This window comes from Symphalangus syndactylus, chromosome 6 (assembly GCF_028878055.3).
Source record: "Symphalangus syndactylus isolate Jambi chromosome 6, NHGRI_mSymSyn1-v2.1_pri, whole genome shotgun sequence".
NCBI classification, from domain to species: Eukaryota; Metazoa; Chordata; class Mammalia; order Primates; family Hylobatidae; genus Symphalangus; species Symphalangus syndactylus.
In genome coordinates, this window is record NC_072428.2 from 124,472,349 (window position 1) to 124,542,250 (window position 69,902).

Here is a 69,902-nt window from a genome sequence, read left to right on the forward strand (position 1 = left end):
GTCCCTAATCACCTGAAGAAGAAATCTCAGGTGTGCCCACCTAAGGCCACACGAAGCGCTTCCCTCTTGTGAAGGCTGAAATCAGCAGGAATCTTCCCCTGTGGGGAGTGAGGTTGGCACAGGGAACAGGGTAGGTTTCTCGGCAGCATGTGTAGGTAGGGAAGGGGTGCTGACATTGCGGCTTCTCAAACATCAGCATGAACAGGTATCACATGGGAATCTTGTGAAAATGTAGAGTCTGACTCAGAGGGTCTGGGGTGGGATCTGAAATTCTGCTTTTCTGTCAAGCTCCTAGGTGATGCCAATGCTGCCAGTCGTGTAAACATACTTTGAGAAGCCAAAGAGGGACATGGAATGGGAAATGGTGAGGATTCAAAGACAAAGTTTTTCTGCATTGGGAAATTGCCGTGGTCCACCTCTGGACCTGGGCTTGAGTTCCAGAGTGTGTTCTAAATGGATTTTAATTTTTTATGCCTATGTGGACTTTGTTAAACCTTGTTCCCTTTCTCCAGAAAGCATTTTCTCAGGGCAAGTTTTGTGACGTTCCTGGAAAGCCCAGGACATAGGTATGTGCTACCCTCTGCTGGTTATAGTCTGACATGCACACAATCTGCCGCGGCCCTGGGCTTGATATTGGATGGGGTTTCCCGATCACACCTGAAATTGTCAACGCAGTTCCAGGCCAGGAAAGGGATTAGATTGACTCCTTCAATCTCGTAGGTTTGCTCTGTAACAAACCTTTATTTTGGTTTTTGTTGTTTTGTTTTGTTTTTGTTTTGAGATGGAGTATCGCTCTGTTGCCCAGGCTGGAGGGCAGTGGCGAGATCTTGGCTCACTGCAACCTCTGCCTCCCCAGTTCAAGCAATTTTCCCTGCCTCAGCTTCCTGAGTAGCTGGGATTACAGGCACCTGCCACGATACCCGGCTAATTTTTGTATTTTTAGTAGAGACAGGGTTTCACCATGTTGGCCAGGCTGGTCTTGAACTCCTGACCTCAAGTGATCCGCCTGCCTCGGCCTCCCAGAAGTGCTGGCGTTACAGGAGTGAGCCATCATACCCGGCCTTGTAACAAACCTTTAGATACACACATTTTCTGAGCTTTACCACAGTGGCGAGAACTTGCTTCTATTGCAAGCAATGGGTCGAGGGTGGATGGATCTAATGCAAAGATCTAACACATCTTCAAACGATGTGTTAGAACTGTTAGGGCACTTGCAGTCATCTAGTATTGGGTGTTTCAGAAATACTTTGAAGGTTTTTTTTGCCAAAGAGAAAAGAAATACTATGTAGGCTGAAAAAGCACTTCACATTATTCTAGTATGCCACCCCTTTTCTCTGCAGAGAACCACCACAGTATCAGTTTTACATATGAAGAAACTGAGGCTCAAAGTGGCTAATGAATAGGTCACATTGATAGCAGAAAAGCTGGCACTAGGACCTAAGTCCTGGCACATGCTGCCTCCCTGGGATTCCCAGGTCATGTCCAATGCTGCCTCACTCTGTGTGAGATGGTGATGACACTCCTTCAAGACCAGGATGGGTGACTCTCCAGAGCTTTACCACCCTCTCCTGCCCAGTAAGTCAGCTTGGCAAAAGTAGCTTCTTTGGTCAGAAGGAGAAGAAAGAGGTGACAGCAGGGAAGACTACACCAATTATTTTTAATAGAAGTTCTGTAGGAGTAGACCCAACCATGGCTCTTTCCAGCCCTAGTTTGACAAGGATGATGTTGGTAGTGACCCCTGAGAGACCCTAGAACTGGGAATTTAAGCCCCAAGAGCCTTCTTTTAGAGATCACTATGGAAGATAGGGATAAATGAGATGGTGGGTAGTTCCACCCCCATCCCCTTTGTAAATAATAAAACAATATCCTTCCAGTTTCCGTCTTAAGACAGAGAGGGACTCCAGCTGTGATCTGAATACAGCAGGTTTCTTTACATAACCCAGTTAGTAGAGATTCATCAGGAGACCACTAGGGGGAGTGTGGACTGATTATGGAGGAAAGCGCCAAGAAGAAAGCAAAAAACAACGTGGCAACAAGTAGCCACCAGGAAAAGAGGGTGGAGAGTGATATAGATAGATAGATGATAGATAGATAGATAGATAGATAGATAGATAGATAGATAGATAGATAGATAGATAGATAGATAGATAGATAGATAAGACAGACAGATAGATTTGTGGGGAAAAATCTAAGTGGACAATTCTGCTGTCTGTTCTTTACTGCCTGCCCTCCTCTGAAACAATTTTAAATCTTCTTCAACACCTTCCCTTCAAGTTCAGCTGAGGATCTCTTTGCATATTTCAAGATGTCAAACGCATCGTGAATATAGACAGGTGCCACCTAGTTGTCCTACTGTCAATTCCACCACCTCCCTCCATCCTCTGCTGTTCTATGCACAAATGAAGGTTTCTTCCTGTTACAGAAGGAGGCATGACTGTGGTCCTACCCAGGACTTTCTAAGGGATGAGAGAGCAAGAATAGTTTCGGTGCATCTATTCTCAGATGCTCACGGACTCTGAGCTGGTGCCTCTTATACCCTGCTGGTCATATAGACATATTCTTGCCATATAATCAGCCCCAGTGCCAGACTTCTCTGTGTGTGTGTTGGGGGGTGGGGGAGGGTGGGAGGTGTCTTGTCCATGCCAGGTGCAAGTCATGCATCTCATCTGGGAGTTACATTTCTGATTTCAGTTAGACAGTTCAGGTGATTTCCAGGCCTGCCAGAATGAACCCTAACAGCACAATCCACCCTAGACCCATGGTCAGCCTTTTTACGACAAAACAATTGCTCTTAGTTTGACAGCAATGTCAAACTCTGCCTCTCTCCTCCACTTTATAAGGACCCATGTGATTACATCGGGCCCACCTGAATAATCCAGGATAATCCCCTCGTCTCAAAGTCAGCAGATTGGCAGGCTTAATTCCATCTGCAACCTTAATTCTCCTTTGCCATGTAACCTAATATATTCACAGGTGCCGGGGATTAGGGCATGAACATCTTTGTGGGGGGCATTATTTTGCCTACCACACCCTGTGTTATTTCTCATAAGAGTATAAACTTGAGGCTATATCTCTGTTACGTCTGGAGTGCACAGGATTCAAAATGTTTGGAGTACACAGTCAAACTCCTTTCCCTGGGCATATGGCTTTAACAAATATTGCTTCCCAAGGAAAGAGGCTCTACAACAGGGCCCATCTATTCCCCATGGGAAACACTCTAATCCTTTTCCAAATTTGTCCAATCACCATGAGTCACACTATAAAAAGAATGGTTTGCACTGAGTCATGGTGCTTAAGCCGTGGAAGAACATGTTGGTAGGTTGCTTTCTCTAATTAAACATTTTCATTGACTGGGTGGCTTATAAGTCTTCCGTGAGTATGTAACTTGAAATTCTGCTGTGAGATGCCCTGGTCATTGTGTTGGGGATATCTCAGACTCCATTTGAATTAAGACATCTAATAACCCAGCTGTGCTGGCATGCAGGCTCATTCCCATTTCCAGGTTTGGGCATGTCATCTTAGTAGCTGCTATAATTGTCAGTCCTGTACTGTCATGCCAGGTAACTTGTCATCTTTGTCCTTCATCCTGAAATAGGATGCTTCTAGTTTTTCTATTTATGTTAGAAGGTCTTTTTCTTCAACATGTCTTTCCTTATTAAAAATGAAAAAAAAAAAAAAAAGAATCCTGCCTGGTCAATGATTTCTAGCCCAGTTTCCGATACTCCTAAAGCTCTCTTGCTTTGGGTGGGCTGATGCTGTTTGAGCCACCAGACACTTTGTTGCCATTGAGTACTCATTGCTTTAGTGCAATTTGGAAATAAAGTGGAGATCCAAAAATGTTGAATTCTTCAGGGTAAGGACGTATAAGTAGTAGTGATCCCTAGGTAATTTTGGTTTGTGTATATTGTAATGCTTCTCAGCAGACAGAGTTAAAATGGAACTTCTTTGAGCCTTGCACTCATATTGGAGTGCTTTTCTTTTCTTTTCTTTCTCTTCTTTTCTTCCCCCAAGTTGGAGTCTCGCACTGTTGCCTCGGCTGGAGTGCAATGGCATGATCTCAGCTCACTGCAAACTGTCCGCCTCCCAGCTTCCAGCAATTCTCCTGCCTCAGCCTCCCATGTAGCTGGGATTACAGGCACCCACCACCACACCTGGCTAACTTTGTATTTTTAGTAGAGACGGGGTTTCACTATGTTGGTCAGGCTGGTCTCAGAACCATACATGTCTAATTGCTGGCTTTTCATTCTCAGGAATGCAGGATCACCAAGTTATATATCATTACTTTCTCTGTCAGTGATCCAAGTGTTTTAATTGTGCCTCTTCATGGATTTTCTTTTTCTACTCACAATAGCTGTTTTAAAGACATAATTTTATAACAGATGGAGCATTTAGTGGATAATTTATATCCCAATACCTTTCTTAAACCTTCGCTAATCACAATTAATGGTCATGCAGTGTTCATTCAAAAGATTATTGATCAGTGTTCTCTGGATTTGACAGGGGAAATATTCTGCTGCTTTCTAACTTAAGTCCTAAGGCTCATAAGTTTGACCTTGATGCAGCTCACATCTTGGTTTTTTAAAAGAGGAAGAGTTCTCAGCAGACAGAGTTCTCCTTCCCAAGGGGAATCTGGATCAAAACTTCTGAGATAATATTATTCTCTTGCTCTAGCCTCTCTCTGCAAGGCACCGAATTGCAGGTAGATATCACAATCATTTGTTGATTTTTTTCTCCCAACGACAATCTTACCTTTTTTTCATTTATCATTAATTTTCCTGTAAACCTTTTCCTACAATGGGGTCCCTCTCTTCAGCCACTGGACGATTCCGTCGTTGGTAGCAGTATGGGACAGGCCAGGGCTTCCCTTTGCGGTCATTCGCAATCATTGAGGGTCAGACTAAATAAGTACAGAGACAGAGGACCATCTTGTCCACTAGGCAACAAAATAATTGCAATAGCCCCACTTTAGTGAGGTGTAGAAAAAGAACAATCCATTTTTGGTAATTGACCCAAGAATAATTGTATCAATCCCTAGGGAATTCTTGCAATTAGGTTCTATTTTATAGGTATAGTATCTTGTTTTGGAATATTACCAGCCCATGGGACCCTTTGTTGTATGAATAGCTCTGGTGCAGGGACTAGCAGGTTTGCCATTCAACAAGCAAATTGTGGTGAAGAAAGGAAGAGTTGGCTTCAAGTTTCTGTATTATCTCCTATTTCCTAATCCACTACAAGAGTGTAGCAATTTATCTAGTGGAAACTCACCTTTAAATATTCTCATGTCATCTTGCAAAACATGTCGCTGAAGATTGCAGACCAGCTTTTCAATCCTTTTGAAAGCAGATGCTTTAGTTGTTCATTCAAACTTTCTATAAACCTATTAACTTGATAGTGATAAGAAATATAATAAATTCATTGAATGTGATGCTTCTTGGGCCCTTGTTGTGCTGTGTGGGTAGTGAAATGTTTGCTTTAATTTGATGAAATATAACTAGGTGGGCAAAACTGATATAGAATCCTTTTTTGTTGTTGTTAGTGTTCTTTTTTTTAATTGTAGGTCCTAAGGGAGAAGAGGCTACTTGCTGGTGAATAAAATGTATCCCTCCTGTGGCTTGCCTGATAGCATATTCCTGTATGCATCATTTCCATTTTACAATGGAACTTCTTTGAGTCTTGTACTCCTGTTGGAGTGCTTTTCTTTTCTTCTTTTTTTCCCCCCAAGTTGGAGTCTCGCACTGTTGCCTCGGCTGGAGTGCAATGGCGTGATCTTGGCTCACTGCAACCTTTCCGCCTCCCAGTTTCAAGCGATTGTCCTGCCTCAGCCTCCCATGTAGCTGGGATTACAGGCGCCCACCACCACGCCTGGCTAATTTTTTGTATTTTTAGTAGAGACGGGGTTTCACTATGTTGGTCAGGCTGGTCTCAAACTCCTGATCTAGTGATCCGCCTGCCTCAGCCTCCCAAAGTGCTGGGATTACAGGCATGAGCCACCACACACGGCTGACCGGAGTGCTTTTCTGACATCACCCATGTCATGATGGGTATTTCCAGTCTTTATGTTCTTCAGTTATTTGGGTTATCTCAATACCCAATAACAAGCAAGTAACCGTTTTCCAGAAGGAGTACAGTAGAGAGCAGCATTTGGTCATGCTCTAGTCCCCCAATCCAAAGTTGGTGAGCAGCAGTCATCGACTTCTGCTGGAGAGTTCACACAGCTTGAATATTGGGAGCCAACAGTCATATCACTTTAGCATGATGAATGTGTGTTCCCAGTGGAACCACTGCCTCCTGCAGTCATAAGAAGGCTGTTGTTTGGGTTCCCAATCAAATGCATCCTTTTCCGCATTGATTTTATGTATTGGGACCAGCAGTATTCATAACTCAGGGATATGATTTCTCCAAAAGCCAAATAGACCCACTGGGTACTGAGCCTCTTAGCTAGTCTGAGGATTAGGAGTAATTTGTTTTTGGTGGTCTGTGGTATGTTATGGGTCATTCCAGCACGTATTACCTCACCAAAACTTCCACAGTCTGTGTGTGGCCCCTCAATTTTAGCAATCATCTGTAATTAGAGATATGCTTTATAAGCTTAATTACTTTATTCTTAGCTTGATCTTCAGTTTCAGAAATAATCATATCATCAATATAATCTATTATTAGTACATTGTCCAGTTGTATTATATTTGGAACCCACCTTAACAGTTAGTGAAAATACATGGGAGAGGCTGGGCGTGGTGGCTCGCACCTGTAATCTAGGCACTTTGGGAGGCCGAGGTGGGTTGATCACCTGAGGTCAGGAGTTCAAGACCAGCCTGACCAATATAGTGAGACCCCCATCTCTACTAAAAATACAAAAACTTAGCCAGGCGTGGTGGTGTGTGCCTGTAGTCCCAGCCACTAGGGAGGCTGAGACAGGAGAATCGCTTGAACCCAGCAGGCAGAGGTTGCAGTGAGTTGAGATCGCGCCACTGCACTCCACCTTGGGCGACGGAGCGAGACTCTGTCTCAAAAAAAAAAAAAAAAGAAAGAAAGAAAATACATGGGAGAGTTGAAATATTTTTGAGGTAGTACAGTAAATGCATGAGGGCGATCATTCTACATCAGAGAAAATTGTTGGCTCACCTTGGTGACTGATATGGAGACAGGTGAATTAGCCAGATTAATTATAGATCAATTACCAGTTGTCTTTACTTTGTGTATCAGTAGAAGAGTCTGTACCAGGTCGGGCACTGGTAAGGCTGTTGGGGACACAGTTTTGCTTTTCCTCTATTCTATTGTGAAGTGAACTGCCATGCCATGAACTGTCAGCCTTCCTTACTGACCATGCCAGGCTATTGTACATGGTGTTTTTGTACACTAACACATGTGCATCTAATATTTCCCTGGTTAGGGCTGTCATTTCTTGTTGATTGTTGACATTGTTTCAAATTTACTATTTGAGTTGGCTTAGGCAACTCTCAAGGCTCCCAGTTTCCACGTCCAATTAATACTGAACAAAAACAAATCTACAAGTTATTTTTTTAATCTTACCCAGTAGGGGGAGGAATTTCCTTTCAGAGATTATATCCATACCAGTTATATTTTCAGATAACAGAAATGCCACTATCCCATGCATTTTATCATATATTCTGATATCAATTAGAGTTTAATTTGCATTCTTTCCACAGTCACATCCCCATGTCTCCCTAAATGAATTCTATCACCCCAAACAGCTCGTTACCAGGGCTAGACAGTAATATACCATGTGCCCTTGCATCCAATAGAAGTAAAAGAAGTTGAACAATAAGAACACATAGACACACGGAGGGGAACATCACACACCGGGGCCTGTTGGGGGCTGGGGGGCTAGGGGAGGGATAGCATTAGGAGAAATACTTAATGTAGATGACAGTTTGATGGGTGCAGCAAACCACCATGGAACTTATATACCTATGTAACAAACCTGCACGTTTTGCACATGTATCCCAGAACTTAAAGTATATATATATACACATATATATATATAAAAGTATGTATATATATAAAAGTATGTGTGTATATATATATATATATATATATATACGAGTTTCTTCTCCACCCCAGTCCACTTTCACATTTGTAAAAGGCCTTGGGTTCCACAGCTAGATGGGATTCAAATGCTAAGCAAGGCTCGCATGATCCAAAATGGCAAGGCTTACAAATCTACAGGTGACTATAGGAAAAGAAAACAATAGAGAAACAGCCTAGAAGTGAGACTATTTGTAATAGACAAAGGCTGTCTCCAGCAAAGGGTCTGGAGGAGCTGGTCTGGGATCCAAGGTTTCTTCCTTTCTCCAAGGGTTGCACCAGGACATTCTTGAATCAGAACCACTAATATATGTACAGAACCCATTGGAACTAAAGGGTCAAAAGTGGAATCTAATCTTTCTGGCTACATCAGAATTTTCTTGCTACACAACCAGAAAGAAGGACAGAGCCCTGTAAGAGTTTACACTGAGGTGCACATCACCAATTTCAATGTTATCAACAACAAAACTGATACAAACTGCCAGGCAACTCCTCAGACCCAAAGTCACAAAGAAACATTGTTAATCATTATGGTTCACATCTTATGCCAGAGAGATGCCTTTATTATTTTAATAAAATGTGTCAGGCTAATCCAGGCCTGCTGAAGTTAACTCCTACAGCACAGGTGGATATAATTTTTTAAAAAATCTCCATTTATGTTACATACAGATACAGTTCCAGTGGAATTTTATATTAGATGTGTAATGGTTTATCAAAAATTTAAGTATGCTTGAAAATTATTTTGTATAAATACTAATTTTAATGATAACTTGATTCAGAAGAAAATTTTTCTGTTCCCTAGAACCTTATGATCACAGGAAATAAAGCATAAACATTTTAATGACTGTAAGTCATGGTAAGACACATTTTCTGAGGCTTTTATTGTATGAATATTATTATATTGTCCTATTTAAATGGCAGTTTGGCTGGACAGAAAATTCTGAGTTTAAAGTTCTTTTTCTTCAATATTTAAGAAAAATATTTCTCCATTGCCTTTTTGCATTCAGTATTCTGACAGGGGTAAAAAGCAGACTGCTCTGAAAATAACCTGATTTGTATATTTGAATTTGAAACTATGCATATTTGGCTTTGGAACGTAATTGTAAAACAAAACATTTGAAAAGGAACCCCTGGAATTTAAAACCAAAATAGAATTGTGAAAAAAAATATACCTTAGGTCCCCGAAGTCACTAGGCTAAAGGGAAATGTCAAGCTGGGAACTGCTAAGATAAACCTGCCTCCCATTCTATTCAAAGTCACCCCTCTGGGCCTGGTGCGGTGGCTCACATCTGTAATCACAGCACTTTGGGAGGCCGAGGCAGCTGGATTACCTGAGGTCAGGAGTTCGAGACCACCCTGAGCAACAGGGTGAAACCCTGTCTCTACTAAATACAAAAAATTAGCCAGGCACGGTGGCACATGCCTGTAATCCCAGCTACTTGGGATGCTGAGGCAGAAGAATCGCTCGAACGCAGGAGGCGGAGGTTACAGTAAGCTGAGATTGCACCATTGCACTACAGCTTGAGGAACAAGAGTGAAACTTCATCTCAAACAAACAAACAAACAAACAAAGTCACCCCTCTGCTCACTGAGATAAATGCATATGTGATTGCCTCTTTTGGAGAGGCTAGTCAGAAACTCAAAAGAATGCAGCCATTTGTCTCTTTATCTATGATCTGGAAGCCCCCTGCCCGCTTCGAGTTGTCCCGCCTTTCTGGATGGAACCAATGTTCATCTTACATATGGTAATTGATGTCTCATGTCTCCCTAAAATGTATAAAACCAGGCTGTGCTCTAACTCTCTTGGGCACATGTCGTCATGACCTCCTGAGGCTGTGTCGCGGGTGCGTGTCCTCAACCTTGGCAAAATAAACTTTCTAAATTAACTGAGACCTGTCTCAAATTTTCGAGGTTCACAGAATAAATAAGCCTAATGGCTCTTAAACTGTTTTCAATACTTTAAAATTGTTTTGGGTAATTATAGTGTGTAGGCTGTGTTGTATTTTTAGTACTATTGCATGTACATTGTGAAATCAAGCAAATTAGCAATTATGTTTGTATCTCTGGGAAGTGAGATATTCGGTGTGAGAGAATGAAGAAACATAAGACAGGTGAGATTAAGCCTTGATGTTCTTAACTTGAATCAGAAATGTCCATTTGAAGTCGTGGTTTTTTGTTTTTGTTTTTGTTTTTGAGATGGATTTTCACTCTTGTTACCCAGGCTGGAGTGCAATGGTGCGATCTCCGCTCACCGCAACCTCTGCCTCCCGGGTTCAAGTGATTCTCCTGTCTCAGCCTCCTGAGTAGCCGGGATTACAGGCATGCACCACCGCGCCCGGCTAATTGTTTCTTGTATTACTAAAAATACATGGTAGGTTTTTTAAAAGGTATTTCCTACCTCTTTCTACTGCAAAGGCCTGGGAGCAAGATTCAATTCAATTGCAAAGAATGATTCTAGTTCCCAAACTGTGGTTTCTAAATATCAATTTCCACTAAAAGGAAATCTCCCTGGATAAATGTAGGTCTGGAACAGGAAAGCAATGAAGCCAATTTGAAGTGCTCTTAGTGGCAAAGAGGATAATTTGGGCATCAATAATAATAGCAATAGATTATAACATTGAATATATTTAAATTCATGAATTCAAAGAACACTAAATGACAACTAATCGGTCACCTTGGACGGTGCTTGGAAACCTCATTTTAAAAACTAAAATAAAAGAATGACTCAATCATTATTCAGTGTTCCTATTCAAACTATACCTCAGGGTAGCCAAATAATTGATTAGGAGAAATTTCTCCTTAAAGAAGTATGCCAGCTAATACATGAAGAAAGAATGGTGTAATTAGTATTTCACTGTTTTGTAAGGTAATGAAATAATGGATTTAAGTAATGATCATCAATGACTACTATAAATAATACAAATAAATAAATACAAATAAAGAGGCAGCCAGTCATTCTACCGGAATAGAAGAATACAACATATAGGAAGTAGCCAAAAAACAAAACAAAACAAAACAAAAATTGGATCTGAATTTTATCAAGCCTCTAGGTCTTATTAAGTGTTGCCAAGATATTCGGGGGATAGGGTGATATGAAAAATACATTTCTTGGAATGCAATAATCAGCAGAATCCAGAGGGCAGGAAACTATAGAGAGAAAGTGATGTTTTTTGGGGTTTTTTTGGTTTTTGGCTTTTTTTTTTTTTTTTTTTGAGACAGTGTCTTACTCTGTCATCCAGGCTCCTGGCCTCAAGCAATCATCTGGCCTCAGCCACCTGAGTGGCTGAGACTATGGGCATGTGTCACCATGCCCGCCTAATTGTTTCTTGTATTTTTCATAGAGACAGGGTCTCACTATGTTGCTTCTGGCCTCAAGTAGTCCTCCTGCCTCAGCCTCCCAAAGAGCTGGGATTACAGGTGGTGTGAGCCACCACACCCAGCGAACAGAGCACAAGGAGAGAAGGTGGGGATGTGTAGTTTTGCATATTTTCAAAATATTTCATAATAAAAAGATTTTTGAAAAATTAAAAAACAAAACTTTGGTGCTCTCAAATAAAGATAAAAAATGTTAACATGCATGGTGAATTCAGATTTTGTGATCCTGAAGTTGTACGATCGGGGTTTTCTTTTAAAGAATACAAAATTAAGAATTCAATGTTAGGTACAAAGCCTAAGATGGTGCTCATGCAAGTGAGGGCGACTGAAGGTCAAGTTTTGTTACCTTCATGGTAAATCCAACTCCGTGATCACAGCTTTGCAGCTCCTGACCCTCTGGTACCTGCATATCACTCTAGCTTTCACTCTGCTGGGCACCCTGTAAGTCTACTCTCTGAGTGTCCCCACACTGGCTTCCTCCCGTTCTTCCAATGTATCTTAGTCGCTTCCATCCCTTGGCTCACCCTGTTCTGCCCAGAAACTTCTCTGCACTCCCACAATTCTTGGAATTGTTCTTTTCCTCCCTGTTTCAGATATATTAGTTGCCACTTCCTCTGTTTCTTAGAGAAATGGATGAGAATGAAAAGCGGCACTACTTGTTCATTTTCCTTCTACAAAATAATTTTCTCTCAATTTTGTATGTATTTAATTTTAACAAAGTAAAACTTCTTATGCATATATATTCATCAGATTTAAAAAATGAGAGTTTCTTAAAGTTACAAAACCAGGAATAGATTAGTAAATTCATGAAGCAAGAAAGTAGCTAATCAAAACTCTTATGAAAACTTCTGGGGTTGATTAAGAATAGCCATAATTCTGTGTAACAAATCCCCTCAAGAGGTGGAATCTATTTCCCTACACCTTGGCCCTGTCCTGGCCTTGAGACTTGCTTTGATCAATAGAAGGTGACAGAAGTAACACTGTACACATTCCAAGAGTAGGCCTCCTACAATGCTGCTACCTATGAACAAGTCCAAGTTAGCCTCATGGAAAACGAAAAACATGTGAAGAGGGGTCCCTGCCTTCCCTGACATCCCGGTCCACTCCAGTGAAGCCCACAGAGGTGAAGAAACCCAGCTGAACACCACATGGTTCTGAGACTGGCTTATCAGCTAATTCCTGCCCAAATCGCCAACCCACAAAATCACGAGCAAATAAACAGTTGCTGCTATAACCAGTTGGTTTGTCACACGAAAACAGCTAATCGATATACCTTCTTAATCTCAATTATCTAAAAAGGATATCACTCCTCACTGATTCATAGCTAAGGGGTTCTAGAAGGAATATTACTATGAACAATACACATTTGTTTATTCTGTGCATCACGTGAAAATGGTCAGAATCAAAATGGAGTCACTGATGTTAAAAAACAAACAAAAGACTCTGACAAATACAGCTGGGAAGACCATGAAAAGAGAGTTCTAATGGTTGTACACCTGAAAACCAAAAGTACCACGAAAGACGGCGAAAACCACAACCTTGAACAAAGGCCGTTGCAACTGAACACAAAACATACTCTGCAAGGACCTCTGAACAACTGCACGTCCAACCTCAGACTAACACCACTTTCATGATTGATCTTTGGAGCCAAGGCTAATTATTTCAAAGCAATTAGATAATCCTCCTTTTTTCCTTGAAAAATTTTGTCTTCCTTTATTTCCCCAAATATACACATAGTTTAGTGTGGCATGCATATTCCCATTGCAGTGGTCTATTCCCAGAGAAATATTTTTCTTGTAGGGACCCTCTCTCTGTTATTTAGGTTGACAGTCACTAAGGATTTACTATTTCAACAATACTAGCACTGCATGTCATCCAGTATACACTGGGAAAATAAGATGCCTCAAGTGCATATCCAGGAGACTTTGTGGCCACCAGATTATGAGGCATGCATGTATTTATTTATTTATTTTGGGGACAGAGTCTGTCTCTGTCGCCCAGGCTCTAGTGCAGTGGCACGATCTTGGCTCACTGCACTCTCCACCTCCCAGGTTCAAGTGATTCTCAGGCCTCCCAAGCAGCTGGGACTATAGGTATGTGCCACCATGCCTGGCTAATTGTTGGATTTTTAGCAGATACAGGGTTTCACCATGTTGGCCAGGCTTGTCTCAAACCCCTGAGCTCAAGTGATCTACCTGCCTCGGCCTCCCAAAGTGCTGGGATTACAGGCGTGAGCCACCATGCCTGGCCCATGCATGTATTATTAATGTTGAAGTAGATAATTTAACAAACATCAATGAAGTGTAAGATTTTTCACTCATAGGTGCAAAATATCATGCCAATTGCCTTCTATGAGCTGTCATAAGCCACAGCCTAGAGATTCAATTCCAAGATTCAACCAAAGCCAACTCATAAACAAGAACATGTAAAAGACAGAAAAACCCACTACCTGCAGGCTGAAACAGATGCTGTGACGTGGTCCTTGCCTGTCATGGCGTGTCACAGCATGGCACAGGCCTATATCATGTTCCCCAGATTGCTGACTATCAACTAGTTACAGCTGACTCCAATCAGGTAGGGATTTGACCATTTCTGCACTGAAACTGCAACTGCAACTTTTAAAATTGAAACACTGCTTCTCACCTCTCCTCCCTAGACTCCCCATTTCACAGAGGAAACCATCACAGGGAAAGAAAGCCCTTGTTTTTTCTTCCTTCTTTGCTTTGCTTTCTTTCTCTCCTTCCTTCCTTCCTTCCTCCCTCCCTCCCTCCCTCCCTCCTCCTTCCTGCCTTCCTGCCTTCCTGCCTTCCCTTCTTTCTTTCTTTCTTTTTTTTGAGACAGGGTCTCACTGTCGCCCAGGCTGGAGTGCAGTGGCACGATCTCGGCTCACTGCAACCTCTGCCTCCCAGGTTCAAGTGATTCTCCTGTCTCAGCCTCCCAAGTAGCTGGGATTACAGACACGTGCCCCCACGCCCAGCTAATTTTTGTATTTTTAGTAGAGACAGGGTTTCACTATGTTGTCCAGGCTTCTTTCTCTCCCTCCCCCAACTCTCCTTTCCTTCCTTTCTCTCTCCCTCCCTACTTTCCAACTTTTGGCTGGGTTGAATTTGTTGACTCATCCTGAACAAGCAGAAACTCCAATGATACTGTCACCTAAGAGAACTTTGTACAAGTTTGCTATGTTTAATAATTCATTCACAGAATCCTTAATCTCACAAAAGCCTGGAATGAATTTCCTGTTTGCTTATGGCAGGTTAGCTACTGTGGCCAGGCTCCAACTCCTCCCACTGTAGATAGCACCAGCCTTCTTAAGCAGCATGTGGCCGGGCACAGTAGCTCACCCCTGTAATCCCAGCACTTGGGAAGGCCGAGGTGGGCGGATCACCTGACGTCAGTAGTTTGAGACCAGCCTGTCTCTACTAACAATATAAAAATTAGCGAGGAGTCACGGTGGGCGCCTGTAATCCCAGCTACTCGGGAGGCTGAGGCAGGAGAATCGCTTGAACTCAGTAGACAGAGGTTGCAGTGAGCTGAGATCGCACCACTACACTCTAGCCTCGGCGACAAAGCAAGACTGTCTCAAAAACAGCAACAAAAAGCAGGACGTGAGACTTCTACCTGCTCACTCAGAATCATTTCTGCACCAACCATGGCCACGTTTGTGGAGCTCAGTACCAAAGCCAAGATGCCCATTGTGGGCCTGGGCACTTGGAAGGTAAATATGCAAATCTTTGCACACCCTTCTTCTCTGGAGGGGCGTTTGGGTGTTTTCTCTTTCTGCATTCAGCCAGGAAAGCCTGGAGGTCAGGCAGGGGTTTGGAGAGATGAGATTCAGTCCTGGAGCCGGGACTCGGGTTGCTTTCTTTTCTCAGAGCTGATTCAGCTGCAAAGCTCCAAGGCTGGCTTTCCCAGCAGTGATGAGAGCTTCTCTAGCAAGTATCAAATTTCAAGCAGCTGTTAGACTTAAAACTGTTTTCCAGGGCAGTTTCTCTCTATGGTTCTAGGAAACTTAATTGGGCTCAGCGTTTCCTCAGAGTCTTGGCTGTGGGTTTCTTGTGGGCTGGGTGGTTGAGAGGATGCAGAGCCCGAAGTCCTTGGCACCCCTTTGCAGGTCACAGTGTGGGACTTGGGCTAGCAGCATCCCTATGACCTGGGAACCCGTTAGAAATGCAAACTGGCCGGGTGTGGTGGCTTATGCCTGTAATCCCAGCACTTTGGGAAATCCAGACGGGAGGACTGCTTAAGCCCATGAGTTGAAGACCAGCCTGGGCAACATGGCAAGAACCCATATCTACAAAAAATAAGTAAATTTTCTGGGCATGGTGGCATGCACCTGTAGTCCCAGCCACTTGGGAGGCTGAGGTGGAGATTGAGTGTTGAGCCTGAGAGGTCAAGGCTGCAGTGAGCAGTGATTGTGCCACTGCACTCCAGTCTGGGCAACAGAGTGAGATCCAAGAAAGAAAGAAAGAGAGAGAAAGAGAGACAGAGAGAAACAAAATGCAAAGTCTCAGGCTCCACCCAAGGCCACCTAACAGGCATCTGCACTTTAACAAGTTCCCTAGGTGGTTCCTGTACACATTGAAATCTGCAACATGCTGGGGCTGCAGAGAGCCTGGGCTGGGAGTCATGAGCTCCACCTGGCTGTGTTAATGACAGCTGGCAAAACGTGGTAAGGCACATCCAGGACTCAGTGAGGCAGGTTCCTGGGCCTCTCTTAGGCTAAGTTTGAAGTTGTTCCTTCACCACTTCCCTCTGCCTTCTTTGCCATTTCCATCCATGATAGCAGCACCCTAACTAGTGATGAGAAGCAGTCTTTGGAGTTCCTCTTCTCTCCTGTCCCTCATGGCTAATGTCCCTGCTGAGACTTCTGCCTCTGGCTCTCTTTCCTTATGTGCACCCTGATTTTTCTCCTCTTCCGTCCCGAGCTAGAGGTTAGGACCCTCTGCTGCAGCACTAGGTCATTCTCAGGATACAATCTTAGTGTATCTGGATGAACAGATCACTTCCAACTTGATTCATGCACAGCGTCTCTTGCTTGAATAGCAAGATTTGCCCAAAATCAGAGCTTCAATCCTATATAAACGGAATAATCACTTCCAGATCTCCAGGGAATCTGCTCACCCTGGGTAAGTTTACCAGTCAGTTTCAGAATTTTGGAATTGAATGTAAGAATTATGAAGGGAGCCAACATAAGGACATAATCATAAAATGAATTCACTTCTTTTCTTTTGAAATGTTTTCTAAAGTGTGTATCCTCCCAGATACCCTCTGGCAAAGGAGACCCCAGTGAGGCCTTGGTTTGGAGAAACTGGGCCGTGTGGGGCAGCCTGTTGAATGTGGTCTGGGGATGAGAGAATATGAAGGTTGCTGAGTGTGGTGTAATTCCAGCTACTCAGGAGTTGGGAGGATTGTTTGAACCCGGGAGTGCGAGGCCAGCCTGGGCAACACAGCAGGGCCCCATCTCTTAAAAAAAAAAATACATGTGTGATGGGCTTTTCTTTTGCTTTTCAGTCCCCTCTCGGCAAAGTGAAAGAAGCGGTGAAGGTGGCCATTGATGCAGGATATCGCCACATTGACTGTGCCTATGTCTATCAGAATGAACATGAGGTGGGGGAAGCCATCCAAGAGAAGATCCAAGAGAAGGCTGTGAAGCGGGAGGACCTGTTCATCGTCAGCAAGGTGCAATGGTGCATTTGGTGGGAGGTCTTCACTTCAAGGCAGGCAGAAGTATCTGGGTCGGGTTGGCAGCAAGAACTCTGTCAGCCTTTTCTACATGTACCCCTTTTCATCTCTGCCTTGATAACATCCGTGGATACAATACTATCCATACTCCAAGCCGTTATTGATATTTGAACATGTCGTGGCTGCCCCACCTGCCTATAGGTTGTTTTTCCCATAGTGGGCTTGCTTCCATTGAGCCCTGCACTGCCCTGGACCTCCCTGTTCCCCATCAGAGGGATCTACCATCTGCCCAGAGGCAGTCAGAGGCCAAGGGTGCAGGTGGGTCTTGATCTGCAGGCTCCCTTTCAACACTGTGATCTCAGTGACTGTGCCCCTGAGGCTCTCTCAGCCAGGGGGCATTTTGGAAAATGGTAGGGGCATTTTTCTATTGTCACATACGAATTTCTTTATTCAGTCTAGTAAAAGTTGGGGTATACAATGTTATAAAAAAGAAGAGGATGTTGGGTGTGAGAGGGCTGAGAATCACTGGATCTATATTATACACAACTTGCTGAAAAAAAATAACACTAGTTCTAGGTACTTGGAAAAAGCATACATCTGGTAGGACAAATAGACCTCACTGTGTAGCAGCCAAGTCTGGATAAAGCCTTTGTAAAATTATCACTTGGGGCCTTATAGGCTTGATAAGAGACCTATCATATAGGTCAGATAAAGGACCATCTGCTCCCAAAGGCCTAAGAATGCTTGACATTTAAAAGCTACACACAGTTCCTGCTCTCAGAGAGCCCACAGCTGAGGAAGAGACTGAGACAGGTAAACAAATTTCAAATCTGTGGCGACATTTACTTCAATGATCTGAGACACATATAGAGTACTAGGAGAGTTGAAAAAGTCAATTGCTTTTAACACTTAAGACATGTCATTGACATGCTGAGCCCTGGTGATGTTCCACACTGTGTCGTGGATCTTAATCAGCTTTGTTATAAATGGTTTGTGCTGGGTTAGATCAGGATGCAAATCAAAAAGCAGGGACAATGAGTATGATATGGCCCTTCCTTTTCCCAGTGTTAATAGATCATTGCTACACTCTTTGCAGCTGTGGCCCACTTTCTTTGAGAGACCCCTTGTGAGGAAAGCCTTTGAGAAGACCCTCAAGGACCTGAAGCTGAGCTATCTGGACGTCTATCTTATTCACTGGCCACAAGGATTCAAGGTTTAAGACACTCTCTTTCTCAGCCTCTGGTTTCTGAGCAGGTGCCAGAAAATAGTAGCTGCACCAGGGCTGGGGGCTGGCGTGGACTGGAGCAGGATGCCTTGCACTTCATAATTGGGGATGGCAGGTAGTCAGGAAGAGACCTTGGACCAGAAACACACTGGCCTGGAAGGGAGGCTGAGGCCATGTGTGCTGCTGAGGTGGCCACATGCCTGGGTTTTCTTGCAGTTATGTCTGAGAGAAGCCATGATTTCTGGCAGCCCAGACAAGTTGCAACTGCCATATCACCTTTGTCTTGATTCCACGCCCCAGGGTTGTCCTCCCAATCTCTTGGGTTACTCTTGCATAACTATATTCCAGGGCTTAATTATTTTATTAAGCAAAGCACACCCAGGAGTGGCATCTTGGAGAAAAGCCCAAGTACGGTGATGCTGGAAGGAAGCCAGTAGTGATCCCAGCAGCCATTTCCTGGGGCTCTGCTCTTACCTGCTCCTGAGGAGTGGGAGAGACAAATTTCCAGCTCTCTCCCCTCCTGACTAGCTAGAGTGATGATGGCCTGCCATCCCTAATTCCACGCCTCTTCTAGAGGTTGCAAGGATAGAAGTTGGCCAATATCTTCTCCAGAAAACCACAGCTTGGATATCTAATCCTTATCCAGTGATATTGAAATGAAAGTTTGCCCTTGGGTGTATATGGGATCTAGGTGTATGAGGTTAATGTCCATGGTGATAATGGACTTCTGGAATGTACTAGCAGCAAATCTTAAAGTCAATCCAGTCATTTCTAAAATATTAATATGCTACAGTAGATACAGAGATTTTATTTACATTCACATTCTTGTAGTATGTACTCCAGAGCTTGAAAAAGTGGTATGCAGATGTGGTATTTAGCAAGAGTCAGGATCCTGAAAACTTGTTGAACAGAACCAAGTGTCCTGATGCAGATTCCAGTAAACTTTTCATTCTGTGTTTACAGTCTGGGGATGACTTTTTCCCCAAAGATGTTAAAGGTAATGCGATCGGTGGAAAAGCAACGTTTTTGGATGCCTGGGAGGTAGGTTCCAGCTTCCTTTAAGTGTGCTGGGAGAGAAATCCTCAGTTATCCATGAGATTCCCATTGATATGAAAAAGGCCATGTGCCTGATGCTTTCTAATTTCATCATTGTGATTCTCTAGCTCTTCTAATATCTTCCTCATCACCTTTGGCTTTTGGGTGCATCTCATACTATTTATATTTCAAGGCTAGTACTGAGTCTTCAAATAAGACTGGAAATACAATGTACCCCACTTTGGGGATTACACATGCTGTTCTCAAACCAGGGTGAAGCATTTGGAACAGGGGGTTTGGGCCTGGGTTTGCTCATAGCAGCTGAGTAACCTGGGGTCAGTTTTGTAACTCGTGTAGGGCTCAGTTTTCTCTTCTTAAAAAAGAAGTCTTATAATACATACTAATAATATATATCTTTCAGTGTGTGGTATGCCATGAACATTAGTCATAAAGCCCATTTAATCATCTAACCCTAGGAGACAGGGTTAACATCCCCATTTATAAATAATGACGTTTGAAACCTAGATTGTTTGATGACTTGCCCAGGTCACGTCACAATGTGTGTGGCAGAGCTGGGATTGGACCCAGACTCATGTGAATCACAAGTCCAACCACCAAAGCCATCAGCATGGTGCTTGGAAGGCAGTGAAGACACATCCAGAAATCAGGGAGCCTGAGTGCCCTACTTCTCAGATCTAACCATGACCTGTTTCATATCATTCACATTCAAACTGAATGAAGGGATGAACATTTTCTCTGGTCATTTTTTATTATTTATACCCTTTTGCAAATGCTAGTAGAGAATGAAGTGGAGGAATAAGTTATAAATGAACAGTGGCATATGACTCCAAGAGTTAATCGTGTTATTTTGGTAGCTGTCTATGTAGGGGTGCATGTAGTTGCGAGTTTGTATTGTGTTTTACAAGCAAAAATATGTTTCAACTTTCTGAAATGCTTACAATTGACATGATTCACTTAAATGTAGCGTTTTCTGTGTATTGTTTGTTCAAAAGCATTAATCCACAAGCACAGCTTTTTGTTGTTGTTGTTGTTGTTGTTTTGTTTTAGACAGTCTCTGTCACCCAGGCTGGAGTGCAGTGGCACGATTTCGGCTCACTGCAACGTCCCTCTACCAAGTAAAAGCCATTCTCCTGCCTCAGCCTCCTGAGTAGCTGGGACTAGAGGTGCGTGCCACCACGCCCGACTAATTTTTGTATTTTTAGTAGGGATGGGGTTTCATCATGTTGGCCAGTCTGGTCTCGAACTCCTGACCTCAAGGGATCCACCTGTCTTGGCCTCCCAAAGTGCTCAGATTACAGGTGTGAGCCAGCGCACCTGGCTATTTGCATTACATATGATAAGATTTTTTTGCCTTAACTCCTATGATGATATGGAGTATGGCAAGTATGTCATTGTAGCCTGCTTCTCGCAGTGCTATGTTTTCTGAATGAATACGAGAACGACTGCTAAATAAAACATTTGAAAGGCATGAAAAGATATCAGTGATCAAGGTCAGAGGCTCTGATTTGAAACGAGCAGGCTTGAATATGTAAGTGTTGGATGTTTATGTAGACCCACGACCAGTTCAGTAGAAACCTCATTGACCACCTTGAAGCAGAGAGGAGGAAAAAAGTGTAAAGAAGTCAAGTTCTAATACAGGAAAACTAACCTGACTTATGATGCACAAAAACTTTTAAATTATCTAATTGCCCCGTCTGAAATTTTGGGAAACCTAATGATTTCATAGCTTCTAAACTCTACTGCCCAATTTGGATAACTTCATCTATGCTAGTGGTTCTCAACGTGGCTATGCATTAGAATCACCTGAGGAGTTTTAAAATCCCAATGTCTAGGCTACAACTCAGACAAAATCTGTAAGAAACTCTGGGGGGTGAAACCCAGGCACCGGTCATTTTTTTTTTTTTAATTTAGAGAGAGTTTCTCTCTGTTGCCCAGGCTGGAGTACATTGGCAGGATCATAGTTTAGTGCAGCCTCGGACTCCTGGGCTCAAGCAGTCCTCCCGAGTAGCCACCACATGCCACCACATCCAGCTAATTAAAACAATTTCTTTTTGTAGAGACAGGGTCTTGCTATGTTGCCCAGGATGGTCTCCAACACCTGGTCTCAAGCAATCCTCCTGTCTCAGCCTCTGATAATATATATCAGAAACATATTTATTATTAGTAGGTATTAAAAGACTTTTTTTAAGAAGAGAAAACTAAGGCCTACAAGAGTTAAAAAACTTACCCTAGGTTACTCAAACCTAGGCCCAAAACCCCTATTCCGATCCTCCTGTCACCTCCCAAAGTGCTGAGATTACAGTCATGAGCCACTGCATCCAACTAGTATTTTTTAAAGCTCCCTGGTGATTCCAAATTGCAGCCAAAGTTGAGAAGGGCTGGATAAAGTGTTCCCTGAACATGTCATGCTTATCCCTGCCTCTGAGCTTTGCACCTATCTTCCTGTCTCATATGCTCATGTTTTTCCCCACTTTTCTCTGTCTCTCTTTTTTTTTTTTTTTTTTTTTTTGAGGCCCAGCTTTTACTCTACCTGAAGGACTCCCCTGACAACTGTGGGCTGTGTGAATCTCTTCCTTCTCTGCCCTTTCTGACTCTGTCTGTGCCACTGTCATGTTATCTGAGGCAGCCTCAGTGTCACGATTGATGGATCCATAGAAGGGAACTCTAGCACTTTAACTGGATTATAAGAATCCCAGAAAAAGGAAGCACATTGTATACTTTGACATCCTGACAACTTCTGGGCAGGATCTGGAACATGTAATAGATGACTACCAAATACATGTTGCATTGGAGGCTGCTGCTAACATATATCTTTGGGAAGTTTCGAAAATGCCCAATATAGGCTAAAAATTATACAAAGATTCCCTTCCTTGCGTGTCCATGCAGTTTCTGTACCAGAAAGCATGGCTGGATATGCAAACAGTGGGTCAGGCTTCAGCCCCACACAACTCCATGACCGGGTGCCCCTGCCAGGGTGTAATCTGAATGCATGACCTTCCTGCAAACCAAAGCATGCTTGGTGTGGGAGACAGTGACTCAGGACCCACAAGTGAGGCTTCTCCATATGCTGCAGCCTCTTCCTGACTAACACAGCTTGCCCAGGTTTGGGTGTGAAATGCATACACACAATAGTAGCTCCCTGCTATCATTTGGATTCATTAAAAATTAAATCATCTCATAAGCTTGCAAATGTTGATTTTTATTTACTTTTTTTTTTTTTTTTTGCATTACAAAACTTTCATACTTCCCCTATGTACAGAAGTTTAATTTTTTATGTGTTTCTTCACGTGTAAGGTGAGAGTGGCAAGAACATAAAATCTTTACCTCTTACTCCTAGTTTTTCTTGGGCTGGGGAGGGGCAGTAGGGCTGGAACCAATCACTGATGGGCACCCAGGCCCCGGACTGAAATTTCCTGTGAATGCTTCGGCTAACCCTGTTGTGGTTGGCCCTTTGCCAATTTCTGCCCCAGGGAGGACTAAAGCAAGCCAGGGTCCCTGTAGTCCCCCTGGAGCTGCCCATAAGGTATTCCTTTCTATGACAGGCCATGGAGGAGCTGGTGGATGAGGGGCTGGTGAAAGCCCTTGGGGTCTCCAATTTCAGTCACTTCCAGATCGAGAAGCTCTTGAACAAACCTGGACTGAAATATAAACCAGTGACTAACCAGGTAAATGCTGTTCAGTATAAGGGTAAGGGTCTTGCCCTATTACTTCTTAAGCATTGGAAGGAAGGTTCTATGCTATGCCCTGAGTGTCATCTCAGGGGTCAGTGATCAGGACACTTTGGGGAGGTGTGAGGCTGATCTCATGGGTGACTTAGCAAGTATCGCAGTGGGCAGGTGTTTGGCCTTTGCTTGGTGGACTTTTTTTGTGTGTAGAACTCCCTGTGAACAACTCACAACAGAGCCAGCTTTCCCTGTGATGAGGATTGTTTGCTGTTGCAGGTTGAATGTCACCCATACCTCACGCAGGAGAAACTGATCCAGTACTGCCACTCCAAGGGCATCACCATTACGGCCTACAGCCCCCTAGGCTCTCCAGATAGACCTTGGTGAGGCTTCCAACTGGTGAATCTTTCTCTTGCAAATCTTAAAAACATTATTTTGTAATTGGCAAATGTTGGTGTGAGTCCATAAGTCACTGGAAAGAAAAATGTGTGTAAGGTAATGTGTTTGGTATACCCAAATGGGATGACAGTAGGAAAAAATGGGAATTAAACAACAACAACAACAAGGGTGACATGCTTGACCCTCTGGGAATATTTCCAGTTCAGCCACCCAAGGGTGAACCAGGCTTTGCAAAATGCTGAGGCTTCAGAGCCCAGGGGAAGGACCCAAGTTTCCAGGTCCTCCTGCCTGTCTTCCAGATGGAGAGGCTCTGATGATCAGTCTTGAGACCCACATTGGAGTGCTGTCCATCTGTACATGGTAGCCATGGTGATTATTCACATCAGCATCTTTCTGCCCCTAGGGCCAAGCCAGAGGACCCTTCCCTGCTGCAGGATCCCAAGATTAAGGAGATTGCTGCAAAGCACAAAAAAACCACAGCCCAGGTACCATATTTTTATTTTCTTCTTAACCAACAACTCATTCTTCCAGTCTCATGTTTCATATCTTGTGTTGTCCTCAACTGACTCCTTAAAGGGAAAGAACACAGGAGCTGAAGCCCTCTAAAGTGTTTCCTTCGAAGTCTGTTGGAACCTCTAGGAAACACAAGAGCTGTCACTGAAGCAAAGATAGCTTCTGTCTCACAGCTTCCGGTTAAGCCCTACAGCCCAGTGGCAAAGTACGGCTTTGGAGTCTAGGGATATGGATGCAGATGCCAACTCTACCTCTGATCAGCCTTATGACCCCCAAGCTACTTTCTTTATCCTAAAAAATGAAGATCACAGGGTTGTCCCTAAGATGAAGGGAGAGGATGAGGTGGGGGGCTGGCACAAGTCTAATAGCTGTGAAGGGCTCAGTAATTATTAGCGATTGTACCTGAAGCCACAGTGAGCTGCGGAGATGTTTTATTCTTCCTTTCCATAAAAGGAGGGGTCTTTGGAGCTGACTGGAAGCCTGATGTCCCCTTTCCACACAGGTTCTGATCCGTTTCCATATCCAGAGGAATGTGATTGTGATCCCCAAGTCTGTGACACCAGCACGCATTGTTGAGAACATTCAGGTAAGATTCCAGCTGGTCGGCCCTGGTATTCCTCAGTGGAGTGGGGGACAGGCAGACCTTCTCACTAGGCTTCTCACCTCATCCCTGCACTGCCTTTTGCCCCCTCCCTTCCCACCACCCTATCATTTTCCAGCCCAGGGAGCTAGGCTCGGTAGAGCTGAGATGAATGATCCATGGGCTAAGGACATCCTGGGGGCAGTGCCTGGTGAAGTCCTGTCAGGTCTGAGCACAGCTGTGCCTCACACCACTGAGAAGACCCTCAGTTGCCCCTGAGCAGCTAGGCCCTGGGCCATGCACAAGAGCATACTGTCCTGGCATCCCTGCTCACTTCCCGGCAGCAGAGGAGGTGTCAACCGTCCTTGGAGAAGTGTCCTCTGGAAGGAGCCATCATGGAGCACAGGGCCTGTGAGCCTGGTCTTCCTCCCCCCAGATCACTGAACACTACAAATACTGCGGTCTTTGTGTAGGACCTAATTTAGAGAAAAATTTGTATCCCTTGGACAGAATGGGAAAAACTCCTGTGGCCAGTTTGTGCTGTGAATGTGAGCTCCCTCCCTGTTAGAATGGCCGGCAGTCTCCAGCCACAGCTAGAATGGCTTTACTGATGTTTTATTGGAACTCCTACCTTTCCAGGTCTTTGACTTTAAATTGAGTGATGAGGAGATGGCAACCATACTCAGCTTCAACAGAAACTGGAGAGCCTGTAACGTGTTGCAGTAAGTAGCATGGAGTTAACTAGAAGCATTGCCAGGAGTTTTTCTAAACTGGTAGAGGGTTAGTTGGAAGGATTAGAAGGCTGCTGGGACTACATGTGTCTTCAAATACTATTTTGGGGCAGTTTTGAAAGTTAAAATTGGAGTACCTGGGAATCACTGTGGGGGACACATCTCTAATTGCTGCTCATTGTCTGAACTTCTGGATGTAGAGCTAGAATTTTAAGAGAAGGTGTGTTATCAATAGGCAGGAGGCAGAACATTCATTGATTCATTCATTCAATCAATATCTAGTGGTCATCTATGTGCCAGGTATTTTCTAGGTGCTTAGATTATCAATACTGTACAAAGTTGCTGCCTCCACAGGCTTAGGGAGGGAGGGGAGAAGAGACAACAGAAATAAATCAACTCAAAATATAGATGTCAGACAGCAACAAATGCTAGACAGAAAAATAAAGTAGGGCAAAGTGGATAGGAAGTGGTGGGTGGTAGTGGGACTGATCCTTTATACAGGGTGGGTAAAGGGAGGCTTTGCTGTGAGGGATATGTCATATGGATATTTTGGGGAACAGCATTCTTGGCAGTGATAACAGCAGGTGCAAAGTCCCTGAGGTGGGATTGTGTTTAGAGCATTCAAGCAAGAAGGCCAGGGAGGCTGGATTAAATAATCTCCAAATGCCTCTTAAAGGAGGTGGTGCTAACTTTACTTAAAATCTTAAATAAGTGGTGAACAAAAGCTTTCACTCTGGCTCAGTAGGCATTCTAAATCATCTCTTTACAAGCAATACTTTCTGAATAATCTATCTAATTAAATGTATCAAAGAACATTGTCTGGCATTTATTACTTCCAGGTATGTAACTCAATGACAATTTGAATCTCTTTCAATGTTTCTATAGCCAAAAATGATTTTTTACCTTTTAAAAATGATTTCGGCTGGGCGTGGTGGCTCACGGCTGTAATCCTAGCACTTTGGGAGGCCAAGGTGGACAGATCAAGAGGTCAGGAGATCAAGACCATCCTGGCTAACATGGGGAAACCCCGTCTCTACCAAAAATTAGCTGGGCATGGTGGCGGGTACCTGCAGTCCCAGCTAATTGGGAGGCTGAGGCAGGAGAATGGCGTGAACCCGGGAGGTAGAGCTTGCAGTGAGCTGAGATTGCGCCACTGCGCTCCAGCCTGGGCGACAGAGTGAGACTCCATCTCAGAAGAAAAAAAAAAAAAAGTTTTCAGTATCTCAAGCGCTGCTTGCATGTCTTGATATTCCATATCTATCTTGCCCACCCTAAGTATCATAGAAGCCTTTCCTCATCTTACAATGGCTTACTTTCATTGGTGCTTAACAAAGTAGTAGCTACTTAGAGTAAAAAGGAAGGGTGAACATAAAATGGGACTCATCCCCAAACTAAACTGCTTACTTTCCTATGAGCATCATTTGTGGTGGAGGCAATGGGTTGGTGGGCTCAGCAGTAAATCCACCTGGCCTCAAATCCAACTTTAACACTGGTTTATTAGCTGTGTGACATTGTGCCAATTTCCTAGTTTTTCCAAGTTGGTTTCTTTCCTTACAAAGTAGGATGATAATACTAATTGCAGCTAACATCCATTGAACCTTAGCTTAGAATGTGCCAGGGTCCTGAGGCCTTTGCTGGTGCTATTATCTCATTTAATACTTATAACAATCCCCAAGCTGTCAATTCTGCTGTTGTTTCCTACCTCATGATGTTGTGAGAGTGGATTGGGACAAGACTTGTCAGTCACCTCGCCTGACACCAGGCTTACCATGAGTTGTCATTCCGAGTTTATTCCAGTGCCCTGCTCACTGTCTGCCCTCCTTCCTAGCAAAGCCCTCATATCGATTTGAGGGAAGGTCAAAGTGTGGGCACTCTCCTTATGTTCTTGCAGGGAGGAGGCTAAGAGAGCACAAATACAATAGAGTCCACCAGGGAAGAATACCTTGTCAACCAGAGTTGTTGCTTTGATGGAACACGGTTTCTGTTTTTTGTTTTTTTCCTGCAGATCCTCTCATTTGGAAGACTATCCCTTCGATGCAGAATATTGAGGTTGAATCTTATGGTGAGATTACACAGGGGATTCTCTTTCTTCACTGAAGTGTGAATACCTCCACTCATGTCCCATTTTAGCCAAGCTTATCTGAGATCACAGTGAACTTTGTCCTGTTGTAGGCCAGAATCGAGGTGCTGTTTTAGACATTTATTTCTGTATGTTCAACTAGGATCAGAATATCACAGAAAAGCATGGCTGGAATAAGCAAACGACAATGGTTTCCACTTATCTGATCAGAACAAATGTTTATTAAGCACCAGAAACTCTGCCAACACTGAGGATGTAAAGATCAATAATAAAAAATAATAATCATAACCAACATGTATTGAGAGTGTACTATGCGCCAACACAATTTGAAGTGTTTTCCTGTGGGTGAAGTCATTGAATCCTCAGAATAATCCCTTTGGGGTAGGTACTCTTAACCTATTATTATTCACATTTGCTGGAAGAGGAAATGGAGGTAGGGGGGAGGGAGGAGGAACTTGCTCAAGGCCACCCAGGTAGTAAGTGACTGAACCAAGTTTCAAAGGCAGGCAGGTTCTGGGAGAGCTCACAGCGATCGATGGTCATCCTTTCCTCCTGAGTCTTTTCCTGCCACCTTTCCTCCTTGCCTGTCTCCACTCATTCCCTGTCTTGCCCTCCCACCTTGCCTTCAATACACCATCGTGCCAAAGAGTCAATGGCAGAGCCTGCAAACTCCACAAAGATGCTAGTGTCCATTGAGACAGGTGCGGCACTTCCTTGGGAAGTAGGGTGGAAAAACAATAAAGATACTTACTATTGCCATTAATCTGGAACATTTCTGTTTCTCCTATAAAAATTGCTTCTTATGAAATATTCCAACTACATAGAAAAGTACAGAAAATAAACAAAGAACAACTGGTCACCCACCTTGTAATGTTAACAAGTGCTAGTTGGGTGTAGTGGTGTGCACCTGTAGTCCCAGCTACTCAGGAGGCTGAGGTGGGAGGGTCGCTTGAACGTGGGAGGTGGAGGTTGCAGTGAGCCAAGATTGCACCACTGCACACCAGCCTGGGTGACAGAGAGAGACTCTGTCTCAGAACAAAAAACAAAGAGCAAATGCTAACCTTTTGCCATATTGGCTCCAAACCTTTAAAAAGAATTAAAGAAATTAGGGGTTACCAATGTAGTCGAGGACCACTTTGTGCCTCTCCCCATCCCCATTCCCCTGACCCGCTCTCCAGAGGCAAATGCTTATCCTAAATTGGTAAGTCCCCTCATCCTCTGGTTGGGGCTGGGGGGTACATCTAATTCCCAAGCCTCCTTGCCATGTTATGACTTCCCCTGGGTTTGCTCAGTGAGAGGTACAGTTAGGAGCTTGAAGGGCTGGAGAAGGGAAGACCAGGCGTATCTCTCTCTCCCTCTCTCCTTGTCTCTTGACCTTGAGTGGCATCTCCCGTAGAAGGCACATTCCTCTGTGGGCCTAGCGTTCTCAGGCAGCCTCCACCTTGATTCTCTCTCCTACCAGACAAAGCTTCTAGGATGAGGAAGCAGCACTCTTTCTTTGTCCTTCTTCCTTAGGAGTAAGGATCTTTTCCTGCTGCCGCTAAACTTAATTGCCTCATCTTCTCCTTTTTGATAGCCCAGCTCTTCCATCACATGTATCTGATCACCTATCATAACCAATTATTTGAGTCAAACATCCAATATTTAAAACTCTTAGCATAGTTTATTTTCTCCTGGCTGGACCTTTGCCTGGTATACTTCCCATCCACATTTTTGTATTTTTAGCATATATGTGCACATCCATACACAATCTCACAGACTGGGTGCTTTTAAAATGTATATAAAATGTATACAATTGACGCACAGGAAGCAATTTCAACCCAGAGCCCAGTGATATCTCCTTAGTGAGCATTTTGTGCAAGTTTTCTTCTTCATGTGACTGTGATTATGATTTTCTTGATAAAAAGCTTTGGTTATAGGATAAAATGATTGGGTTTCTAATATATAGCTTTTTTGTGGTTTCATTTGAATTTAACGAAACAGAGGTAAATTTAAAAAGCTAATGTGGAGAAATGCTGTGTTTTAAAAAGCAACTTCTTACTTATTCTGTTTTTTATCTTTGTAGAGAAGGAGTCCTCTGTTGCCCAGGTGGAGTGGAGTGCAGTGGCATGAGTATAGCTCATTGCAACCTTGAATTCCTGGGCTCAAGTGATTCTCCTGCCTCAGCTTCCTGAGTAGCTGGGACTACAGACACAGGCCATGACGTCCTGCTAATTATTTTTTGTAGTGACATGATCTTGCAATGTTGTTATGTTGCCCAGGCTGGTCTCGAACTCCTGGCCTCAAGTGATCCTCCCACCTCTGCCTTCCAAGTGATGGGATCACAGGCATGCACCACCTCACCAGCCAGTTATCTGATTATATTTTCAGCATTTATATCTCGAGTAATGAGAACCTTGCAGGTCTCAGGGTCCTCAATGTCACAACTGTAACAAATACAATGCATCCATCCTAAAATTTGTTCGCTATTTTGTCCCAATTGTTCAGAAACAAGGCCACTATCATCATCAACTAAACCAAAGCTGCCATTATGGAGAGAGAATCTAAGGTATACACTACAGGTGTGTGTTAAATAACTCATGATAATGATAAATAACTCTTGCGTTATGCAGAGAAACGAATGGGAGTAACCACAGAGAGAAAGATGGTAAGTAAGGTCAATGTGGGAAAGGAAGGGAGCTATTCGTGGGAAGGGAGGCAAGGAGTGAGGCTCTTTTGTTTCAAGTATTCTCTCCACTCATTGTCTAAGAGAGGGCTGGAAAAATGGGTAGCAACTACCATGGAAATTCTGGAATCAATATGACTGTCCTGCCGGGCCCAGGTAGTCCACAGGGCTAGACTTACCCTGCTGTATTTAAGCGAGATCTGGCAAATGCTGGCCAGATGATGCCAAACTATAACTGGGACCTAAAGGGACTTGGATCTCCCAGCCAGATCCCCTAATGCCTGACTGTCCAGGGCTGCTCCAGTCATTTCAACAGCCTTGCAACAACTCTGCATTTTTACATGATTAAAAATGTGGACCCAGCCGGGCCTGGTGGTTCACACCTGTAAACACAGCACCTTGGGAGGCCGAGGCAGGGGGATCGCTTGAGGCCAGGAATTCGAGACAAGCCTGGCAACATAGCGAGACTGTTGCTATATGAAATATTAAATTTAAGAAAATTTGGACCCTACTTATTGCATTATTGTGAGATTTAACTGTACATTATATTTAACAATGTACAGATGGGAGAGACTTCTGTCTTCTGTAGAAAATAGTTCTCAGTAAAATTTGAAAGAACCCTGAAGAGTGAAGGTTGTTGGAAATAAGGTTTTTTTTTTTTTTTTTTTTGCTTTAATGAGCATGCATGACAATAGAAATGTAAACTCTGAACATACAATTATGCAAAAATAGGCCAGTGGCAGTGGCTCACGCCTGTAATCCCAGCGCTTTAGAAGGGTGAGGAGGGCAGATCATTTGAGGTCAGGAGTTTGAGACCACCCTGGCCAACATGGTGAAACCCGGTCTCTAAGAAAACTACAAAACTTATCTAGGCGTGGTGGCGCATGCCTCTAATCCCATTCAGGAGGCAGAGGCATGAGAATTGCTTGAACCTGGGAGGCAGAGGTTGCAGTGAGCCAAGATTGCGCCAATGCACTCCTGCCTGGGTGACAGAGGGAAACTCCATCTCAAAACAAAAACAAACAAACAAAAAAAAATAGGAAATAAACAGACTTGCACAAAAATATTAGGCAATTTTCTTATAATCAAAAGAGCTTATTCGTATCAACAAGAAAAATTTAAGATGCCAAAAAGAAAGTTGGTACATAAAAATTGACCATTAAATGACATGAAAAATTGTACAGACTAGTAATAAAAATGCAAATTAAAATAAACTTTTTTCACTATCAAACCAATAAAACTTAGAAATAAATGGAAAATCTAGGCCGGGCACGGTGGCTCATGCCTGCAATCCCAGCACTTTGGGAGGCCGAGGCGGGCGGATCACCAGGTCAGGAGATGGAGACCATCCTGGCTAACACGGTGAAATCCCGTCTCTACTAAAAATACAAAAAAAATAGCCGGGCGTGGTGGTGGGCGCTTATAGTCCCAGCCACTCGGGAGGCTGAGGCAGGAGAATGGCGTGAGCCTGGGAGGCGGAGCTTGCAGTGAGCCGAGATCGCGCCACTGCACTCCAGCCTGGGGGACAGAGCGAGACTCCGTCTCAAAAAAAAAAAAAAAAAAAAATCTATCTAGAGAGATATGAATATTAACGGGGTTTCTTTTCTATGTTGTTTGGCAACAAGTTTATTTTTGTTATACTTTTACATAATTTTCAAAATTTCCACAATGGGAAATGAACTTTTACATTCCAAAGAGGCATTAAGGATTTAAAAAATAACAGATTTAATTCAATTAGTTATTTTATACATCCACCGGGAAAACCAAATGAAAGAGATACTTTTACTTGAAATTATTCTCATTTAACAAGCCTTTCAATTTCAGAAAATACGTATTCTGACCGTACAATGCGGTGGAATTTGATTACATTTAATTTTAAATTCTACGTAATTCATTTGTTTTTCCTGATTTGTTGTCAGCGTTTTCCCAGAAATTTCATGAAAGCTTTGCACCCTTAAAATCTTTTTTTTTTCTTTTTTTTTTTTTTTTTTTGAGACGGAGTCTCGCTCTTTCACCCAGGCTGGAGTGCAGTGGCGCGATCTCGGCTCACTGCAGGCTCCGCCCCATGGGGTTCACGCCATTCTCCTGCCTCAGCCTCCCGCGTAGCTGGGACTACAGGCGCCTGCCACCTCGCCCAGCTAATTTTTTGTATTTTTAGTAGAGACGGGATTTCACCGTGTTAGCCAGGATGGTCTCGATCTCCTGACCTCGTGATCCGCCCACCTCGGCCTCCCAAAGTGCTGGGATTACAGGCGTGAGCCACTGCGCCTGGCCTGCACCCTTAAAATCTTATAGTGTTGCCTTGCAGCACTTTTGTTGGTTCAAAAATGTCAGCCCCCAGATAAGTTAGGGAGAGTTGGTGGGGACCAAGAGGACCTTGACCATTACTAAAAAATTACACAAGAGAGGTACTTGTGCCTCAGGGTTTTGCCCTTGTTGTTCTCGTTGTCTGGGATGCTCTGCCCTCAGAATAATTCTCTGACTTGTGTTTTTAATTTCTTTGCTGATTTATCATCTTCTCAGAGAGGCCCTTCTTCATCATCCTATTTAAAATTAACCCATCTCTTCTAATATTTCCTCTTGCCCTTCTGTGTTTTCTTCTTCTCCATAGCATTTGTTTATCAATATGTTACATATTTTATACATTTGCTGTTTGCTTGCTTACCCTGTTTCTACCCACTAGAATGTAAGCTCTATGAGAGAAGGGATTTTTGTGTTTTGTTAATTATTGTATTCCTCTGCCTCAATAGTATCTCGTGAATAAATGGATAGATGGAATGTATGCAACAACGGATGGATGAACAGATGGATGGAGGGAGAGAGGCATGGATGGATGGAAGGATGTATGGAAGGAAGGATGGATGGATGGAAGGATGAATGGAAGGAAGGATGGGTGGAAGGATACATGGATTGGGGGTGGATGAAGGATGGATGGATGGATGGATGGATGGATGGATGTGTGGGATATGATGAGGTTTCTCTTCAAATAACCTGATCAATCTTTTATTCTCTAATCACCGTAACCCCTCCACCTTTTTTCCTTTTTCTCCTTTTTTCCCTTTTTGCCTTTGTTAGATGCCCAGGCATGCCACAGTACCAGGGGTTATGAGTACCAGCTCACATTCTATTCTTTATTTGGAAAGAGGACTAACTTTTTAGCACATTACAGACACCCCTTCTCCTTTATTCTCTGCTTTTTTTACATGCCCACCTTATCTAAAAAAATCAAATGTTTAGCCAACCAGGATTAGTTTAGATTGTACGACCCGACCCTGGCCAATGGAGAAAGGGTACAGGGGCAGTACTTGTGTCAGAAGTAAAGGCTCTCGTGCCCCTTTTTCAGGTGTGCTCCCATGGCGACTGGCCAAGGAGGCACCCCTCTGTGCAGAAGTAAAATTGCTTTGCTAAGAATCCTTTGTTCAAGTGTTCATTTTCCTTAAGATTTTGAGCGTTATTCCTAACAGCTCTGGAGTCCAACTTTGAGGCTCGAATATTCTCCTTTGGGAAGGGGGCCTTCGGTCACCCCACCCAGACAGGATGCATGCTACTGTCTAGATACCGTGCCCCTGGGGTGAGGGAGATCAGGGCCCACCTGCTGTAACCAATAAATCTGGATTCTCAGCAAAGCAGGGAGGAGAGCCTTGCAGGACCGTGGCAATAAGAGAACCAGGTAATTCTTGTGCACGGAATAAGGTAGGAGACTTCGCAAAGGTGACAAAGTATTTCCTAGGTGGTCGGGATAAGTTGGCGGCTGAGAGTGTATGAATGGGACTAAGTATGGTGGTTGTGTGGAGTGAGTGAGTCTTCTCTATGGCCTCATGCTGCCATCTGTCAACTAGAGTCAGGAACAGACAGAGTAGACAAACAGGAAGAGGGAGGGTAGAAAACCCAAACAGGTGGGGTTGGAGCCTTTCCCCAAAGCCTCAGTAACCCTCCAGGAAGGGGGAGGGTAAAAATCTCACAGGAGGGGTTGGGCCCCCTCCCCATAATCCCTAAGATGGGGAACGTTTCAAGTAAGACAGGGAAACTAGAGTCCAGAGAGTGATGAAATTCCTTCTGATAGCTCCTTGCTAAAGTATTGAAAAGATAATAAGAGAACCAAGTATAAACAAAAACAGCAGATGATAAAATATTGTTGTTTTATTTAAGTTCGGGAACCCATCCTTAAGCCCTCACTTTGGCCACAATTGAAGTCCAATGAAGAGCGAATTCGAACATGTTAATGATAAGAGCCCCGTCTCCCAGGAAAAATCGATTACGCCCTCTGCTGGCGACAGGAACCAGTTCTCCTTTACCTTTTAGACTCCGGAGGGAGACAGTCAGAAACCAACCTTTCTAAAAGGGAAAAAGTTCCCATGCCTAGAAAACCCACACCTACTAAATCATCTTCCTTCCTTCAGCGCCCCCAGTCCCGCCCCCGCTGTTCCTGTCTCAGGTTCCTCTGGCTGCGGTTTCAGGTTACTTTCCAGCCATTTCAGGCCACGCCCCAGCCTGTGCTGTCCCTCTAGCTGAGGTTTCAGGTTACTCCCCAGCAGCTTCAGGCCACCTCCCACCAAGTTAAAACTATATTAAATCAAAAAGCAAGGAGGTAGATCACTAACTCAAAAATTTTCAAATAAGAGGGTATCTTACTGGAAAAAAGATGATTTAATATTAACTACTAATAATTCACTTCATCCAGCAAGTTTTTAACGGGGCATCCAAACTTAAAACGAGTGCACACATGTTTAAATCTAATTAATTACCATACAAAAGTTAAAGCAGACTTAGGAAAAACTCCCTTCAAGACAGGGGGGCACTTATTCATAGATGGATCCTCCCAGGTGATTAAAAGAAAAAGACATAATAGGTATTCAGTGATTAAAGGAAAGATGCTTAAAAAGTAAAATCAGGATGGTGGCCTAATAATTGGTCTGCCCAAGGGTGTGAACTGTTTGCACTCATCCAAGCTTTAGGACATTTACAAAACCAAGAAAATCTATCTATACTGACTTTAAGTATGCCTTTGGGGTGGCACACACATTTGGAAAAATTTGGATGGAGAGTAGTCTTATCAATAGCAGAGGCCAAGATTTAGTTAATAGAGAACTGATGCTCGTGTCAGCAATCTCCAATTGCTAGAATAGATAGCTATTGTACATGTCCCAGGGCACCAAAAGTACACGCCTTTCACAAGTCAAGGAAATAATCTTAAAGATCAAATAGCAAAACAAGTTGCCGTTTCTTCCATTTAACTCCATGCCTTCCTTCTCCTACTGCAACCCCCATTTTCTCTTCCATTGAAAAAAAAGAAGTTGATAAAAATCGGAGCTAAAGAAAATGTGGAAAGGAAATGAATATCACCAGATTAAAGAGAAATGTTGTCAAAACCTCTCATGAGGGAAGTCTTGTCTCAATTATGTCAAAGGACCCACTGGGGACCCCAAGCAATGTGCGACGCAGTTCTCCTGGTTTATGGGTATATAGGAATTTACACCCTGGCCAAACAAGTTATAGATAGTTGCTTAATATGTGAAAATACTAATAAGCAGGTTCTAAGGAAATTGCTCCTTAGAGGAAGAAATCCAGGGCTGAGACCATTTCAAAGTGTTCAGATTGATTACACTGAAATGCCTCTAATTTGTTGTTATACTTAGTAATAACAGACCACTTTACCCACTAGGTAGAGACAATCCCATTCTCACGTGCAACCTCCAGTAATGTAGTTAAAGCACTAACTGAAAACATTGTACCCAGATTTGGACTAATAGAAAATATTGATTCAGATAATGGAACCCATTTCACTGCACATGTCATTAAGAAGTTAGCACAGGTACTAGATATACATTAGGAATACCATACCCGTTGGCATCCATCCTCCTCAGGAAGAGTAGAGCGGATGAATCAGACTCTAATAAACCACTTAACTAAGTTTCAGAAACTGGATTGCCATGGACTAAATGTCTTCCTATTGCTTTGTTAAGAATCTGGACTGCCCTTTGGAGAGATATTGGCCTGTCCCCTTATGAAATGCTCTATGGAATGCCCTACTTATACTCCACTGCTGACATCCCTGTTTGAAACAAAGGATCAGTGCCTCAAAAATTATATACTTGGTCTATCCTCTACCTTCTCTTCCCTTAAGACTAAAGGTCTCCTAGCACAGGCGTCACCCCTGGAGTTTCCAGAACATCAGCATTGGCCTCGAGATCACGTTCTCATCCAAGGGTAGAAGGAAAGGAAGCTCGAACCAGCCTGGGAAGGACCCTACCTAGTGCTCCTAACTACTGAGACTGCAGTCTGGGAAGCAGAAAGAAGACAGACTCATCACACCTGAGTCAAGAAGGCACTGCCACCTCCAGAATCATGAACTGTCACTCCAGGGCCCACCTCCACCAAATTAACTCTAAAAAGAGCTTAATAATCACTTGTTTATTCTCTTTTTTTTTTTTTCAACAGAAGGTCATCTTGTCATCAATGTAACTCAGGCTAGTCATTTTTTAACCCTTCCGTTCAACGCCTATTCAGTAATCCGTGTGGAGACGAGCAAGGTCAAAGGAAGCTAGCCCATGTTGATAAGTGTCTATGTCCATACCACAAAAAATCAAGCAAATATAAGTATGGAGGTTTAGAAGTCCCAGTGGTGACTGGGCAGATGTTTGGTGGACTACTAAGTACAAAGGGTGGACAGCCAAGCCCCCTGCTTCAAATAAGTTATGAGGACTGAAACAAAAAACTCCAACTAGTCCCTGGTCCCACCCCACCAAATTCTAAGCCATGACACTGTAACCCCTTGTTGCTGATTATAAATAATCCCCGGACCGTGGCCCAAGAGCCCTCTATATTTGAACAGTATGAGTTAGGAGATGTTGAAGGACAGATCCATTTCTTAGAGAAATGGATGTGAGAATGAAAAATGACACTACTCCTCATTCATTTTTCTTTGACAAAATAATTTTTCTGTCAATTTTGTATGTATTTAATTTTAACCAGGTAAAGCTTCTTATGGACATATATTAATCAGATTTAAAAAATGAGAGTTTCTTAAAGGTGCAAAACCAGGAATAGCTTGGTAAATTCATGAAGCTAGAAAGTAGCTAATCACAGTTCTTATTAAACCTTCTGGGGTTGATTAAGAGGAGCCAAAATTAGGCCAGGTGCAGTGGCTCATGCCTGTAATCCCAGCACTTTAGGAGGCCAAGGCAGGTAGATCGCAAGGTCAGGAGATGGAGACCACCCTGGCCATCATGATGAAACCTCGTCTCTAATAAAAATACAATAATTAGCTGGGTGTCGTGGTGTGCACCTGTAGTCCTAGCTACTCGGGAGGCTGAGGCAGGAGAATCGCTTGAACCCAGGAGGCAGAGGTTGTAGTGAGCCGAGATTATGCAACTGCACTCCAGCCTGGGTGACAGAGCGAGATTCCGCCTGAAAAAAAAAAAAAAATATATTAGCCAAAATTCCTTGTAATAAATCCCCTCAAGAGGTGGAATCTATTTCCCTACTCCTTGGCCCTGTTCTGGCCTTGAGACTTGCTTTGATCAACAGAAGGTGACAGAAGTCACATTGCACACATTCCAAGGGTAGGCCTCCTACAATGCTGCTACCTATGAACAAGCCCAAGTTAGCCTCATGGAAAACGAAAAACGCATAAAGAGGGTCCCTGCCTTCCCTGACATCCCAGTCCACCCCAGTGAAGACCACAGAGGTGAGGAAACCCAGCTGACACCATGTGGTTCTGAGACTGGCTTATCAGCTGATTCCTGCCCAAACTGCCAACCCACAAAATCATGAGCAAATAAATGGTTGCTGTTATAACCAGTTGGTTTGTTACACGAAAACAGCTAATCGATACACCTTCTTAATCTCAATTATCTAAAAAAGATATCCCTCACCAATTCAAGTTAAGTGTTTCTAGAAGGAATATTATTATGAATAATACACATTTCTTTATTCTGTGCATCACATGAAAATGGTCAGAATAAAAATGGAGTCACTAATGTTAAAAAACAAAAGACTCTGACAAATACAGCTGGGAAGACCATGAAAAGGGGTTCTAATCGTTGTACACTTGAAAACCAAAAGTACCACGAAAGACGGCGAAAACCACAACCTTTAGCAAAGGCCATTGCAACTGAACACAAAACATACTCTGCAAGGACCTCTGAACAACTGCGTGTCCAACCTCAGACTAACACCACTTTCGTGATTGATCTTTGTAGCCAAGGCTAATTAATTCAAAGAAATTAGATAATCCTCATTTTTTCCTTAAAAAATTTTTGTTTTCCTTTATTTCCTCAAATATACATATAGTTTACTGTGGCATGCGTATTCCCATTGCAGTGGTCTATTCCCAGATAAATATTTTTCTTTTAGGGACCCTCTTTCTGTTATTTAGGTTTATAGTCACAAAGGATTTCCTGTTTCAACAATACTAGCACTGCATGTCATCCAGTATACACTGGGAAAATAAGGTGCCCCATGGGCAGATCCAGGAGACTTTGTAGCCACCAGATTATGAGGCATGCATGTATTTATTTATTTATTTTTGAGACGGATTCTCTATCTGTCGCCCAGGCTGGATTCCAGTGGCATAATCTTGGCTCAATGCAATCTCCACCTCCCAGGTTCAAGTGGTTCTCAGGCCTACCAAGCAGCTGGGACTACAGGTACGTGCCACCTATGTGGCTAATTTTAGGATTTTTAGCAGACACAGAGTTTGCCATGTTGGCCAGGCTGGTTTCAAACACCCGAGCTCAAGTGATCCACCTGCCTCGGCCTCCCAAAGTGCTGGGATTACAGGTGTGAGGCACCATGCCCAGCCCATGCATGTATTATTAATGTTGAAGTAGATAATTTAACAAACGTCAATGAAGTGTAAGATTTTTCACTCATAGGTGCAAAATATCATGCCAATTGCCCTCTATGAGCTGTCATAAGCCACAGCCTAGAGATTCAATTCCATTTCAAGATTCAACCAAAGCCAACTCATAAACAAGAACACGTAAAAGACAGAAAAACCCACTACCTGCAGGCTGAAACAGATGCTGTAATGTGGTCCTTGCCTGTCATGGCGTGTCACAGCATGGCACAGGCCTATATCATGTTCCCTAGATTGCTGACTACCAACTAGTTACAACTGACTCCAATCAGGTCGGGATTTGATCATCTCTGCACTGAACCTGCAACTGCAACTTTTAAATTGAAACACTGCTTCTCACCTCTCCTCCCTAGACTCCCCATTTCACAGGGGAAACCATCACAGGGAAAGAAAGCCCTTGTTTTTTCTTCCTTCTTTGCTTTGCTTTCTCTCTTTCTTTTTACACAGGGTCTCACTGTGTTGCCCAGGCTGGAGTGCAGTGGCACAATCTCGGCTCACTGCAACCTCCACCTCCTAAGTTCCAGCAATTATCCTGTCTCAGCCTCCCAAGTAGCTGGGATTACAGACATGTGCCACTGTGTCTGGAGTTGATTCCTTCCATTGGGTTTGTGGTCTCGCTGACTTCAAGAATGGAGCCACGGACCTTCGCAGTGAGTGTTACAGTTCTTAAAGATGGCACAGACCCAAAGAGTGAGCAGCAGCAAGATTTATTTTGAAGAGCGGAAGAACAATGCTTCCACAGCATGTAAGGGTACCTGAGTGGGTTGCCTAAGGGTTGCTGCTGGGGGCTGGGGTGACCAGCTTTAATTCCCTTATTTGTCCCTACCTACTTCCTGTTGATTGGTCCATTTTACAGAGCGTCGATTGGTCCATTTTACAGAGTGCTGATTGGTCCATTTTACAGAGTGCTGATTGGTCCATTTTACAGAGTGCTGATTGGTCCATTATATGGAGCGCTGATTTGTCCATTTTACAGAGTGCTGATTAGTCCATTATATGGAACGCTGATTGGTCCATTTTACAGAGTGCTGATTAGTCCATTTTACAAACCTCTAGCTAGCCACAGAGCACTGATTGGTGCATTTTACAATCCTAGCTACAGAGTGCTGATTGGTGTATCTTACAATCCCCTCGTAAGATAGAAAAGTTCTTGGAGTCCCCACCCAACCCAGAAGTCCAGCTTGCTACACCTCTCACCATCATACCCAGCTAATTTCTGTATTTTTAGTAGAGACGGAGTATCACTATGTTGGCCAGGCTTCTTTCTCTTTCTTACTCTTCTCTTTTCTTTCCTTTTCTTTCTTTCTTCTTTCTTTCTTTCTTTCTCTTTTCTTTCTTTCTTCTTTCTTTCTTTCTCTCCTTTCTTTCTACCTTTCCTTTCTTTCTTCTTTCTTTCTTTCCTTCCTTCTTTCCTACCTTCTTTCTTCCTTCCTTCTTTCCTTCCTTCCTACCTTCTTTCTTCTTTCCTTCTTTCCTTCCTTCCTGCTCCCTTCCTTCCTTTACTCTCTTTCTGTCTCTTTTCTCTATTCCTTACTCTTCCCTCATTCCTTCCCTCCCTCCCCCCACTCTTCTTATCTTCCTTTCTCTCTCCCTCCCTACTTTCCAACTTTGGGCTGTGTTGAATTTGTTGACTCATCATGAACAAACAGAAACTCCAATGATACTGTTACCCAAGAGAACTTGGCAAAAGGTTGTCATGTTTAATAATTCATTCACAGAATCCTCAATCTCACAAAAGCCTGGAATGGATTTCCTGTTTGGATAGGGCAGGGAAGCTACTGTGGCCAGGCTCCAGCTCTTCCCACTGCAGCTAGCACAAGCCTTCTAAAGCAGGATGTGGCGGGGTGCAGAAGCTCATGCCTGTAATCCCAGCACTTTGGCAGGCCGAGGTGGGCGGATCACCTGTTTGGTGATCTACTACCACACACTCTCAAAGGATTTCTCAGACAGTTTGCAAGAAAAAACGAAATCTATCCTTACTCTACAATCCTAAATAGACTATTTGGCAGCAGTGACTCTCCAAAACTACTGAGGCCTAGACCTCCTCACTGCTGAGAAAGGAGGGCTCTGCATCTTTTTAGGAGAAGAGTATTGTTTTTACACTAACCAGTCAGGGATAATACGAGATGCCGCCCAGCGTTTACAGGAAAAGGCTTCTGAAATCAGGCAACACCTTTCTAATTCTTATACCAAACTCCAAGGTCAGGAGTTTGAAACCAGTCTGTCTCTACTAAAAATACAAAAGTTAGATGGGAGTGATGGTGGGTGCCTGTAATCGCAGCTACTTTGGAGGCTGAGGCAGGAGAATTGCTTGAACCTGGGAAATGGAGGTTGCATTGAGCTGAGATCGCACCACTGCACTCCAGCCTGGGCATCAGAGCAAGACTCCATCTCAAAAACAAACAAAAAGCAGTGAGAGGTGAAGCCAGCTGGACTTCCTGGGTTGAGTGGGGACTTGGAGAACTTTTCTCTCTAGCTAGCAGATTGTGAAGGCACCAATCAGTGCTCTGTGTCTGGCTAAAGGATTGTAAATGCACCAATCAGCACTCTGTAAAAACGTACCAATCTTTCATCCCATCTCATCCCATCTTTCAGTCACTTCTCAAATGGTTCCTAGTAGATACACAACAGTTTTTTCTCCAATGGGAAAATAGAAAACAGGGAGCCACTCGGTTTGCTCCCAACACCCCTTTCCAGCCGCTCACCAGAGCTACCTTTGCAAGTACTCTAGGAGTATGGGAAAATGAAAACAACAAACTCACACACCTTTTTAACATACACAACCAGTTCTGACTACCTAGCCGAGGCAGATTCTTCTTCTGTGGAATGTCAACCTATATCTGCCTCCCGACTAACTGGACAGGCACCTGCACCTTAGTCTTCCTATGTCCCAACAATAACATTGCCCCAGGAAATCAGACCCTATCAGTGCTCCTCAAAACTCAAGTCTGTCAGCACAGAGCCATACAACTAATACCCCCGCTTATAGGGTTAGGAATGGCTACTGCCACAGGAACCGGAATAGCCAGTTTATCTACTTCATTATCCTACTACCACACACTCAAAGGATTTCTCAGACAATTTGCAAGAAAAAACAAAATCTATCCTTACTCTACAATCCTAAATAGACTCTTTGGCAGCAGTGACTCTCCAAAACCACTGAGGCCTAGATCTCCTCACTGAGGAGAAAGGAGGGCTCTGCATCTTTTTAGGGGAAGAGTATTGTTTTTACACTAACCAGTCAGGGATAATACGAGATGCCGCCAAGCGTATACAGGAAAAGGCTTCTGAAATCAGGCAACACCTTTCTAATTCTTATACCAACCTCTAGAGTTGGGCGACATGGCTTCTCCCCTTTCTAGGTCCCGTGAAAGCCATCTTGCTATTCCTCACCTTTGGGCCCTGCATTTTTAACCTCCTTGTCAAATTTGTTTCCTCTAGGATCGAGGCCATCAAGCTACAGATGGTTTTACAAATGGAACCACAAGTAAGCTCAACTAACAACTTCCACCGAGGACCCCTGGACCAACCCATTGGCCCTTTGACTGGCCTAAAGAGTTCCCTTCTGAAGGACACTACAACTGCAGGGCCCCTTCTTCACCCCTATACAGCAGGAAGTGGCTAGAGAGGTCATCACCCAATTCCCAACAGCAGTTGTGGTGTCCTGTTTAGATGGGGGATTGAGAGGTGAAGCCAGCTGGACTTCCTGGGTCAAGTGGGGACTTGGAGAACCTTTCTATCTAGCTAGAGGATTGTAAATGCACCAATCAGCACTCTGTGTCTAGCTAAAGGATTGTAAATGCACCAATCAGCACTCTGTAAAAATGCACCAATCAGCACTCTGTAACTAGCAAAAGGGTTGCAAATGCACCAATCAGCACTCTGTAAAATGGACCAATCAGCACTCTGTAAAGTGGAACAATCTGCAGGATGTGGGCTGGAACAAATAATGGAATAAAAACGGGCCACCCCAGTCAGCAGCGGCAGGGAACCGCTCAGGTACCCTTCCACACCGTGGAAACTTTGTTCTTTCCCTCTTGATGAAAAATCTTGCTGCTGCTCACTCTTTGGGTCCACACCACCTTTAAGAGCTGTAACGCTCACCACAACGGTCTGCGGCTTCATTCTTGAAGTCAGCGACACCACAAACCCACCGGAAGGGAGAAACTCCAGACACATCTGAAGGAACAAACTCCAGACGCACCATCTTTAAGAGCTGTAACACACACTGTGAAGGTCCGTGGCTTCATTCTTGAAGGCAGTGAGACCACGAACCCTCTGAAAGGAACCAACTCTGGACACAGCAGGACGTGAGACTTCTACCTGCTCACTCAGAATCATTTCTGCACCAACCATGGCCACTTTTGTGGAGCTCAGTACCAAAGCCAAGATGCCCATTGTGGGCCTGGGCACTTGGCAGGTAAGTATGCAAATCTTTGCACACCCTTCTTCTCTGGAGGGCTGTTTGGGTGTTTTCTCTTTCTATATTCAGCCAGAAAAGCCTGGAGGTTGGGTAGGGGTTTGGAGAGGTGAATTTCAGACCTGGAGCCGGGACTCAGGTTGCTTTCTTTTCTCAAAGCTGATTCAAGCTGCAATGCTGCAAGGCTGGCTTTTCCCAGCAGTGATGAGAACTCCTCCAGCAAGTATCAAATATCAAGCAGAGTTGGACTTAAAATTGTTTTCCAGGACAATTTCTCTCTCTGGCTCTAGGACACTTAATTGGGCAAAAGGTTTCCCCAGAGTCTTGGCTGTGGGTTTGTTGTGGGCTGAGTGGTTGAGGAGAGGATGCAGAGCCAGATGTCCCTGGCACCCCTTTGCAGATCACGGTGTGGGACTTGGGCTAGCAGCATCCGTATGACCTGGGAGCTTGTTAGACATGCAGAACTGGCCGGGTGTGGTGGCTCATGCCTGTAATCCCAGCACTTTGGGAGATCTAGACGGGAGGATTGCTTAAGCCCAGGAGTTGGAGGCCAGACTGGGCAACATAGCAAGACCCAATTTCTACAAAGAATCAATAAATTAGCTGTGCATGGTGGCATGCAGCTGTAGTCCCAGCCACTTGGGAGGCTGAGATGGAGATTGAGTTTTGAGCCTGAGAGGTCAAGGCTGCAGTGAGCGGTAATTGTGCCACTGCACTCCAGTCTGGGCAACAGAGTGACATCCTGTGTAAAAGAAAGAAAGAGAAAAAATGCAGAGTCTCAGGCTTCACCCCAGGCTACCTAACAGGCATCTGCACCTTAACAAGTTCCCTAGGTGGTTCCTGTACACATTGAAATCTGCAACATGCTGGGACTGCAGAGAGCCTGGGCTGGGAGTCATGAGCTCCACCCGGCTGTGTTAATGACAGCTGGCAAAACATGGTAAGGCACATTCAGGACTCAGTGAGGCAGGCTCCTGGGCCTCTCTTAGGCTAAGTTTGAAGTTGTTCCATCACCGCCTCCCTCTGCCTTCTTTGCCATTTCCATCCATGATAGCACCACCCTAACTAGGGATCAGAAGCAGTCTTTGCAGTTCCTCTTCTCTCCTGTCCCTCATGGCTAATTTCCCTGCCGAGACTTCTGCCTCTGGTTCTCTTTCCTTCTGTGCACCCTGATTTTTCCCCTCTCCTGTGCTGAGCTGGAGGGTAGGACCCTCTGCTGCAGCACTGGGTCATTCTCAGGATAAAGTCTTGGTCTATCTGGGTGAACAGATCACTTCCAGCTCGATTCATTCATAGCGACTCTTGCTTGAATAGCAACATTTGCCCCAAATCAGAGTTTCAATCCTATATAAATGGAACAAATAATCACTTCCAGATCTCCAGGGAATCTGCTCACCCTTCATAAGTTTACTAGACAGTTTCAGAATTTTGGAATTGAATGTAAGAATTATGAAGGGAGCTGCCTTCAACACGAGAGGATGATAGATTAAAGGATTATGAACTTAGCAGTAGAGGTGAAGAGGGGTGTAGCATAGCGGTTGGGGTCACAGGGGTGCTTCCAGATGCCAGGTGGCAGCCCGTTTCTTGTCCAGGTGGTAGGGTAGCTGTGCATCTCTGTTTTGTGTACTTTTCCATGTTTGTTATCTCTCAACAGAAGAGGTTTAAAAGACTATTTTGTGAGAGATCAAGTTTTATGTGCTTTTTGCCCCCATCATTGGCTTGGCTTGGTTAGAACAAAATGTTATAATTGTATTTCCTTTTTTTCTTTTCTTTCCTTCCCTTCTTTCTCTCCCTCTCTGTTGTTCTCCCTCCCTCTCTCTTTCTTTTTATAGGAATGGAAAACAAACTCTATTCCTATAAGCTTCTCGATTTCTCCTTTTTTTCTGAAATGATCATTGTATAATGGATGGCCTCTACTGAGCCTGCGTGTCAGGTAATGTGGTTAACTTAACATTCATTATAGCATGTCATCACCACAAAGGCCTCATGCAGCTGGTGCTATTTTTTTTTCCATTTTGCAGACAAGGTTTAGAGAGATTGAATCACCTGCTTAGACCTACACACGCAGTAAGTGTTGGAATCCGGATTGATGCTGTAATGACCATTATCCAGATCCTTATCACCATTTGGGGAAATTGTCTGAAAATCCCTCTGGGTTATTTAGAGTCAAGCTTTCATCTGGGTCTTCAGAAAGTTGTAGTGGAGCCATCTGCACCACCACACACCTGAAGACATTTCAGGACTAACCTGGATGAAAAGGGAACTGACTTTTAGCTAGGATAGGACAAAAGGGCATAATCATAAAATTAATTGACTTTCCTTCTTTTCTTTTGACAACTTTTCTAAACTGTGTATCCTCCCAAATATCCCCTGGCAAAGAAGACCCCAGTGAAGCCTTGGTTTGGAGAAACTGGGCCGTGTGGGGCAGGTGAATGTGGTCTGGGGATAAGAGAATGTGAAGGTTGCTGAGTGTGGTGTAATTCCAGCTACTCAGGAGTTGGGAGGATTGTTTGAACCTGGGAGTGTGAGGCCAGCCTGGGCAACATGGCAAGGTCTCATCTCTTAAAAAAAAAAATACGTTTGTGATGGGCTTTTCTTTTGCTTTTCAGTCTCCTCTCAGCAAAGTGAAAGAAGCGGTGAAGGTGGCCATTGATGCAGGATATCGCCACATTGACTGTGCCTATTTCTATCAGAATCAACATGAGGTGGGGGAAGCCATCCAAGAGAAGATCCAAGAGAAGGCTGTGAAGCGGGAGGACCTGTTCATCGTCAGCAAGGTGCACATGGTGCATTTGGTAGGAGGCCTTCACTTCAAGGCAGGCAGAAGTATCTGGGTTGGGTTGGCAGCAAGAACTCTGTCAGCATTTTCTACATGTACCCCTTTTCATCTCTGCCTTGATAACATCCGTGGATACAATACTATCCATACTCCAAGCTGTTATTGATATTTGAACACGTTGTTGCTGCCCCACCTGCCTGCAGGTTGGATTTCCCATAGTGGGCTTGGTTCTCCCTGGACCTCCCTGTTCCCCATCAGAGGGATCTACCATCTTCCCAGAGGCAGTCACAGGCCAAGGGTGCAGGCAGGGCTTGATATGCAGCCTCCCTCTCAGCACTGTCATCTCAGTGACTGTGCCCCTGAGGTTCTCAGCCAGGGGGCATTTTGGAAAACAGTAGGGGCATTTTTCTATTATCACATGTGATTTTCTTTATTCAGTCTAGTAAAAGTTGAGGTATACAATGTTATAAAAAAAGAAGAGGATGTTGGGTGTGAGGGGGTTGAGAGTCACTGGATCTATATTATATGCAACTTACTGAAAAAAAAAAAAAACACTAGTTCTACATACTTGGAAAATGCATACATCTGGTGGGACAAATAGACCCCACTGTGTAGCAGCCAAGTCTGGATAAAGCCCTTGTAAAGTTATCACTTGGGTCCTGATAGGCTTGATAAGGGACCTATCAGATAGGTCAGATAAAGGACCATCTTTTTCAACAAAGGCCTAAGAATGCTTGACATTTAAAAGCTACCACAATTCCTGCTCTCAGAGAGCCCACAGCTGAGGAAGAGACTGAGACAGGTAAACAAATTTCAAATCTGTGGCCACATTTACTTCAGTGATCTGAGACACATATAGAGTACTAGGAGAGTTGAAAAGTCAATTGCTTTTAACACTTAAGACATGTCATTGAGGTGCTGAGCCCTGGCGATCTTCCACACTGCACCATGGATCTTAATCAGCTTTGTTATAGATGGCCTGAGCCGGGTTAGATCAGGATGCAAATCAAAAAGCAGGGACAATGAGTATGATGTGGCCCTTCCTTTTCCCAGTATTAATAGCTCATTGCTACACTCTTTGCAGTTGTGGCCCACTTTCTTTGAGAGACACCTTGTGAGGAAAGCCTTTGAAAAGACCCTCAAGGACCTGAAGCTGAGCTATCTGGACGTCTATCTTATTCACTGGCCACAGGGATTGAAGGTTTGAGTGACTCCCTTTCTCAGCCTCTAGTTTCTGAGCTGTTGCAGGAAGTCAGGGACCCCGAATGGAGGGACCGGCTGAAGCCATGGCAGAAGAACATAAATTGTGAAGATTTTTTGGACATTTATTAATTCCCCACATTAATATTTTTATAATTTCTTTCACCTGTCTTTACTGCAGTCACTGAACATAAATTGTGAAGATTTCATGGACATTTATCACTTCCCCAATCAATACTCTTGTGATTTCCTATGCCTGTCTTTACTTAAATCTCTTAATCCCGTCATCTTCGTAAGCTGAGGATGAATGTCGCCTCAGGACCTTGTGATGATTGCGTTAACTGCACAAATTTTTTGTAGAGCATGTGTGTTTGAACAATATCAAATCTGGGCACCTTAAGAACAGGATAACAGCGATGTTCAGGGAACAAGGGAGATAATCTTAAAGTCTGGCTGCCTGTGGGCCAGGCAGAACAAAGCCATATTTCTCTTCTTTCAAAAGCAAATAGGAGAAATATCGCTGAATTCTTTTTCTCAGCAAGGAACAACCCTGAGAAAAAGAATGCGTTCCTAGGGGTAGGCCTCTAAAATGGCTGCTCTGGGGACGTCTGTCTTTTACAGTTGTAGATAAGGGATGAAATTTGCCCCAGTCTCCCATTGTGCTCCCAGGCTTATTAGGACAATGAAATTCCCGCCTAATAAATTTTGATCAGACCGGTTGTCTGCTTTCAAACCCTGTCTCCTGATAAGATGTTATCAATGACAATGCATGCCCGAAACTTCATTAGCAATTTTAATTTTGCCCCAGTCCTGTGATCTTGCCCTGCCTCCATTTGCCTTGTGATATTTTATTACCTTGTGAAGCATGTCATCTCTGTGACCCACACCCTATTTGTATACTCCCTCCCCTTTTGAAAATCACTAATAAAAACTTGCTGGTTTTGCAGCTTGAGGGCATCATGGAACCTGCCGACATGTGATGTCTCCCCTGGACACCCAGCTTTAAAAATTTCTCTCTTTGTAATCTTTCCCTTTATTTCTCAGGCCGGCCAACACTTAGGGAAATAGAAAAGAACCTACGTGAAATAACGATGAATTATCAGGGGCGGATTCACCCGATACTGAGCAGGTGCCAGAAAATAGTAGCTGCACCAGGGCTGCAGAGTGGTGTGGACTGGAGCAGGAGACCTTGCACTTCATAATTGGGAGTGGCAGGTGGTCAGGAAGAGACTTTGGAGCACAAAGATGCTGACATGGAAGGGAGGCTAAGGCCATGTGCGCTGCTGAGGTGCTCAGATGCCTGGGTTTCTTGCAGTTATGTCTGAGAGAAGCCATGATTTCTGGCAGCCCAGAAAAGTTGTAACTGCCATATCACCTTTGTCTTGATTCCACGCCCTGGGGTTGCCCTCCCAGGAAACCTCTTGGGTTATTCTTCCTTAACTATATTCCAGGGCTTAATTATTTTATTAAGCAAAGCACACTCAGGAGCAGCATCTTGGAGAAAAGTCCAAGTACGATGATGCTGGAAGGAAGCCAGTAGTGATCCCAGCAGCCATGTCCTGGGGCTCTGCTCTTACCTGCTCTTGAGGGGTGGGAGAGACAAATTTCCAGCTCTCTCCCCTCCTGACCAGCTGGAGTGATGATGGCCTGCCATCCCTAATTCCACGCCTCTTCTAGAGGCTGCAAGGATAGAAGTTGGCCAGTATCTTCCCCAGAAAACCACACCGTGGAGATCTAATCTTTATCCAGTGATATTGAAATGAAAGTTTGCCCTTGGGTGTATATAGGATCTTGGTGTATGAGGTTAATGTCCATGGTGATAATGGTGGCTTCTGGAATGTACTAACAGAGGATCTTAAAGTCAATCCAGTAGTTTCTAAAAATATAAGGATTAATATGCTATGGTAGATATAAAGATTTCATTTAAATTCACATTCTTGTAGTATGTACTCCAGAGCTTGAAAAAGTGGTATGCAGATGTGGTATTTAGCAAGAGTCAGGATCCTGAAACCTTGTTGAACAGAACCAAGTGTCCTGATGCAGATTCCAGTAAACTTTTCATTCTGTATTTACAGACTGGGGATGACTTTTTCCCCAAAGATGATAAAGGCATTGTGATCGGTGGAAAAGCAACATTCTTGGATGCCTGGGAGGTAGGTTCCAGCTTCCTTTAAGTGTGCTGGGAGAGAAATCCTCAGTTATCCATGAGATTCCCATTGATATGAAAGAGTCCATGTGCCTGATGGTTTCTAATTTCATCATTGTGATCCTCTAGCTCTTCTAATATATTCCTCATCACCTTTGGCTTTTGGGTGCATCTCATACTATTTATATTTCAAGGCTGGTACTGAGTCTTCAAATAAGACTGGAAATACAATGTACCCCACTTTGGGGAATACACATGCTGTTCTCAAACCAGGGCGAGGCATTTGGAACAAAGGGTTTGGGCCTGGGTTTGCTCATAGCAGCTGAGTAACCTAGAGTCAGTTTTGTAACTCTTGTAGAGCTCAGTTTTCTCTTTAAAAAAAAAAAAAAGTCTTATAATACATACTACTAATATATATCTTTCAGGGTGTGATAAAGCTTAAGATGGTTTACATGCCAGGAACATCAGTCATAAAGCCCATTTAATCATCTAACCCTATGAGAGAGGGTTAATATCCCCATTTATAAATAATGACATTTGAAACCTAGATTGGTTGGTGACTTGCCCAGGTCACGTCACAATGTGTGTGGCAGAGCTGGGATTGCACCCAGACTCATCTGAATCACAAGTCCAGCCACCAAAACCATCAGCATGGTGCTTGGCAGGCAGTGAACACACATCTGGAAATCAGGGAAACTTGTAATCCCAGCAATTTGGGAAGCTGAGGTGGGAGGATCACGAGGTCAGAAGTTCGAGACCAGTCTGGCTAGCAGAGTAAAACCCTGTCTCTACTAAAAATACAAAAAATTAGACGGATGTGGTGGTGTCTGCCTGGAATGTCAGCTACTTGGGAGGCTGAGGCAGGAGAATTGTGTGAACTTGGGAGGCAGAGGTTGCATTGAGCCAAGATTGCACCATTGCACTCCAGCCCAGGCATCAGTACAAGACACTATCTTGAAGAAAAAAAAAAAAAAGAAAAAAGGAATCAGGGAGCCTGAGTGCCCTGCTTCTCAGATCAAACCATGACCTGTTTCACATCATTCGTATTGAAAATGAATTAAGGGATGAACGTTTTCTCTGGTCATATTTTATTATACCATTATGTCCTTTTGCAAATGCTAATAGAGAGTGAATTGGAGGAATAAGATATAAATGAACAGTGGCATATGACTCCAAGAGTTAATCATGTTATCTTGGCAGCTGTCTGTGTAGCGGTGCATGTAGTTGTGAGTTTGTATTGTGTTTTACACGGGAAAATATATTAAGCCTCACCTTTCTGAAATGCTTAGAATTGACATGATTCAATTAAATATAGATTTTTCTGTGTATTATTTGTTCAAAAGCATTAATCCACAAGCACAGCATTCTTTCTTTGATACAGATTCTCACTCTGTCACACAAGCTAGAGTGCAGTGGCACGATCTTGGCTCACTACAACTTCCCTCTACCAAGTAAAAGCCATTCTCCTGCCTTGGCCTCCCAAGTAGCTGGGACTACATGTGCATGCCACCACACATGGATAATTTTTATATTTTTAGTAGAGATGAGGTTTCACCATGTTGGCCAGGCTGGTCTCAAACTCCTGACCTCAAGAGATCCACCTGTGTCAGCCTCCGAAAGTGTTCAGATTACAGGCGTGAGCTATAGCACCAGGCTGTTTGCATTACATTTGATCTGTGTTTTTGCCTTAGCTCCTATGATGATATTAAGTATGGCAAGTATGTCAATCTAGCCTGCTTCTCACAGTGCTATGTTTTCTTAATGAATATGAGGATGACTGCTAAAGAAAACATTTGAAAGGCATGAAAAGATATTGATCAAGGTCAGAGGCTCTGATTTGAAATGAGCATGCTTGAATACGTAAGCATTGGATGTTTATGTAGACCCACAACCAGTTCAGTAGAAACCTCACTGACTACCCTGAAGCAGAGGGGAGGAAAAAATTATGAAGAAGTCAAGTTCTAGTACAGGAAAAATAACCTGACCTATGATGCACAAAAGCTTTTAAATTATCTAATTGCTGAATCAGAAGTTTTCGGGAACCTTATGATTTCATAGCTTCTAAACTCTACTTCCCAATTTGAATAACTTCAACTATGCTAGTGGTTCTGAACATTGGCTGGGCATTAGAATCACCTGAGGAGTTTAAAAATCCCAATGTCTAGGCTACAAGTCAGACAAAATCAGTAAGAAACTCTGGGGGGATGAAATCCAGGAATCAATCTTTTTTTTTTTTAATTTAGAGAGAGTCTTGCTCTGTTGCCCAGGGTAGAGTACAACGGCATGATCATAGCTCAGTGCAGCCTTGGACTCCTGGGCTCAAGTAATCCTCCCAAGTAGCTGGGATCAGAGGCACACATCACCACATCCAGCTAATTAAAACAAATTTTTTTTTGGTAGAGACAGAGTCTTGCTATGTTGCTCAGGATAGACTCGAACATCTGGCCTTAAGCAATCCTCCTGTCTCAGCCTCCCAAAGTGCTGAGATTAGTCATGAGCCACTGCATACAGCTAGTATGTTTTAAAGCTCGCTAGTGATTCCAAATTGCAGCCAAAGTTGAGAAGGGCTGGATAAAGTGTTCCCTGAACATGTCAGGCTCATCCCTGCCTCTGAGCTTTGCTCCTGCCTTCCTGCCTTCCTGCCTTCCTGTCTCATATTCTCATGTTTTTCCCATCTTTTCTCTCTCACTCTCTAGGTTTTTTTTTTTTTTTTTTTTTTTTTGAGGCCCAGCTTGTACTCTACCTGAAGGACTCACCTGACAACTGCAGGCTGTGTGAATCTCTTCCTTCTCTGCCCTTTCTGACTCTGTCTATGCCACCATCACGTTATCTGAGGCAGCCTCCGTGTCATGGTCGATGGCTCCATAGAAGGGAAACCTAGCACTTTAATTGGATTGTGAAGAATCCCAGAAGAAGGAAGCACATTGTATACTTTTACATCCTGACAACTTCTGAGCAGGGTCTGGAACATGTAATAGATGGCTACTAAATACATGTTGCATTGGGGGCTGCTGCTAACATATATGGTATCTTTGGGCAAGTTTGGAAAATGCCCAACTAGGCTAAAAATTATACAAAAATTCCCTTCCTTGGGGGTCTATGTAGTTTCCATACCAGGAAGCACAGCTGGATATACAAACAGTGGGTCAGGTTTCAGCCCCACACAACTCCTTGGCTGGGTGACCCTGCTAGGGCGTTGTTTATATGCATGACTTTCTTGCAAACCAAGCCATGGTTGGTGTGGGAGACTGACTCAGGACCCACAAGTGAGGCTTCTTCGTATGCTGCAGCCTCTTCCTGACTAACACAGCTTGCCCAGGTTTGGGTGTGCAATGCACACACACAACAGTAGCTCCGTGCTATCATTTGGATTCATTAAAAATAAAATCATCTCATAAGCTTGCAGGTATTGATTTTTTTTATTTTTTATTTTTTCATTATAAAACTTTCATATTTCCATGGTGTACAGAAGTATAATATTTTATGTGTTTCTGTGTTTCTTTACATGTAAGGTGAGAGTGGCAAGAGCATAAAATCTTTACCTGTTACTCTCAGATTTTTTTGGGCTGAGGAGAGGCAGTAGGGCTGGAACCAATTACTGATGGGCACCCAGGCCCTGGACTGAAATTTCCTGTGAATGCTTCAGCTAACCCTGTTGCGGTGGATCCTTTAGCAATTTCTTCCCCAGGGAGGACTAAAGCAAGCCAGGGTCCCTGTAGTCCCTCTGGAGCGGCCCATAAGGTATTCCTTTCTATGACAGGCCATGGAGGAGCTGGTGGACGAGGGGCTGGTGAAAGCCCTTGGGGTCTCCAATTTCAACCACTTCCAGATCGAGAAGCTCTTGAACAAACCTGGACTGAAATATAAACCAGTGACTAACCAGGTAAATGCTGTTCAGTATAAGGGTAAGGGTCTTGCCCTATTACTTCTTAAGCATTGGAAGGAAGGTTCTATGCTATGCCCTGAGTGTCATCTCAGGGGTCAGTGATCAGGACACTTTGGGGAGGTGTGAGGCTGATCTCATGGGTGATTTAGCAAGTATCGCAGTGGGCAGGTGTTTGGCCTTTGCCTGGTGGACTTTTTTTCTGTGTAGAACTCCCTGTGAACAACTCACAACAGAGCCAGCTTTCCCTGTGATGAGGATTGTTTGCTGTTGCAGGTTGAGTGTCACCCATACCTCACGCAGGAGAAACTGATCCAGTACTGCCACTCCAATGGCATCACCGTTACGGCCTACAGCCCCCTGGGCTCTCCAGATAGACCTTGGTGAGGCTTCCAAGTGGTGGATCTTTCTCTTGCAAATCTTAAAAACATCATTTTATAATTGGCAAATGTTGGTATGAGTCCATAAGTTACTGGAAAGAAAAATGTGGGTAAGGTAACGCATTTGGTATACCCAAATGGGATGACAGTGGGAAAAAATAGGAATCAAAAAACAACAATAACAATAACAACAACAACAACAAGGGCGATATGCTTGACCCTCTGGGAATATTTCCAGTTCAGCCACCCAAGGGTGAACCAGGCTTTGCAAAATGCTAAGGCTTCAGAGCCCGGGGGAAGGACCCAAGTTTCCAGGTCCTCCTGCCTGTCTTCCAGATGGAGAGGCTCTGATGATCAGTCTTGAGACCCTCATTGGAGTGGTGTCCATCTGTACATGGTAGCCATGGTGATTATTCACATCAGCATCTTTCTGCCCCTAGGGCCAAGCCAGAGGATCCTTCCCTGCTGGAGGATCCCAGGATTAAGGAGATTGCTGCAAAGCACAAAAAAACCGCAGCCCAGGTACCATATTTTTATTTTTCTTGTTATCCAACCACTCATTCTTCCAGTCTCATGTTTCATTTCTTGTGTTATCCTCAACTGACTCCTTAAAGGGGAAGAACACAGGAGCTGAAGCCCTCTAAAGTGTTTCCTTCGAAGTCTGTTGGAACCTCTAGGAAACACAAGAGCTGTCACTGAAGCAAAGATAGCTTCTGTCTCACAGCTTCCTGTCAAGCCCTACAGCCCAGTGGCAAAGCATGCCTTTGGAGTCTAGGGATATGGGTGCAGATGCCAACTCTACCTCTGATCAGCCTTATGACCCCCAAGCTATTTTCTTTATTCCTAAAAAATGAAGATCACAGGGTTGTCTCTAAGACGAAGGGAGAGGTTGAGGTGGGGGGCTGGCACAAGTCTAATAGCTGTGAAGGGCTCAGTAATTATTAGCGAATGTACCTGAAGCCACAGCGAGCTGTGGATATGTTTTATTCTTCTTTTCCATAAAAGGAGGGGTCCTTGTAGCTGAGTGGAAACATGATGTCCCCTTTCCGCACAGGTTCTGATCCGTTTCCATATCCAGAGGAACGTGATTGTGATCCCCAAGTCTGAGACACCAGCACGCATTGTTGAGAACATTCAAGTAAGATTCCAGCTGGTCTGCCTTGGTATTCCTCAGTAGAGTGGGGGACAGGCAGACCCTCTCACTAGGCTTCTCACCTCATCCCTGCACTGTCTTTGGCTCCCTCCCTTCCCACCATCCTATCATTTTCCAGCCCAGAGAGCTAGGCTCGGTAGAGCTGAGATGAATGACCCATGGGCTAAGGACATCCTGGGGGCAGTGCCTGGTGAAGCCCTGTCAGGTCTGAGCACAGCTGTGCCTCACACCACTGAGAAGACCCTCAGTTGCCCCTGAGCAGCTAGGCCCTGGGCCACGCACAAGAGCAGACTGTCCTGGCCTCCCTGCTCACTTCCCGGCAGCAGAGGAGGTGTCAACTGTCCTTGGAGAAGTGTCCTCTAGAAGTGCCTGTCATGGAGCACAGGGCCTGTGCACACCTGGGGTTTAGTGCCTTTGAACCTGGTCTCCCTCTCCCCAGATCATTGAACACTACAAATACTGCGGTCTTTGTGTGAGACCTAATTTGGAGAAAAATTTGTATCCCTTGGACAGAATGGGAAAAGCTCCTGTGGCCAGTTTGTGCTGCGAATGTGAGCTCCCGCCCTGCTAGAATGGCTGGCAGTCTCCAGCCACAGCAGTAACAACCTTACAGATAATGTATTGGAACTCTTTCCTTTCTAGGTCTTTGACTTTAAATTGAGTGATGAGGAGATGACAACCACACTCAGCTTCAACAGAAACTGGAGGGCCTTGGCCCTTGAGGAGTAAGTGGCATGGAGTTAACTAGAAGCATTGCAGGAGTTTTTCTAAACTGGTAGAGGGTTAGTTGGAAGGATTAGAAGGCTTCTGGGACTACTTATGTCTTCAAATACTATTTTGGGGCAGTTTTGAAAGTTAAAATTTGGGTACCTTGGAATCACTGTGGGAGACACATCTCTAATTGCTGCCCATTGTCTGAACTTCTGGATGTAGAGCTAGAATTTTAAGAGAAGGTGTGTTATCAATAGGCAGGAGGCAGAACATTCATTGATTCATTCATTCAATCAATATCTAGTGGTCATCTATGTGCCAGGCATTTTCTAGGTGCTTAGATTATCATACTGTACAAAGTTGCTGCCTCCACAGGCTTAAGGAGGGAGGGAAGAAGAGAAAACAGAAATAAATCAACTCAAAATATAGATGTCAGACAGTAACAAATGCTAGACAGAAAAATAAAGTAGGGCAAAGTGGATAGGAAGTGGTGGGTGGTAGTGGGACTGATCCTTTATAAGGGTTGGGTCAAGGGAAGCCTTGCTGTGAGGGATATGCCATATGTATATTTGGGGGAAGAGCATTCTTGGCAGTGATAACAGCAGGTGCAAAGTCCCTGAGGTGGGATTGTGTTTAGAGCATTCAAGCAAGAAGGCCAGGGAGGCTGGATTAAATAATCTCCAAATGCCTCTTAAAGGAAGTGGTGCTAACTTTACTTTAAATCTCAGATAAGTGGTTGAAAAAAATCTTTCACTCTGGCTAGGTGGGAATTCTAAATTATCTCTTTACAATCAATACCTTCTGATTAATGTGTCTAATTACATATATCAAAGAGAGTTGTCTGGCATTTATTACTGCGAGGTCTGCAATTCAATGGCAATTTGAATTTCTTCCAATATTTGTATACCCAAAAATGATTTTTCAGCTTTTAAAAATAGTTTCAGTATCTCAAGCGTTGCTTGCATGTCATGATATTCCATATCTATCCTGCCCACCTTTAGTATCATAGCAGCCTTTCCTCATCTTCCAATGGCTTAGTTTTATCAGTGCTTAACAAAGTAGCAGCTACTTAGAGTAAAAAGGAAGGGTGAACATAAAATGGGACTCTCCCCGAAACTAAAACGCTTACCTTCCTATGAGCATCATTTTCGGTGTAGGCAATGGGTTGGTGGGCTCAGGAGTAAATCCACGTGGCCTCAAATCCAACTCTACCACTGGTTTCTTCACGGTGTGACATTGGGCAAATTTCCTAGTTTTTCTAAGCTGGTTTTTTTACCTATAAAGTAGGATGATAATACTAATCGCAGCTAACATCCATTGAACCTTAGCTTAGAATGTGCCAGGGTCCTGAGGCCTTTGCTGGTGCTATTATCTCATTTAATACTCATAACAATCCCCAAGCTGTCAATTCTGCTGTTGTTTCCTACCTCATGATGTTGTGAGAGTGGATTGGGACAAGACTTGTCAGTCGCCTCGCCTGACACCAGGCTTACCATGAGTTGTCATTCCGAGTTTATTCCGGTGCCCTGGTCACTGTCTGCCCTCCTTCCTAGCAAAGCCCTCATATCGATTTGAGGGAAGGTCAAGGTGTGAGCACCCTTATTGTGTTCTTGCAGGGAGGAGGCTGAGAGACCACAAATAGCCCAGAGTCCACCAGAGAAGAATACCTTCTCAACCAGAGTTGTTGCTTTCATGGAACACAGTTTCTTTTTTCTCTCTCTCTCTCTGTAGATTCTCTCATTTGGAGGACTATCCCTTCCATGCAGAATATTAAGGTTGCATCTCCTGGTGAGACTATCTCCACTCAAGTCCTATTTTAGCCAAGCTTATCTGAGATCACAGTGAACTTTGTCCTGTTGTAGACCAGAATCGGGGTGCTGTTTTAGACATGTATTTTTGTATGTTCAACTAGGATCAGAATATCACAGAAAAGCACGGCCTGAATAAGCAAATGATAATTTTTTCCACTTATCTGTTCTTATCAAATGGTTTTTAAGCACCAGAAACTCTGCCAACACTGAGGATGTAAAGATAAATAATAAAAAATAATGATTGTAACCAACATGTATTGAGAGTGTATTATGTGCCAACACAATTTGAAGTGTTTTCCTGTGGGTGAATTCACTGAATCCTCAAAATAACCCCTTTGGGGTAGGTACTTTTTACATCATCTTATTCACATTTCCTGGAAGAGGAAATAGAGATGAGGGGAGGTAGGAGGACCTTGCTTAAGGCCACCCAGGTAGTAAGTGACTGAACCAAGTTTCAAAGGCAGGCAGGCTCTGGGAGAGCTCACAGCGATCGATGGTCATCCTTTCCTCCTGAGTCTTTTCCTGCCACCTTTCCTCCTTGCCTGTCTCCACTCATTCCCTGTCTTGCCCTCCCACCTTGCCTTCAATACATCATCATGTCAAAGAGTCAATGGCAGAGCCTGCAAACTCCACAAAGATGCTAGTGTCCATTGAGAGAGGTGCGGCATTTCCTCGGGAAGTAGGGTGGAAGAACAATAAAGATGCTCACTATTGCCATTAATCTGGAACACTTCTGTTTGTCCTATAATAATTGCTTCTTATGAAATATTCCAACTATATAGAAATGTACAGGAAATAAACTAATGAGCATCTGGCCGCCCACCTTATAATGTTAACAAATGCTAGCCGGGTGTAGTGGTGTGCACCTGTAGTCCCAGCTACTCCGAAGGCTGAGGTGGGAGGGTCGCTTGAACCTGGGAGGTGGAGGTTGCAGTGAGCCAAGCTTGCCCCACTGCACACCAGCCTGGGTGACAGAGAGTGACTCTGTCTCAGAACAAAAAACAATTCTAACCTTTTGCCATATGGGCTCCAAATCTTTAAAAAAAAATTAAGAAATTAGGGGTTACCAATGTAGTGGAGGACCACTTTGTGCCTCTCCTCATCCCCATTCCCCTCACTCCCTCTCCAGAGGCAAATGCTTATCCTAAATTGGTGAGTCCCCTCATCCTCTGGTTGGGGCTGGGGGGTACATCTAATTCTCAAGCTTCCTTGCAATGTTATTACTTCCCCTGGGTTTGCTCAGTGAGAGGTACAGTTAGGAGCTTGAAGGGCTGGAGAAGGGAAAACCAGGCGTTTCTCTCTCCCTCTCTCCCTGTCTCTTGACCTTGACCGGCATCTCCAGTAGAAGGCACATTCCTCTGTGGGCTCAGCTTTTCCAGGCAGCCTCCACCTTGATTCTATCTCCTACCAGACAAAGCTTCTGGGATGAGGAAGCAGCACTCTTTCTTTGTCCTCCTTCCTTAGGAGCAGGAATCTCTTCCTGCTGCTGCTAACCTGAGTTGCCTCATCTTCTCCTTTCAATAGCCCAGCTCTTCCATCAGGTGTAACTGATCACCTATTATAACCAAGTATTTGAATCAAATATCCAATATTTAAAACTCTTAGTGTAGTTTCTTTTCTCCTGGCTGGACCTTTGACTGGTATACTTCCCATCCACATTTTTGTATTTTTAGTATATATGTGCACATCCATACACAATATCATAGACTGGGTGCTTTTAAAATGTATATAAAATGTGTACAATTGATACACAGGAAGCATTTTCAACCCAGACCCCAGTGATAGCTCTTTAGTGAGCATTTTGTGAAAGTTTTCTTCATGTGACTGTGATTATGATTTGCTCCATAAAAAGCTGAGGTTTTGGGATAAAATGGTTGGGTTTCTATTATGTGGCTTTTTTTTTGTTTTGTTTCACTTGAGTTTAACCAAACAGAGGTAAATTTAAAAAGCTGATATGGTGGAGTTCTGTGTTTTAAAAAGCAACATTTTAGTTATTCTGTTTTTTATCTTTGTAGAGAAGGAGTCTTGCTCTGTTGCCCAGGCTGGAGTGGAGTGCAGTGGCATGAGTATAGCTCACTGCAACCTTTAATTACTGGTGCTCAAGTGATCCTCCTGCCACAGCCTTCTGAGTATCTGGGACTACTAATTATGTCTTGCTAATTATTTTTTGTAGAGACAGGATCTTGCAGTGTTGCTATGTTGCCCAGGCTGGTCTCAAACTCCTGGCCTCAAGTGATCCTCCCTCCTCTGCCTTCCAAAGTGTTGGAATCACAAGCATGGGCCACCTCACACAGCCAGTTATCTGATTATATTTTCAGCATTTATATCTCAAGTAACGAGAACCTTGCAGGCCTCGGGGTCCTCAATGTCACAACTGTAAGAAATACAATGAATCCATCCTAAAATTTGTTCACTATTTTGTCTCAATTGTTCAGAAATAAAGCCACCATCATCATCAGCTAAACCAAAGCTGCCATTATGGGGAGAGAATCTAAGGTATACACTACAGGTGTGTGTTAAATAACTCTTATGATAATGTAGGGAACTTGCCTTATGAAGAGAAAAGAAGGGGAATAACCACAGAGAGGAAGATGGTAAGGTCAGTGTGGAAATGGAAGGGAGCTTGTCGTGGGAAGTAGGGAGGCAAGGAGTGAGGCTCTTATGTTTCAAGTATTCTCTCCACTCATTGTCTAAGAGAGGGCTGGAAAAATGGGTTGCAACTACCATGGAGATTCTGGAATCACTTTGACCATCCTGCCGGGTCCAGGTAGTTCAGAGGGCTAGACTTGCCCTCTTGTATTTAAGTGAGATCTGGCAAATGCTGGCCAGATGATGCCAAACTATAACTGGGACCTAAAGGGATTTGGATCTCCCAGCCAGACCCCTTAATGCCTGACTGTCCAGGGCTGCTCCAGTCATTTCAACAACCTTACAACAACTCTGCACTTTACATGATTAAAAATTTGGACCCAGCCAGGCCTGGTGGTTCACACCTGTAATCCCAGCACTTTGGGAGGCCGAGGCAGGAGGCTCGCTTGAGGCCAGGAATTCGAGACCAGTCTGGGCAACATAGTGAGACTGTTGCCGTATGAAATATTAAATTAAAAAATTTGCATTGTTGTGAGATTTAACTACTTATTGCATTATTATGAGATTTAACTGTATATTAGAATTAAAAATGTACAGATGAGAGAGGCTTCTGTAGAAAATAGTTTTCAGTAAAATTTGAAAGGAACCTGAAGAGTGAAGATTGTTGGAAATAATCTTTTTTTTTTTGCTTTAATGAGTGTGCATGACTATAGAAATGTAAATTCTGAACATAAAAATATGCAAAAATAAACCAGCAGCGGTGGCTCACGTCTATAATCCCAGCACTCTGGGAGGCTGAGGAGGGTGGATCACTTGAGGTCAGGAGTTTGAGACTAGCCTGGCCAACATGGTGAAACCCTGCCTGTAATAAAAATACAAAAATTAGCTGGGCGTGGTGGCAAATTCCTCTTATCCCACTCAGGAGGCTGAGGCATGAAAATTGCTTTATCCCAGGAGGCAGAGGTTGCAGTGAGCTGGGATTGTACCATTGCAATGCTGCCTGGGCGACAGAGTGGGACTCCGTCTCAAAACAAAAACAAAAACAAACAAACTAATAGGAGATAAACAAACTTGAACAAAACCATTTGGCAATTTTAATATAATCAAAAGAGCTTATTCATATCAATAAGAAAATTCTAAGATGCCAAAAAGAAAGTTGGTACATAAAAATTGAACAGTACATGACATGAAAAATTGTACTAACTAGTAATAAGAATGCAAATTAAAATAAGTTTTTTCTAACTATCAAACCAACAAAACTTACAAATTAAAGGAAAATAGATCTAGAATGATATGAATATTAACAGGGTTTTTTTCTATATTATATGGCAACAGGTTTTTTTTGTTATTCTTTTACATAATTTTCAAAATTTCCACAATACGAAATGCACTTTTACAATCAAGAGAGGCATTAAAGATTTAGAAAATAACAGAGATTTAGCTCAATTAGTTATTTTATACATCCACTGGGAAAACCAAATGGAAGAGACACTTTCACTTGAAATTATTCTCATTTAACAAGCCTTTCAATTTTAGAAAATACGTATTCTGAATGTACAATGCAGTGGAATTTGATTACATTTAATTTTAAACTCTACCTAGTTCATTTGTTTTTCGTCATTTGTTGTCAGCGTTTTCTCAGAAACTTCATGAAAGTTTTGCACCCTTAAAATCTTACAGTGTTGCATTCCAGCACTTTTGTTGGTTCAAAAATATCAACCCCCAGATAAGTTAGGGAGAGTTGGTGGGGACCAAGAGGAGCTTGACCATTACTAAAAAATTACACAAGAGAAGTACTTGTGCCTCAGGGTTTTGCCCTTGCTGTTATTGCCTGGGATGCTCTGCCCTCAGATATTAGAATAATTCTCTGGCTTGTATTTTTAATTTCCTTGCCGATTTATCATCTTCTCAGGGAGGCCTTTCTTCATCACCCTATTTAAAATTAACCCATCTCCTCTGACATTTCCTCTTGCCCTTCTGTGTTTTCTTCTCCTTGGCATTTATCAATATGTTATGTATTTTAAATATTTACTGTTTGCTTGCTTACCCTGTTTCTACCCACTGGAATGTAAGCTCTATGGGAGAAGGGATTCTCAATAATATCTGTTGAATAAATGGATAGATCGAATGGATGGAACAATGGAGGGATGAATGGATGGATGGAGGGAGGGAGGCATGGATGGATGGATGGAAACATGGAGGAAGGATGGAAGGATGGATGAAAGGAAGGAAGGATGGATGGAAGGATGAATGGAAGGAAGGATGGGTAGAAGGATACAGGGATTGGGGATGGATGAATGATGGATGGATGAAATGATGGATGGATAGAAGGGTGGTTGGAAGGATGGATAGATGGAGGGAGGGAGGCATGGATAAATGGATGGAAGCAGGGAAGGAAGGATGGATTGATGGATGTTGGATGGATGGATGGATGGATGGATGGATGGCTGGATGGATAGTTGGAAGGATGGATGGATGGGAAGTGTTTTTACTCCGATTTTACTTTTTAACTCCAATTTCAGATTTAAAAAACCTGAAGCTAGATTTCTTAATTGTTACAACCCATAATGCCTACTCACAAAATCTGAAGTAATTTCATGAACTCTACAGCTAGTCATAAATTGCAGAGACTGTATAACATCCTTGAACTGGAACTGAGATAATCATTTTGGAGTCAGGGATGATATGTGGAGAATGTCAATCTTTAATTCATGATTGAAGTTTTACTTCTGTTCTCATTCAAGTCTAATAGTGAGAGGTAAAATAGGAATTGAGGCACCACTAATATTCTCTCCTTTCAATTCTGTTTGTTCTACTCCATGCTAGAAAATGGTGCATTGCTCTTATTAGGAATTCCTTCCTATGTGTGAGTTGAACATGGCTTGCATATATTTCCAGGATCTGCTTTCTACTAGGACACAGCATTCAGAAGACCTGAGAAGCACTGAGCAGAGAACAGCCGTGGTACTGCTATCCATGAACCAAGGGATGCTGACAGCTAAAGTGAAAAGCAGGGGTAAAGGCAGCCTATATGTCAGATTCCCAGGGTATAGTTAAAGGCTGTCTTGATTGGAAAAAATCTATACCCTAGTGCTTCAACCTTGGGATAATCCTGAAGACTAAAAAAAGATAATGGCTCCTCTATATTTACTGATAAGCAGAATTCATAACCTTGATTTCTTCCTATGAATATCAATATTCTCATTATTCTAGTTTTTGTTTCTGCATTAGTGTCTGTATTAGTTTTCCTGGTGAGAGGCAGGACTAGCTGGATTTTCTAGGCTGACTAAGAATTCCTAAGCCTAGCTGGGGAAGGTGATTGCACCCACCTTTAAACACAGGGCTTGTAACTCAGCTCACACCCGACCAATCAGGTAGTAAAAAGGGCTCACTAAAATACAAATTAGGCTAAAAGCAGGAGGTAAGGAAATAGTCAAATCATATATCGCCTGAGACCACAGGGGGAGGGACAATGATCAGGATATAAACCCTGGCATTCAAGCAGGGAGTGGCAACCCGATTTGGGTCCCCTCCCATTGTATGGGAGCTCTGTTTTCACTCTATTAAATCTTGCAACTGCACACTCTTCTGGTCCATGTTTGTTCTGGCTCAAGCTGAGCTTTTGCTCTCCGTTCACTGCTGAACGCCACTGTTGCAGACCTGCCATTGACTTCCACCTCTCCAGATCAGGCAGGGTGTCCACTGCATTTCTGATCCAGTGAGGCGCCTGTTGCCACTCCCATTTGGGCTAGAGCTCACCATTGTTCCTGCACGGCTAAGTGCCCAGGTTCATCCTAATTGAGCTGAACACTAGTCACTGGGTTCCACCGTTCTGTTCCATGACCCACGGCTTCTAATAGAGCTATAACACTCACCACATGGCCCAAGGTTCCATTCCTTGGAATCTGTGAGGCCAAGAATCCCAGTTCAGAGAACAAAAGGCTTGCTGCCATCTTGGGAGTGGCTGCCACCATCTTGGGGGTGGCCCGCCACCATCTTGGGAGCTCTAAGAACAAAGACCCACACGTAACATTTGGTGGTCTGTACGGGGATTCTCTAAAGCAGTGAGTAATATCGGGCCACTTTCTCTTGCTCTTCTGTCCTATCCTTCCTTAGAATTGGAGGAAAATATCTGGCATCTGTCGGCTGGTTAAAAATGATTAGCATGGCTGCCGGACTAAAGACTCAGGTGTGAGGCTTCCTGGGAAAAGGCTTGCTAACAACCCCCAACCCTTATGGGTTGGGAGCATTGGTGTGCCTGGAATCAGCTTCCACTTTCACAATTTTCCTGGGGAAGCCGAGGGTTGACTAGAGGCAGAAAGCTGTCGTCCTGAACTCCCGGCATTGGCTGGTCGAGATCACGGCGCAGTCAAAAGTCTCTACTCAAAAGTCACCCATGCGTGTGCCCCTACCTCTCCTTCTGACCCATACCTCCTGGGTCCCAACCATGACTTTCTTGAAAGCGTAGCCCCAAAATTCTCCTTACCTCTGAATCTACTTCCTCCGATCCCTGCCTCCTAGGTACTAATGCTTCACACTTTCACTTCCTCTCCCAAGTATTAGAGCAAGTTGTATCTCCAAAGGGATCTAAGGAAGCTCTATGCTGCATCCTTAGGCATCTAGGCTATGAATCCAGGGAGTCTTGTCCCTGGAGTCCCTCCCAATTTAGGCATCTAGCTCTCAACATGACCAGTTATGTGTGACCCATTCCCCACCACCCTTGCTGGGGCCTTAGAACTGATAATCCAGTACTTTAACAACTGGAACTGGGTCTACAACAACATAATAGATCAGGATGAAAATGAACTGAGTAAATGAAAGGGAGGCACATATTCCTATAGTGAAAAATGGGGGCAATGAGCAAATATCCTTCCACTGTGTTTCCAAAATCCATCTACAAAGACAGAGAAGAGAGAGACAGAGAGGAGAGAGAGAGAGAATGGGGGGAAAAGAAGCAGAGAGAGAGAGGGGAAAGAGGCAGAGAGACAAAAAGGGAGTCAAAGAGAGAAAGAAAGAGAAAAATAGAAGTAGTAAAGAAAAAAACAGTGTACCCTATTCCTTTAAAAGCCAGGGTAAATTTAAAACGTATAAGATAATTGAAGGTCTTCTCTGTGACCCTATAACACTCCAATACCACCTCGTTGTCAGTGCAAACAAGGGCATAGCCTGAAAACACTGAGACCACTGACAACCCATAACATTCCTATCAAAAATACTTAACTCAGTAATCGCGGATGGCCCAAATGCATTCAGTCAGTAGTGGCAACTGCTTTGCTAAAAGTAGAAAAATAACCTTTAGAGGAAACCTCACTGTGAGCACACCTCACTAGTTCTGAGCTATCCTAAGTCAAAAAAAGCAAAAAGGTAGCTTACTAACTCAAAAATCTTAAAGTATGGGGCTATTCTGTTAGAAAAAGGTGATTTAACATTAACCACTGAAAATTCCCTTAAACCAGCAGGTTTCCTAACAGGGGATTTAAATTTTAATTACCATACAAAGGTCCGACCAGACCTAGGAGGAACTCCCTTCAGGACAAGACGATAGATGGTTCCTCCTGGGTGATTGAGAAAAAAATCACAATGGGTATTCAGTAAATTATAGGGAGACTCCTGTGGAAGTAGAGTTAGGATAATTGCCCAATAACTGGTCTGCTCACCTGTGCAAGCTGTTTGCATTCAGCCAAGCCTTAAAGTACTTACAGAATCAAAACTCTATCTCAATCCTGACTCAAAAGGTTACCTACACCCTCTCTGAAATGAATTTGCATAAGAACAGTTGTTTATGGGAATGCATCTGATGGGGCAGCTGGGTTGTTATGAAATACTCAGGAACCCAGCCCAGCTCTAGGACTCATCACTGAGCACAAAGGCAATATTGGGCACACTGGTAAAGGACCACTAGAATCCAGCAGCCTGGACCCTTTTCTTTGTGGTCAAGAAAAGTGGGAAAACAGGTGCAGGACTGCCTCATCGGTGAGCGTAACTAATCCAATAAGCAGAGGTCCATGTGTGGTTACGCACCCTGGAAAGGTGCTGAGACCAGCTCGGTCATGGAGACCCTACCCCAGCAGTGCTAGAGGAATTAAAGACACACAACAGAAATATAGAGTGTGGAGTGGGAAATCAGGGGTCTCACAGCCTTCAGAGCTGAGAGCTTCGAACAGAGATTTACCCACATATTTATTGACAGCAAGCCAGTGATAAGCATTGTTTCTGTAGTTTATAGATTAACTAAAAGTATTCCTTATGGGAAACAAAGGGATGGGCCAAAATAAAGGGATGGGCTCTGGCTAGTTATCTGCAGGAGGAACATGTCCTAAGACACAGATAGCTCATGCTATTGTTTGTGGTTTAAGAACGCCTTATGTGGTTTTCTGCCCTAGGTGGGCCAGGTGTTCTTTGCCCTCATTCCGGTAAACCCACAGCCTTCAGTGTTGGCATCATGGCCATCATAAACATGTCACAGTGCTGCAGAGATTTTGTTTATGGCCAGTTTTGGGGCCAGTTTATGGCCAGATTTGGGGGCCTGGTCCCAACAGAAAGGAATAAGCATTAGGACCATAGAGGATGCTCTAGGACTAATGCTCACTGGAAAATGACTAGGGGTGCTGGCATTCCTATGTTCCTTTTTCAGAAATGTTCCCCCCAAGGCAAAAATGCCCCTAAGATGTATTCTGGATAATTTGGCCTAGTCAGAGTATATGTACTTTTTCCCCTCTCAGACCTGAAGCAAATTAAAATAGACCTAGGTAAATTCTCAGATAACCCTGATGGCTATGTTGATGTTTTACAAGGGTTAGGGCAATCCTGTGATCTGACATGGAGAGATACAATGTTACTGCTAGATCAGACACAAACCCCAAATGAGAGAAGTGCTGCCGTAACTGCAGTGCGAGAGTTTGGCAATCTCTTGTTTCTCAGTCAGGTCAATGATAGGATGACAACAGAGGAAAGAGAACAATTCCCCACAGGCCACCAGGCAGTCCCAGTGTAGACCCTCATTGGGACGCAGAATAAGAACATAGAGAGTGTTGCCGTAGACATTTGCTAACTTGCGTGCTAGAAGGACTAAGGAAAAGTAGGAAGAGGCCTATGAATTATTCAACGATGTACACTATAACACAGGAAAAGGAAGAAAATCCTACTGCCTTTCTAGAGAGACTAAGGGAGGCATTGGGAAAGCATACCTCTCTGTCACCTGACTCTATTGAAGGCCAACTAATCTTAAAGGATAAGTTTATCACTCGGTCAGCTGCAGACATTAGAAAAGACTTCAAAAGTCTGTCTTAGGCCCAGAGCAAAACTTAGAAACCCTATTGAACTTGGCAACCTCGGTTTTTTATCATAGAGATCAGGAGGAGCAGGCACAACTGGACAAACAGGATAAGAAAAAGGTCACCACTTTAGTCATGGCCCTCAGGCAAGCAGACATTGGAGGCTCTGGAATAGGAAAAGGCTGGGCAAATTAAATGCTTAATAGGGCTTGCTTCCAGTGCGGTCTACAATTACACTTTAAATAAGATTGTTCGAATAGAAATAAGCCACCCCCTTGTCCATGGCCCTTATATCAAGGGAATCACTGGAAGGCCCACTGCCCCAGGGAATGAAGTTCCTCTGAATCAGAAGCCACTAACCAGATGATCCAGCAGCAGGACTGAGGCTGCCTGGGGCAAGTGCCAGCCCATGCCATCACTCTCACAGAGTGCTGGGTATGCTTGATTATTGAAGGCCAGGAGGTTAACTGTCTCCTGGACACTGATACAGCCTTCTCAGCCTTACTCTCCTGTCCTGGACAACTGTCTGCCAGATCTGTCACTGTCCGAGGGGTCCTAGGACAGGCAGTCACTAGATACTTCTCCTAGCCACTAGGCTGTGACTGGGGAACTTTACTCTTTTCACATGCCTTTCTAATTATGCCTGAAAGCCCCATTCCTTTGTTAGGGAGAGACATCCTAGCAAAAGCAGGGGCCATTATACACTAGAATTAGGAGAAGGAAAAAGGGTGAATATATATACAGACTCTAAATATGCTTACCTAGTCCTCCATGCCCACGCAGCAATATGGAAAGGGAATTCCTAACTTCCAAGGGAACACCTATCAAACATCAGGAAGCCATTAGGAGATTATTATTGGCTGTACAGAAACCTAAAGAGGTGGCAGTCTTACACTGCTGGGGTCATCAGAAAGGAAAGGAAAGGGAAATAGAAGAGAACTGCCAAGTGGATATTGAAGCCAAAAGAGCTGCAAGGCGGGACCCTCCATTAGAAATGCTTATAGAAGGATCCCTAGTATGGGGTAATCCCCTCCAGGAGACCAAGCCCCAGTACTCAGCAGAAGAAATAGAAGGGGGAACCTCACAAGGACATAGTTTCCTCCCCTCAGGATATCTAGCCACTGAAGAAGGAAAAATACTTTTGCCTGCAGCTCACCAATGGAAAGTACTTAAAACCCTTCACCAGACCTTTCACTTAGGCATTGATAGCACCCGTCAGATGGCCAAATCATTATTTACTGGACCAGGCCTTTTCAAAACTATCAAGCAGATAGTCAGGGCCTGTGAAGTGTGCCAAAGAAATAATCCCCTGCTTTATTGCCAAGCTCCTTCAGGAGAACAAAGAACAGGCCATTACCCAGAGAAGACTGGCAACTAGATTTTACCCACATGCCCAAATCTCAGGGATTTCGGTTTCTACTAGTCTGGGCAGATACTTTCACTTATTGGGCAGAGGTCTTCCCATGTAGGACAGAAAAGTCCCAAGAGGTAATAAAGGCACTAATTCATGAAATAACTCCTAGATTCGGACTTCCCCATGGCTTACAGAGTGACAATGGCCCTGCTTTCAAGGCTGCAGTAACCCAGGGAGTATCCCAGGTGTTAGGCATACAATATCACTTACATTGCCCCGGAGGCCACAATCCTCAGGAAAAGTCAAGAAAATGAATGAAACACTCAAACAACATCTAAAAAAGCGAACCCAAGAAACCCACCTTGCATGGCCTGCCCTGTTGCCTATAGCCTTACTAAGAATCCTAAACTGTCCCCAAAAAGTGGGACTTAGTCCATGTGAGATGCTGTATGGATGGACCTTCCTAACCAATGACCTTGTGCTCGACCGAGAGATGGCCAACTTAGTTGCAGACATCACCTCCTTAGCCAAATATCAACAAGTTCTTAAAACATTACAAGGAGCTTGTGCCCGAGAAGAGGGAAAGGAACTATTCCACCCTGGTGACATGGTATTAGTCAAGTCCCTTCCTGCTAATTCCCCAACCCTAGACACATCCTGGGAAGGACCCTACCCAGTCATTTTATCTACCTCAACAATGGTTAAAGTGGCTGGAGTGGAGTCTTGGATACATCACACTTGAGTCAAACCCTAGATACTGCCAAAGGAACCCGAAAATCTAGGAGACAACACTAGCTATTCCTGTGAACCTCTAGAGGATCTGCGCCTGCTCTTCAAGTGACAACTGTGAGGAAAGTAACTGAATCATAGATCCCCATGGCCCTCCCTTTTCAAATTTTTCTCTTTACTGTTCTCTTATCCCCTTTTACTCTCACTGCACCTCCTCCATGCCACTGTACTACTGGTAGCTCCCCTTACCAAGAGCTTCTGTGGAGAATGTGTCTTCCTGGAAATATTGATGCCCCATCTTATAGGAGTTTTTCTAAAGGAAACCCCACTTTCACTGCCCACACCCCTATGCCCCTGCACTTCAGGCCTACATTTCAATCCCTGTATCTTTAACCTCCTTGTTAAGTTTGCCTCTTCCAGAATCAAAGCTGTAAAACTACAAATGGTTCTTCAAATGGAGCACCAGATGCAGTGCACGACTAAGATCTACCGTGGACCCCTGGACTGGCCAGCTAGCCCATGCTCCAATGTTAATAACATTGAAGGCACTCCTCCTGAGGAAATCTCAACTGCATGACCCCTACTACACCCCAATT

The 69,902-nt window shown here is 43.7% G+C and overlaps 2 protein-coding genes and 1 long non-coding RNA gene across 3 annotated transcripts; 2 read left to right on the forward strand and 1 right to left on the reverse strand.

Annotated features, from left to right (window-relative positions):
* Nucleotides 1-14,725: 14,725 nt before the first annotated feature.
* AKR1B10 (aldo-keto reductase family 1 member B10) lies at nucleotides 14,726-27,640 on the forward strand. The gene is made up of 10 exons (XM_055284075.1): nucleotides 14,726-15,136; nucleotides 16,933-17,100; nucleotides 18,200-18,316; nucleotides 19,292-19,369; nucleotides 22,927-23,049; nucleotides 23,326-23,432; nucleotides 23,852-23,933; nucleotides 24,464-24,547; nucleotides 25,181-25,263; nucleotides 27,278-27,640. The coding sequence occupies exons 1-10, from the start codon at nucleotides 15,071-15,073 to the stop codon at nucleotides 27,318-27,320; spliced, it is 951 nt and encodes a 316-aa protein (XP_055140050.1). The 5' UTR covers nucleotides 14,726-15,070; the 3' UTR covers nucleotides 27,321-27,640.
* On the reverse strand, nucleotides 23,930-24,476 carry LOC134737049 (uncharacterized). Its single transcript, XR_010121608.1, has 2 exons — nucleotides 24,364-24,476; nucleotides 23,930-24,017 (listed from the first exon to the last, which is right to left on the reverse strand). It is a non-coding gene; the product is annotated as an uncharacterized lncRNA (long non-coding RNA).
* A 14,676-nt stretch (nucleotides 27,641-42,316) lies between the features above and the next one.
* On the forward strand, nucleotides 42,317-57,323 carry LOC129484039 (aldo-keto reductase family 1 member B10-like). Its single transcript, XM_055281463.1, has 10 exons — nucleotides 42,317-43,297; nucleotides 45,907-46,074; nucleotides 47,161-47,277; nucleotides 49,352-49,429; nucleotides 53,183-53,305; nucleotides 53,582-53,688; nucleotides 54,126-54,207; nucleotides 54,740-54,823; nucleotides 55,481-55,563; nucleotides 57,281-57,323. Exons 1-10 carry the CDS (start codon nucleotides 43,232-43,234, stop codon nucleotides 57,321-57,323), a joined length of 951 nt encoding a protein of 316 aa, XP_055137438.1. The 5' UTR covers nucleotides 42,317-43,231.
* The last annotated feature ends 12,579 nt before the right edge of the window (nucleotides 57,324-69,902 follow it).

Excerpts from the sequence above, each read along its gene's own strand:
- LOC129484039 (XM_055281463.1), top strand. The coding sequence starts at position 43,232 with ATGGCCACTTTTGTGGAGCTCAGTACCAAAGCCAAGATGCCCATTGTG. Across the intron at positions 54,824-55,480 it reads GCATTGTTGAGAACATTCAA|GTCTTTGACTTTAAATTGAG; the intron begins GTAAGATTCCAG and ends TTTCCTTTCTAG. Across the intron at positions 55,564-57,280 it reads AGGGCCTTGGCCCTTGAGGA|ATTCTCTCATTTGGAGGACT; the intron begins GTAAGTGGCATG and ends CTCTCTCTGTAG.
- AKR1B10 (XM_055284075.1), top strand. The coding sequence starts at position 15,071 with ATGGCCACGTTTGTGGAGCTCAGTACCAAAGCCAAGATGCCCATTGTG. Across the intron at positions 18,317-19,291 it reads ACTGGCCACAAGGATTCAAG|TCTGGGGATGACTTTTTCCC; the intron begins GTTTAAGACACT and ends CTGTGTTTACAG. Across the intron at positions 25,264-27,277 it reads AGAGCCTGTAACGTGTTGCA|ATCCTCTCATTTGGAAGACT; the intron begins GTAAGTAGCATG and ends TTTTTCCTGCAG.